Genomic DNA, 64353 nt, shown 5'->3' on the forward strand with positions numbered 1-64353 from the left:
GATGCTGATGCTGATGATGGTGCTGATGATGATAGTGCTGATTATTATGGTGATGGTTATGCTGATGGTGATGCTGATGATGGTGATGATGCTGATGATGATAGTGCTGATTATTATGGTGATGGTGATGCTGATGATGGTAGTGCTGCTGATGGTGCTGATGATGATGCTGATGATGATAATGATTATCCTGATGACGGTGATGCTGATGATGGTGATGATGCCGATGATGATAGTACTGATTATTATGGTGATGATGATGCTGATGGTGATGCTGATGATGATGGCGGTGCTGATGATGATGACGAAGATGCTGATGACGATGCTGATGATAATGATTATGCTGATGACGGTGATGCTGATGATGGTAGTGCTGCTGATGATGCTGATGATGATGCTGATGATGATGCTGATGATGGTAGTGCTGCTGATGATGCTGATGATGATGCTGATGATGCTGCTGGTGTTCTCCGTGTAGATGCGTGTCCGGGCGGACTGCCCCTGGCCGCCGCTCTACCTCCTCCTCGCCACCTCGTCGCTGCTGCCTCGCGCAGCCGTGACGCGGCCGGGGCCCCAGGCGCGCGCCCACGAGGGGGGGGGGCCGCGGGGTCAGAGGTCAACCTCGTCTCGAGCCGAGGAGGCACCGATGTCGTCGTCGTCGTCGTCGTTACTGTTCTTGTTATCATCTGGACAAGGATCATCATCATCATCATCAGCACCGATGAAGTCATCCGTGTCAGAATCATCATCATCGCCATCATCATCATCAAGAAGACCATTACATCCATTTTCATCAGTTTCATTATTTGCAATGCCGTCATCTTCGTCGTCGTCGCCACCGACATCAGCAGATCAAGCACAAGCGTCATTATTAAAATCATCATCATCATCATCACCAGGACTAGTAGCATTATATATATCTGAAAGAACATCGTCATCTTTATCAGCCAAATCATCATCGTCATCACAGAATCAACAGCAGCTGCAGCAGCATCAGAAGCATCAACAGCATCAGCAGCATCAGCAGCAGCATCAGCAGCATCATCAGCATCAACAGCATCAGCAGCAGCATCAGCAGCAGCATCATCAGCATCAACATCACATACAGCAGCCAATTCTCCAAGAGCAATATCAGAAAGGGTCGAGACATTACGCTCATAATCATCATCATCAGCGGCATCATCAGCAGCATCATCATCATCATCAAGGGCCTCCGCACCGTCGCATGCGACGCGAGGCTGTGACTGTGATGGGACAGGGGATGGAGTCCAACCACCATGATCATCATCAGCCACAGCAGCAGCAGCATCAGCAGCAACATCACCATCAGCAGCATCAGCAGCATCAGCAGCAGCATCACCATCAGCAGCATCAGCAGCATCAGCAGCAACATCACCATCAGCAGCATCAGCAGCATCAGCAGCAACATCACCATCAGCAGCATCAGCAGCATCAGCAGCAGCATCAGCAGGAGCATCATCAGCAGCGTCTGCAACAGCATCAGCAGCATCACCATCAGCAGCAGCATCAGCAGCAGCAGCAGCATCATCAGCAGGAGAATGAACAGCAGTACCACCAACATCGACAGCAGTACCATCAGAAGCAGCAACAGCAGCATCAGCAGCAGCAGCATCATCATCAGCAGCATCAGCATCAGCAGCGGCGGCGTGAGCCGTGCCACCTCCGCCGCGTGGCGGTGACGGTCAGCGAGCTGGGCCTGGGCTACGTGTCGCAGGAGGAGTTCCTCTTCGGCTACTGCGAGGGCTCGTGCCGCCAGCGCCGCGACACCTACGACCTCGTGCTCGCACACCTGGTGCGCGCGGGCGCCGTGCCCCCCGCCGCGGCCCACGCCTCGCCCTGCTGCCGGCCCTCGGCCCTCGTGCCGCAGCCCTTCCTCACCGCCGACCACGTGGCGGGCTACGTGATGCACGCCGGGGCGTGCGCGTGCGTCGGGGCCTCCTCCTCGTCGTCGGCGGCGGCGGCTGGGGCCGGAGCTCGCAAGGACGCGTCGAAGGTGTCGACGCGGCCGCTCGTGAAGAAGCCGTCGTCGTCGTCGTCGATGTGGTCGTCGGAGGAGGAGGAGGAGGACGAGGAGGAGGAGGAGGAGAGGCCCTGAGACGAGCCGCTCGCCGGAGCACGTTTTGTTATCGTTGTGGCCATGACGACGGCGGCGACGATGGTGAAGATGGCGGTGGCGTTGATCGTTGGTGGACGACTGTGAGAGGTAGACGAAGGCGCAGCCCCTGCAATTGTCTCCTCGCGCCCCTGAGGAGGAAGGAGGAGGACAGAGGAGGTGGTGGTGGCGGGCGGTGAAGAGGAGGAGGAGGAGGAGGATTTAAAAGAAAACTCGCACCGGCATTGTTCCAGCTGCCACGCCGGGAGATCGTCGGGACCCCTCAAGTGAAAGACGTTTCTCGCGGCCGGGATTCGAACTCGTCTCCGCTGGGTCCGTGCCGTGCCGCGACCGCCGGTCTCACTCCCGCTTTTGTTATTTATCCCGACGACGACCTCGTGCGAAATGCACAACTCTCAAGAGACTACCACAGGAAGAAGAACGCGTTGACACGATGTATTTATATCGTAACTATTGTCACTTGCGGTGCTTTCGACGACGTCTTTACGCAATTTCTCGCCGTCAAATCGCGCCGGTCTTCCCTTCGCTTGACCAGATTGGCATCATGTTGAGATCCCTCGTACCAAGTCACGGCAATTGCCGTACACCACAGATTATAACACGCATTCTTCCCCACCCCGTCACCCACCCACCCACCTACCCAACCCCCGACTGCAGGTTAACGCCATTGGAACCTCCTTTGCCAAGAGCAAAATATGATGATTGTTTTTTTACCCTTTTATCTGGCAACAAAACTGACGCCTTTTTTTACAAGGAGTCATGTTCGCATTGACCACAATACCTGCGGTCGGAATGCAAACAAAAACACAACTCTGATAATGTATGCACTGTCCTTGAAGTTGATTGGTCCACACCCGAGACAGCTTTCCTTAGAGCCCAGTCTCACCCTGCTGTTGGACCAGATGACGCCAAAAGGCGTCAAAGGGTAAAAAAACAATAATCATTGCATGTCATCATTGCATGTCATCATTGCATGTCATCATTGCATGTCATCATTGCATGTCATCATTGCATGTTATCATTGCATGGTAACATTGCATGTCATCATTGCATGTTAACATTGCATGTCATCATTGCATGTCAACATTGCATGTTAACATTGCATGTCATCATTGCATGTTAACATTGCATGTCATCATTGCATGTCATCATTGCATGTCATCATTGCATGTCATCATTGCATGTTAACATTGCATGTCATCATTGCATGTCATCATTGCATGTTATCATTGCATGTCATCATTGCATGTTAACATTGCATGTCATCATTGCATGTCATCATTGCATGTCATCATTGCATGTCATCATTGCATGTCAACATTGCATGTCATCATTGCATGTCATCATTGCATGTCATCATTGCATGTTATCATTGCATGTTAACATTGCATGGTAACGCTTCAGAGTTTGGAAGACGCGTCTTATAATCCGGAGAACGCATCGTCATCCGGAGGATGCGTCTAAAAGTTCGCACCACGAGACTTGTGCATTCATCGTCATTGTCACCGTCGTCATCAACGTCATCGTCGTCATCGTCGTCATCGTCGTCTCGCGGACGGCAGTTGGCTCCCCATCGCAACGCCGTCGTGTTCCGCCGCGAGTGAATCCGACTCCTGAGGTCGACGCGAGCCTCAAGCGATCGCCTCGTGCGCAAACGCACCGCGCGTTGCGAGGCGGGGCCACGTCACGTGGGGCCGTGACGTCACGCGCGTATCCGTGACGTCACGCGCGTATCCGTGACGTCGCGAGCACGTGGCTCTGCTCGTGCCAGGGCGGGCGTCGAACGGTTCTCGGTCGCGTATTTAAGCGGCAAATATTTACGTATTTATTGCGACCACCCTCGTCATTTCACACGAGCGCATGCGGCATTTTTCGTTGTTTATATTCGTTTAAAACCCGGAATGAGAATGTTTATTTATCCCCGGAGGAATCCGATGAGCTGCGAAGCTCTTTCATTTCCACCAGATGGTCCACCAGTTCTTTTCCACTCGACGTCCGGTAGACGTCCCGACCCCCGTGACTGCCATGTCAGCAAGGTTTTCTTGTTTGATCCCGTAACGTTATTGTATCCTCACCTTTCAGAGCCAAGATATTTATTACACGAGTAACTTATTGGCAGTGCGCGTGCGTGCGCGCGTGTGTGTGTGTGTGGTTTTATACAGAATGCGTCCGTCCGTGTGTCCGTGTGTATTGGTGAATGTGACCGCGTGTGGACACACACACGCCCCGTGGTGTTTGTAGATAATAAAGCGGAGTTATTAATACGTCGACTGTACATGTTGTGCGTGCCTTGATTAGCCTGGCGACCGGGGGGGGGGGGGGGGGAGGTGGGGTTCAGCCTCCGGCATGGCGACGTTCAAAATAAGAGGGCGTTGTATTTGAGATTTTAAGCATGGAAACTCGGGCCCGTTTAACCACAGGCAGCCAGAACTGGCGCCAACAATTTCCCAAAGCTCTGTGGGTCCTATAAGTGGGATGATTGGCCGGAACATGGAAATCAAAGTTCGTGCCACGAGGGCATGGCGATGATTGCCGCTGCCGCCGCAGCTGCTGCTGCTGCTGCTGCTGTGATCCCACTTGGGTCAACGTGTGCGGTGACATATTCCGAAATTTGACATATTCCGAAATTTGACATTTTGCGATAGTTTGGCAAATTCAGGGCCTTGACATCGACGCACGATGGCGCGGCTCCTGCGAATGAACTCCGCCAAGACGGGATCTCGAACGTCGAGTGACAAGAGTCGACACGTGGCACCATCGCGGCCAACCTGCAATCGCGATCACAACCACCGTCGCATCGATCAGGGCGGCCGATTCCAGCGTCCCGCGCCGGCCGATGGACTCGAAGCGCGGCCCTCCCGTGGCAACGCAAAGTCCCCCGGTGCTCGAGGTGGTCTCGTGAGTTCTCGCCTGGAATCGATCTCGACAATTACGGTGGAGACGCAGCGGAGGAGGCGCGTGCCTGAGGCAGGTGCAGACGGGAGGGGTCATTGCGGCGTTGGTGGGGACTTGGAAGGTGTCGGATGCATCCGAAACTCTACGAAGGGCGAGAAAAAAACGAACCCTGCGGATCGTGGCCCAAGGGCAGAACAGAGGAACCGCGCTCACCCTTGTAGCCAGTGCCGGAGTAAGCTGGTGCGGGGCCTGTAGCATGATGTTATAAAGGGGCCCTAAATAAATATATAGATATATTTTTAACTTGCATAGTGAAGTTATTGTATTTTTTCATTTGCTATACGGCCAGATAATACGACACATCGCTAACCTTAAACACCCGGTCGTTGTTCATAAAAGTTGAAGGCGGTATAGTACTATAGTAATAGAGCTGGTGCGGAATCACTGAACCGGAATTGATAGCTTGAAAGCATTTAGCGCGGGGGGGGGGGGGGGGCTTGAAAGTGCTGCACGCACGCACGCACACACACACGTGTGATGGGGGCGATGGGGGTGATGGGGTGATGATGGGGTGATGGGGGTGATGGGGTGATGGGGGTGATGGGGTGATGATGGGGTGATGGGGGTGATGGGGGTGATGAGGGTGATGCGGGTGATGGGGGTGATGGGGGTGATGGGGTGATGATGGGGTGATGGGGGTGATGAGGGTGATGCGGGTGATGGAGGTGATGCGGGTGATGGGGGCGATGGGGGCGATGGGGGCGATGGAGGTGATGGGGGTGATGCGGGTGATGGGGGCGATGGGGGTGATGGGGGTGATGGAGGTGATGGGGGTGATGCGGGTGATGGGGGCGATGGGGGCGATGGGGGCGATGGAGGTGACGGGGGTGACCGGAGTGACGGGGGTGACGGGGGCGATGGGGGTGATGGGGGCGATGGAGGCGATGGGGGCGATGCGGGTGATGGGGGCGATGGGGGCGATGGGGGCGATGCGGGTGATGGGGGCGATGGAGGCGATGGGGGCGATGCGGGTGATGGGGGCGATGCGGGTGACGGGGGCGATGGGGGTGATGGGGGCGATGGAGGCGATGGAGGCGATGCGGGTGATGGGGGCGATGGGGGCGATGGGGGCGATGGGGGCGATGGGGGCGATGGGGGCGATGGGGGCGATGGGGGCGATGGGGGCGATGGGGGCGATGGGGGCGATGGGGGCGATGCGGGCGATGGGGGCGATGGGGGCGATGGGGGCGATGGGGGCGATGGGGGCGATGGGGGCGATGCGGGCGATGGGGGCGATGGGGGCGATGGGGGCGATGGGGGCGATGCGGGCGATGCGGGCGATGGGGGCGATGGGGGCGATGGGGGCGATGGGGGCGATGGGGGCGATGGGGGCGATGCGGGCGATGGGGGCGATGGGGGCGATGGGGGCGATGGGGGCGATGGGGGCGATGCGGGCGATGGGGGCGATGGGGGCGATGGGGGCGAAGGGGGCGATGGGGGCGATGCGGGCGATGCGGGCGATGCGGGCGATGCGGGCGATGCGGGCGATGGGGGCGATGGGGGCGATGGGGGCGATGGGGGCGATGGGGGCGATGGGGGCGATGGGGGCGATGGGGGCGATGCGGGCGATGGGGGCGATGCGGGCGATGCGGGCGATGGGGGCGATGGGGGCGATGGGGGCGATGGGGGCGATGGGGGCGATGGGGGCGATGGGGGCGATGGGGGCGATGGGGGCGATGGGGGCGATGGGGGCGATGGGGGCGATGGGGGCGATGGGGGCGATGCGGGCGATGGGGGCGATGGGGGCGATGGGGGCGATGGGGGCGATGCGGGCGATGGGGGCGATGGGGGCGATGCGGGCGATGGGGGCGATGGGGGCGATGGGGGCGATGCGGGCGATGGGGGCGATGGGGGCGATGGGGGCGATGGGGGCGATGCGGGCGATGGGGGCGATGGGGGCGATGGGGGCGATGGGGGCGATGGGGGCGATGGGGGCGATGGGGGCGATGGGGGCGATGGGGGCGATGGGGGCGATGCGGGCGATGCGGGCGATGGGGGCGATGGGGGCGATGGGGGCGATGCGGGCGATGGGGGCGATGGGGGCGATGGGGGCGATGGGGGCGATGGGGGCGATGGGGGCGATGCGGGCGATGGGGGCGATGGGGGCGATGGGGGCGATGGGGGCGATGGGGGCGATGGGGGCGATGGGGGCGATGGGGGCGATGGGGGCGATGGGGGCGATGGGGGCGATGCGGGCGATGGGGGCGATGGGGGCGATGGGGGCGATGCGGGCGATGGGGGCGATGGGGGCGATGGGGGCGATGCGGGCGATGGGGGCGATGGGGGCGATGCGGGCGATGGGGGCGATGGGGGCGATGGGGGCGATGGGGGCGATGCGGGCGATGGGGGCGATGGGGGCGATGCGGGCGATGGGGGCGATGGGGGCGATGGGGGCGATGGGGGCGATGGGGGCGATGCGGGCGATGCGGGCGATGGGGGCGATGGGGGTGATGGGGGTGATGGGGGCGATGGGGGTGATGGGGGTGATGGGGGTGATGCGGGTGATGGAGGTGATGAGGGTGATGAGGGTGATGGGGGTGATGATGGGGTGATGGAGGTGATGATGGTGATGAGGGCGATGGGGGCGATGGGGGTGATGGGGGCGATGGGGGTGATGGGACGTGCATTTGGCGCTGTTACACAAACTACGACTCGCTGCAAAAGCGCCTCCCCCTCATCCCAATCACTCCGAATCAATGCCCAGCTGTTAGCTAGCTCGCCTGTACACAGGAGGTCGTGGGCTCGATCCCGACCCTGACGCCGGCGGCTGTATGTTTGTAGCTGTGCGTGCCTCTCTCCCCGTGGTCCTCCAGATGTTGATGTTGCTGTTGCTACCTCCACATCGAGATTCGCCATCACGCGTTCAGAGCTTTTGGCTGCTGCTGTAGTCCCCACTTCGCTGAGCTATCGAGTCGCTCTGAGTCACATGGCTCAGCGGGCATTATTACCCCTGTGAACACGATTGTGTGATACATTGCTGTAGGTCAGTCAGATGTGTGCACATTGCCACCAGATGGCACAATACCGTCATTGTGAGGCACGTGTCACGTGACGTCGACTCGACTGCGTAGCTACGTCATCGGCGCGCAGGGACGCCCTGACGTCATCGCGCAAGATGAGCGCGGGGGGGGGGGTGTTCGCAATCGGTGGTGTGTGACGTCACGACGCAATGCAGGTGACGTTCGTGTTTCTGGTGGTGTGACGTAATGACGTAATGCAGGTGACCACCACCACCACCATCACCTCTACTGGCACCAACAACCACGGTGACGTCACCACGGCGCTTGTGCCAGGCCACGTGCACGTTGAGGCCACGTGAAGTGTCGAACGCCCGCTGGCAGGTCACGGGGCAGACCCAGCAGGTGCCATGGGTCGGCCTTCTGAGATGACTGAGATGACTGACTGAGATGACTGACTGAGATGACTGAGATGACTGACTGAGATGACTGAGATGACTGACTGAGATGACTGACTGAGATGACTGACTGAGATGACTGAGATGACTGACTGAGATGACTGACTGAGATGACTGAGATGACTGACTGAGATGACTGACTGAGATGACTGAGATGACTGAGATGACTGACTGAGATGACTGAGATGACTGACTGAGATGACTGAGATGACTGACTGAGATGACTGAGATGACTGACTGAGATGACTGACTGAGATGACTGACTGAGATGACTGAGATGACTGAGATGACTGACTGAGATGACTGAGATGACTGAGATGACTGACTGAGATAACTGAGATGACTGAGATGACTGACTGAGATGACTGAGATGACTGAGATGACTGACTGAGATGACTGAGATGACTGACTGAGATGACTGAGATGACTGACTGAGATGACTGAGATGACTGAGATAACTGACTGAGATGACTGACTGAGATGACTGAGATGACTGACTGAGATGACTGAGATGACTGACTGAGATGACTGAGATGACTGACTGAGATGACTGAGATGACTGACTGAGATGACTGACTGAGATGACTGAGACGACTGAGATGACTGAGATAACTGACTGAGATGACTGACTGAGATGACTGAGATGACTGACTGAGATGACTGACTGAGATGACTGAGATGACTGAGATAACTGACTGAGATGACTGACTGAGATGACTGAGATGACTGAGATGACTGACTGAGATGACTGAGATGACTGAGATGACTGACTGAGATGACTGACTGAGATGACTGAGATAACTGACTGAGATGACTGACTGAGATGACTGACTGAGATGACTGACTGAGATGACTGAGATAACTGACTGAGATGACTGACTGAGATGACTGAGATGACTGAGATGACTGACTGAGATGACTGACTGAGATGACTGAGATGACTGAGATAACTGACTGAGATGACTGACTGAGATGACTGAGATGACTGAGATGACCGACTGAGATGACTGACTGAGATGACTGAGATGACTGAGATAACTGACTGAGATGACTGACTGAGATGACTGAGATGACTGAGATAACTGACTGAGATAACTGAGATGACTGACTGAGATGACTGACTGAGATGACTGACTGAGATGACTGACTGAGATGACTGAGATAACTGACTGAGATGACTGACTGAGATGACTGAGATGACTGAGATGACTGACTGAGATGACTGAGATGACTGAGATGACTGACTGAGATGACTGACTGAGATGACTGAGATAACTGACTGAGATGACTGACTGAGATGACTGACTGAGATGACTGACTGAGATGACTGAGATAACTGACTGAGATGACTGACTGAGATGACTGAGATGACTGACTGAGATGACTGACTGAGATGACTGACTGAGATGACTGAGATGACTGAGATAACTGACTGAGATGACTGACTGAGATGACTGAGATGACTGAGATAACTGACTGAGATGACTGACTGAGATGACTGAGATGACTGAGATAACTGACTGAGATGACTGACTGAGATGACTGAGATGACTGAGATAACTGACTGAGATGACTGACTGAGATGACTGAGATGACTGAGATAACTGACTGAGATGACTGACTGAGATGACTGACTGAGATGACTGAGATAACTGACTGAGATGACTGACTGAGATGACTGAGATGACTGACTGAGATGACTGACTGAGATGACTGACTGAGATGACTGAGATGACTGACTGAGATGACTGACTGAGATGACTGAGATGACTGACTGAGATGACTGACTGAGATGACTGAGATGACTGACTGAGATGACTGACTGAGATGACTGAGATGACTGAGATGACTGACTGAGATGACTGAGATGACTGAGATGACTGACTGAGATAACTGAGATGACTGAGATGACTGACTGAGATGACTGAGATGACTGACTGAGATGACTGAGATGACTGAGATGACTGACTGAGATGACTGAGATGACTGACTGAGATGACTGAGATGACTGACTGAGATGACTGAGATGACTGAGATAACTGACTGAGATGACTGACTGAGATGACTGAGATGACTGACTGAGATGACTGAGATGACTGACTGAGATGACTGAGATGACTGACTGAGATGACTGAGATGACTGACTGAGATGACTGACTGAGATGACTGAGACGACTGAGATGACTGAGATAACTGACTGAGATGACTGACTGAGATGACTGAGATGACTGACTGAGATGACTGACTGAGATGACTGAGATGACTGAGATAACTGACTGAGATGACTGACTGAGATGACTGAGATGACTGAGATGACTGACTGAGATGACTGAGATGACTGAGATGACTGACTGAGATGACTGACTGAGATGACTGAGATAACTGACTGAGATGACTGACTGAGATGACTGACTGAGATGACTGACTGAGATGACTGAGATAACTGACTGAGATGACTGACTGAGATGACTGAGATGACTGAGATGACTGACTGAGATGACTGACTGAGATGACTGAGATGACTGAGATAACTGACTGAGATGACTGACTGAGATGACTGAGATGACTGAGATGACCGACTGAGATGACTGACTGAGATGACTGAGATGACTGAGATAACTGACTGAGATGACTGACTGAGATGACTGAGATGACTGAGATAACTGACTGAGATAACTGAGATGACTGACTGAGATGACTGACTGAGATGACTGACTGAGATGACTGACTGAGATGACTGAGATAACTGACTGAGATGACTGACTGAGATGACTGAGATGACTGAGATGACTGACTGAGATGACTGAGATGACTGAGATGACTGACTGAGATGACTGACTGAGATGACTGAGATAACTGACTGAGATGACTGACTGAGATGACTGACTGAGATGACTGACTGAGATGACTGAGATAACTGACTGAGATGACTGACTGAGATGACTGAGATGACTGACTGAGATGACTGACTGAGATGACTGACTGAGATGACTGAGATGACTGAGATAACTGACTGAGATGACTGACTGAGATGACTGAGATGACTGAGATAACTGACTGAGATGACTGACTGAGATGACTGAGATGACTGAGATAACTGACTGAGATGACTGACTGAGATGACTGAGATGACTGAGATAACTGACTGAGATGACTGACTGAGATGACTGAGATGACTGAGATAACTGACTGAGATGACTGACTGAGATGACTGACTGAGATGACTGAGATAACTGACTGAGATGACTGACTGAGATGACTGAGATGACTGACTGAGATGACTGACTGAGATGACTGACTGAGATGACTGAGATGACTGAGATAACTGACTGAGATGACTGACTGAGATGACTGAGATGACTGAGATAACTGACTGAGATGACTGACTGAGATGACTGAGATGACTGAGATAACTGACTGAGATAACTGAGATGACTGAGATGACTGACTGAGATGACTGACTGAGATGACTGACTGAGATGACTGGCCGATGCACCGCCTGTGCCCCCCACTGTGCCAACTTGCCACCACCGCCACCACCAACATCAACCGCCACCACCGCCACCACAATCACCACCACTCTCTCATTGGGCTCTCGGCCCTTTTAATGAAACGTAACGAACGTCACGTTCGCGAATAACAACGAGAGGTCTGAACGACCACCCCCTCGTCACGCAGCGCGTCACGCAGCACGTCACAAGGGGACACGTGACCCGCGTGGATCTCGCCCCGCCCCCGGTCGTGCGAGCCCCTGCGCGTGACCCCGCCGTGACCCCGCCGTGACCCCGCCGTGACCCCCCTAGGCCCCGAGGAGAGCCCGACTGAGGAAGCTGAAGATGTCGGGGACGACGTAGTCGCCGTGGCGACCGTCGATGAAGCCGGCGCCGCGGTGGTGCACGAACCAGCAGGACACGTGCCCCGTGCCCGTCGAGTCCTCGCGGTCGCCCCTGACGCACGCGCAGACACGCACGTGGAGACACGCACGGAGACACGTGGAGACACGCACGGAGACACGGACGGAGACACGTGGAGACACGCACGGAGACACGTGGAGACACGCACGGAGACACGTGGAGACACACGTGGAGACACACACGGAGACACGTGGAGACACACGTGGAGACACACGTGGAGACACGTGGAGACACGCACGGAGACGCGTGGAGACACACACGGAGACACGTGGAGACACACGCGGAGACACGCACGGAGACACGTGGAGACACACGTGGAGACACACGTGGAGACACGTGGAGACACGCACGGAGACACGTGGAGACACACGTGGAGACACGCACGGAGACACGTGGAGACACACGTGGAGACACGCACGTGGAGACACGTGGAGACACGCACGGAGACGCGTGGAGACACACGTGGAGACACGCACGGAGACACGTGGAGACACGCACGGAGACACGTGGAGACACACGCGGAGACACGCACGGAGACACGTGGAGACACACGTGGAGACACGCACGGAGACACGTGGAGACACACGTGGAGACACGCACGGAGACACGTGGAGACACACGTGGAGACACGCACGTGGGAGACACGTGGAGACACACGTGGAGACACGCACGGAGACACGTGGAGACACACGTGGAGACACGCACGGAGACACGTGGAGACACACGTGGAGACACACGTGGAGACACGCACGGAGACACGTGGAGACACGCACGGAGACACGCACGGAGACACCCGGAGACACACGTGGAGACACGCACGGAGACGCGTGGAGACACACGTGGAGACACGCACGTGGGAGACACGTGGAGACACACGTGGAGACACGCACGTGGAGACACGCACGAAGACACGTGGAGACATACGTGGAGACACGCACGGAGACACGTGGAGACACACGTGGAGACACGCACGGAGACACGTGGAGACACGTGGAGACACGCACGTGGAGACACGCACGAAGACACGTGGAGACATACGTGGAGACACGCACGGAGACACGTGGAGACACACGTGGAGACACGCACGGAGACACGTGGAGACACACGTGGAGACACGTGGAGACACACGTGGAGACACGCACGGAGACACGTGGAGACACACGTGGAGACACGCACGGAGACACGTGGAGACACACGTGGAGACACGTGGAGACACACGTGGAGACACACGTGGAGACACGCACGGAGACACGCACGGAAACACGTGAAGACACGCACGGAGACACGTGGAGACACACACGTGGAGACACGCACGGAGACACGCACGTGGAGACACGCACGTGGAGACACGCACGTGGGAGACACACACGTGGGAGACACGCACGTGGGAGACACGCACGGAGGCGCGCACGCACGTGGAGACACGCACGGAGACACACACGGAGGCGCGCACGCACGTGGAGACACACACGGAGGCACGCACGGAGGCACGCACGCACGTGGAGACACACACGGAGACACGCACGGAGGCACGCACGTGGGAGACACACACGGAGACACGCACGCACGTGGAGACACACACGGAGACACACACGGAGGCGCGCACGTGGGAGACACACACGAAGACACGCACGGAGGCACGCACGGAGGCGCGCACGCACGTGGAGACACGCACGGAGACACACACGGAGGCGCGCACGCACGTGGAGACACACACGGAGGCACGCACGGAGGCACGCACGCACGTGGAGACACACACGGAGACACGCACGGAGGCACGCACTTGGGAGACACACACGGAGACACGCACGCACGTGGAGACACACACGGAGACACACACGGAGGCGCGCACGTGGGAGACACACACGGAGACACGCACGGAGGCCCCGCATGCACGTGGACAAGCATGCAGACTCACACGCGCATGCAACCAGACACGTGCGGAGACAAGTACGCACGACGCAGACACGCACGCATGCACGTGCAGACGCACGCAAGCACGCACAAAGATCCCCCGTGTAGCCTGTAAAAGACTGCAGGGGCAAGTGCTGTTAGCGAGCTGCACCCACGAAGGCCGGCACGGCGCGCGAGGGGGTGGGTGGCCAGCACCACGCCCGGCCGCCTTTGTCTCCCCCCCGGCGGCGGCCATGTTTACAAAGTGCCGCCGCTCGTCCAGCCTGCAGTGGCACAGGCGGGTCGGCGAGCGCCTAAAGCCGTCACCGACGTCGCTGTGAGGTCAAGGGTCAGAGGAGGGCGAAGGAGGTGAGGCGTGAGGGGGCAGCACCTGGTGACGGTCAACGTGTGACCCTTGACCTGCATGTAGGCGTCCACCGTGTTGGGGTCAAGGCCCGGATGCTCCCCCCACACCTTCAGCTCGGGCTCCTCCACCAGGAACTGACCTAGATGGGCGCCATGGAAACACGGACACGGTACAGCGCACGTGGTGCACTGTACAAGGCAAAGCCCTACACAGCACGTGGTACAGTGCACGTGGTGCACTGTACAAGGCAAAGCCCTACACAGCACGTGGTACAGTGCACGTGGTGCACTGTACAAGGCAAAGCCCTACACAACACGTGGTACAGTGCACGTGGTGCACTGTACAAGGCAAAGCCCTACACAGCACGTGGTACAGCTCACGTGGTGCACTGTACAAGGCAAAGCCCTACACAACACGTGGTACAGTGCACGTGGTGCACTGTACAAGGCAAAGCCCTACACAGCACGTGGTACAGTGCACGTGGTGCACTGTACAAGGCAAAGCCCTACACAGCACGTGGTACAGTGCACGTGGTGCACTGTACAAGGCACATTGGTACAGTGCACATATGGCTAATAAGGGCGAGGAGATGGATGGAGCCGTTACCCAGAATGCCGTGCGCACTTCACAGGAAGGGGGAGGGGGGGCAGCAGGTGGTGGAGGTTGGAGGTGTGGTTACCCAGAATGCCGTGCGTACTTTAGAGGAGGGGGGGGGGCAGCAGGTGTGGTTACCCAGAATGCCATGCGTACTGTAGAAGAGGGGAGGGGGGAAGCAAATGTGGTTACCCAGAATGCCGTGCGAACTTTAGAGGAGGGGAGGGGGGCAGCAGGTGTGGTTACCCAGAATGCCGTGCGAACTTTAGAGGAGGAGAGGGGGGGCAGCAGATGTAGTTACCCAGAATTCCGTGCATACTTAAGGGCAGGGGGGGCAGCAGGTGCCGGAGGTTGGAGGTGCAGTTACCCAGAATGCCGTGCGTACTTTAGAAGAGGGGAGGGGGGAAGCAGATGTGGTTACCCAGAATGCCGTGCGTATTGTAGAGGAGGGGGGGGGGGGCGGCAGGTGTGGTTACCCAGAATGCCGTGCGTACTGTAGAGGAGGGGAGGGGGGGGGCGGCAGGTGTGGTTACCCAGAATGCCGTGCATACTTTAGTGGAGGGGAGGGGGGGGGGGCGGCAGGTGTGGTTACCCAGCAGGCCGTGCGCGCTGGGAGAGAGGCGGCCGGGCCCGGCGACGTAGACCCCGAGGTAGTCGCGGCGCTCCGGGGGGTGTCCCTGCGGTGACACGCGGTGCGGTGACACGCGGTGCGGTGACACGCGGTGCAGCCGCACGCTCAGCAGCGTGTCGGTGTGCAGACGCAGCTCCAGCACCTCCAGGCCGCGGCCACGCGGCGCCATCTTCAGCGTGAGGCTGGGCACAGGGGGGGGGCAGGGGGGTTCACCGCAGACGCGGGGGGCCAGGGCCTCCCAATCCCCCCCCTCTCCTCTCACCGGCGCACCCGGAGGTGGTGTGGCGAGCACCGAAAGTTGGACATGGATACCACCGTGTGAACACGCGACGCAACCAGGTGGTCATTTGAGGTTGAGTCGACCTAGGGGAGTCCTCCAGGACCGGTTCAGATCAACCGTGAACTGGTGTTGGCCGTACGAGCGGGAATCGAACCTCGGGTCACCGGGTTCGTAGCGCAGCAGCGTGCTAACCAAAGCGCCACCGCTCCCCATACACAACAATCCCCCCACGTAGCCTTCGACAGACTGTCAGGGCAAGTGCTGTTAGCGAGCACCTTCCATCAGCACGGTTGGTCGCGTACGGCGTGAAAGAAGTTCAATATGCACACAAGTGCATGCACATACCTACGCACGCACACGCGCACACGCACACACACGCACACACATACACACGTACACACATCGCACACACATGTACACACGCACACACACACACGCTCGGACACACACACACGCACGTGTACACACACACACACACGCGCACACACACACACACGCGCACACACACGCACACACACACGTACACACGCACGTACACACGCACACACACACACGTACACACACACGTACACACACACACGCGCACACACACACACACGCGCACACACACGCACACACACACACGTACACACACACGTACACACGCACACACACACACGTACACACACACGTACACACACACACACGCGCAGCGCACCCGGCCCTCTCGAGCGTGACGTTCCCGCCCCAGGGCAGCGTCGTGGATCCTGCGGCATCCGTGAGCCGCACGAACTCCGTGGTGACCTCCACCCGCACGGCGGCCCCCGTGGCGGCCCCCGTGGCGGCCCCCGTGGCGGCCCCCGTGGAGGCCTCCGCCCCCTCCACGCGGACCCCCACGCGCCCAAAGTAGGTGGGCAGCGGCTCGTGCGAGCTGGTGCCGGCACGCGTCGCCGCCACGAGCTCCGCGTCCACCGCCAGCCCTGGCACGCGCCACACACGCGGAGCGCAGTGCCGACGTCACGTGGTGTCGCGACGTCACACACGCAGCGCCGACGTCACACACGCGCATTGCCACCACCACCACCACCACACGCAGTGTCACCACCACCACCACACACGCAGTGCCACCACCACCACCACACGCAGTGCCACCACCACCACCACCACACACGCCGTGCCACCACCACCACCACACGCAGTGCCACCACCACCACACACGCAGTGCCACCACCACCACCACACACGCAGTGCCACCACCACCACCACACGCAGTGCCACCACCACCACCACACACGCAGTGCCACCACCACCACCACCACACGCAGTGTCACCACCACCACCACACACGCAGTGCCACCACCACCACCACACGCAGTGCCACCACCACCACCACCACACACGCCGTGCCACCACCACCACACACGCAGTGCCACCACCACCACCACACGCAGTGTCACCACCACCACCACACACGCAGTGCCACCACCACCACCACACGCAGTGTCACCACCACCACACACACGCAGTGCCACCACCACCACCACACACGCAGTGCCACCACCACCACCACCACACGCAGTGTCACCACCACCACCACACACGCAGTGCCACCACCACCACCACCACACACGCCGTGCCACCACCACCACACACGCAGTGTCACCACCACCACCACACACGCAGTGCCACCACCACCACCACACGCAGTGTCACCACCACCACACACACGCAGTGCCACCACCACCACCACACACGCAGTGTCACCACCACCACCACCACACGCAGTGCCACCACCACCACACACACGCAGTATTACCACCACCACCACCACACGCAGTGCCACCACCACCACCACACACACGCAGTGCCACCACCACCACCACACACGCAGTGTCACCACCACCACCACACGCAGTGCCACCACCACCACCACACACGCAGTGTCACCACCACCACCACACACACGCAGTGCCACCACCACCACACACACGCAGTGTCACCACCACCACCACACACACGCAGTGCCACCACCACCACACACACGCAGTGCCACCACCACCACACACACGCAGTGTCACCACCACCACCACACACACGCAGTGCCACCACCACCACACACACGCAGTGCCACCACCACCACACACACGCAGTGTCACCACCACCACCACCACACACACGCAGTGTCACCACCACCACACACACGCAGTGTTACCACCACCACCACACGCAGTGTCACCACCACCACCACACGCAGTGCCACCACCACCACACACACGCAGTGCCACCACCACCACCACACGCAGTGTCACCACCACCACCACACGCAGTGTCACCACCACCACACACACGCAGTGTTACCACCACCACCACACGCAGTGCCACCACCACCACACACACGCAGTGTTACCACCACCACCACACGCAGTGCCACCACCACCACACACACGCAGTGTTACCACCACCACCACACGCAGTGTCACCACCACCACCACACGCAGTGCCACCACCACCACACACACGCAGTGCCACCACCACCACACACACGCAGTGTCACCACCACCACCACCACACACACACAGTGCCAACGTCACCACCACCACCACACACACAGTGCCACCACCACCACACGCAGTGTCACCACCACCACACACACGCAGTGGGGGGGGGGTCACCGTTGGGGGGGTCGTCGATGAGGTTGACGATGGTGCCCGGCTCCTCGTCGATGTTGAAGCAAATCTTCTGCTGCTGCCCCGGCAGCTCCACCACCACGTGCGGGTCGTTGTCCACTAGTCAGCGACACACACACAGTGACACACACACACAGTGACACACACACACACACAGTGACACACACACACAGTGACACACACACACAGTGACACACACACACAGTGACACACACACACACAGTGACACACACACACAGTGACACACACAGTGACACAAACACACACACACAGTGACACACACACACAGTGACACACACACACAGTGACACACACACACACAGTGACACACACACAGTGACACACACACACACACAGTGACACACACACAGTGACACACGCACAGCAGGGGGTACAGCTGGTGGTGTTGTGATTGTGGTGGTCGCGGTGGTGGTTGTGTATGTGGTGGTGGTTGTGATTGTGGTGGTGATCCTGGTGGTTTTGATTGTGGTGGTGATTGTGTATGTGGTTGTGATCGTGGTGGTTTTGATTGTGGTGGTGGTGGTTTTGGTGGTGGTGGTAGTGATTGTGTATGTGGTGATGGTGGTCGTGGTGGTGCTGGTGGTAGTGGTGGTGATCTTGGTGGTTGTTGTGGTGGTGGTGATTGTGTATGTGATGGTGGTCATGGTGGTTTTGATTGTGGTGGTGGTGGTTTTGGTGGTGGTGGTCGTGGTAGTGATTGTGTATGTGGTGGTGGTGGTCATAGTGGTGCTGGTGGTAGTGGTGGTGGTTGTGGTAGTGGTTGTGGTGGTGGGAGCTTCACCGAAGGTGCTTGGACGCTTGGCTGAGTTTTTCCCAAGTTTCGTGGCAGTAGGAGCTGCAGAGAGAAGGGAGGAATGGTCAGCGAGCAGAGCCCACGCTGATACCACCCTCACCCCCCCGTGCCCCCCCCCGTGCCCCCCCCCCGCCCCCCGTACCCTGCTTGCGAGGCCTCGGGGGCTTGGTGATGACCATGGAGGTGAGGGGCGTCACGAAGCCGTACTGCAGCGACAGCTGCAGCGCCCGAGCCGTGGCGTTGCCCTTCTCCTCCTCGTCCTGGGTGATGCTCCTGGCACGCGGCAGGTGGGCGAGCGGGTGAGGGAGTGAGCGAGCGGGTGGGCGAGTGGGTGAGGGAGTGGGTGAGCGAGTGGGTGGGTGAGGGAGTGAGCGAGCGGGTGGGCGAGTGGGTGAGCGAGTGGGTGGGTGAGGGAGTGAGCGAGCGGGGTGGGCGAGTGGGTGACCGAGTGGGTGAGCGAGCGGGTGGGCGAGTGGGTGAGTGAGGGAGTGGGTGGGCGAGTGGGTGGGCGAGTGGGTGAGCGAGTGGGTGGGTGATGGAGTGAGCGAGTGGGTGAGCGAGCGGGTGGGCGAGTGGGTGAGCGAGTGGGTGAGCGAGCGGGTGGGCGAGTGGGTGAGTGAGGGAGTGGGTGGGCGAGTGGGTGGGTGAGGGAGTGAGCGAGCGGGTGGGAGAGTGGGTGAGGGAGTGGGTGAGGGAGTGGGCAAGTGGGTGAGCGAGTGGTTGGGCGAGTGGGTGAGCGAGTGGGTGGGCGAATGGGTGGGCGAGCGGGTAGGCGAGTGGGTAAGCGAGTGGTTGGGCGAGTGGGTGAGCGAGTGGGTGGGCGAGTGGGTGGGCGAGCGGGTGGGCGAGCGGGTGGGCGAGCGGGTGGACGAGCGGGTGGGCGAGCGGGTGGGCGAGTGGGTGGGCGAGTGGGTGGGCGAGCGGGTGGGCGAGCGGGTGGGCGAGTGGGTGGGCGAGCGGGTGGACGAGCGGGTGGGCGAGCGAGTGGGTGAGCGAGTGGGTGGGCGAGCGGGTGGGCGAGTGGGTGGGCGAGCGAGTGGGTGAGCGAGTGGGTGGGCGAGCGGGTGGGCGAGCGGGTGGGCGAGCGGGTGAGCGAGCGAGTGGGTGAAGGAGTGGGTGGGCGAGCGGGGTGAGCAAGCGAGTGGGTGAGCGAGCGGGGTGAGCGAGTGAGTGGGTGGGCGAGGGAGTGGGCGAGCGGGGTGGGCGAGCGGGGTGAGCGAGCGAGTGAGCGAGCGAAGTGAGCGAGGGAGTGGGTGAGCGAGTTGATGAGCGAGTGGGTGGGCGAGCGGGGTGAGCGAGCAGGGTGAGCGAGCGGGGTGAGCGAGCGAGTGGGTGGGCGAGCGGGGTGAGTGAGGGAGTGGGTGGGCGAGTGGGTGGGCGAGTGGGTGGGGAGTGGGTGAGCAAGTGGGTGGGTGGGTGGGCGAGTGGGTGGGCGAGTGGGTGGGCGAGTGGGTGAGGGAATGGGTGGGCGAGTGGGTGGGCGAGTGGGTGGACGAGTGGGTGGGTGAGCGGGGTGGGTGGGTGGGCGAGTGGGTGAGTGAGGGAGTGGGTGGGCGAGTGGGTGGGCGGTGGGTGGGCGAGTGGGTGGGCGAGTGGGTGAGTGAGGGAGTGGGTGGGCGAGTGGGTGGGCGAGTGGGTGGGGAGTGGGTGAGCAAGTGGGTGGGTGGGTGGGCGAGTGGGTGGGCGAGTGGGTGGGCGAGTGGGTGAGGGAATGGGTGGGCGAGTGGGTGGGCGAGTGGGTGGACGAGTGGGTGGGTGAGGGAGTGAGCGAGTGGGTGAGCGAGTGGGTGGGTGAGGGAGTGAGCGAGTGGGTGGGAGAGTGGGGGAGGGAGTGGATGAGGGAGTGGGCAAGTGGGTGAGCGAGTGGTTGGGCGAGTGAGTGAGCGAGTGGGTGGGCGAATGGGTGGGCGAGCGGGTAGGCGAGTGGGTAAGCGAGTGGTTGGGCGAGTGGGTGAGCGAGTGGGTGGGCGAGTGGGTGGGCGAGTGGGTGGGCGAGCGGGTGGGCGAGCGGGTGGACGAGCGGGTGGGCGAGTGGGTGGGCGAGTGGGTGGGCGAGCGGGTGGGCGAGCGGGTGGACGAGCGGGTGGGCGAGTGGGTGGGCGAGTGACCGGGTGAGCGAGTGGGTGAGCGAGCGGGTGGGCGAGCGGGTGAGCGAGCGAGTGGGTGAAGGAGTGGGTGGGCGAGCGGGGTGAGCAAGCGAGTGGGTGAGCGAGCGGGGTGAGCGAGTGAGTGGGTGGGCGAGGGAGTGGGCGAGCGGGGTGGGCGAGCGGGGTGAGCGAGCGAGTGAGCGAGCGAGTGGGCGAGGGAGTGGGTGAGCGAGTTGATGAGCGAGTGGGTGGGCGAGCGGGGTGAGCGAGCAGGGTGAGCGAGCGGGGTGAGCGAGCGAGTGGGTGGGCGAGCGGGGTGAGTGAGCGAGTGGTTGAGGGAGTGGGTGGGCGAGTGGGTGGGCGAGTGGGTGAGCGAGCGGGGTGGGTGGGTGGGCGAGTGGGTGAGTGAGGGAGTGGGTGGGCGAGTGGGTGGGCGGTGGGTGGGCGAGTGGGTGGGCGAGTGGGTGAGTGAGGGAGTGGGTGGGCGAGTGGGTGGGCGAGTGGGTGGGGAGTGGGTGAGCAAGTGGGTGGGTGGGTGGGCGAGTGGGTGGGCGAGTGGGTGAGGGAATGGGTGGGCGAGTGGGTGGGCGAGTGGGTGGACGAGTGGGTGGGTGAGGGAGTGAGCGAGTGGGTGGGCGAGTGGGTGGGCGAGTGGGTCGGCGAGTGGGTGGGCGAGTGGGTGAGCGAGTGGGTGAGCGAGTGGGTGGGTGAGGGAGTGAGCGAGTGGGTGGGAGAGTGGGGGAGGGAGTGGATGAGGGAGTGGGCAAGTGGGTGAGCGAGTGGGTGGGCGAGCGGGTGGGTGAGTGGGTGGGCGAGTGGGTGGGCGAGTGGGTGGGCGAGTGGGTGGGCGAGCGAGCGGGTGAGCGAGTGGGTGGGCGAGCGGGTGAGCGAGCGGGGTGAGCGGGCGGGTGGGTGAGTGGGGTGAGCGAGCGGGGTGAGCGAGCGAGTGGGTGAGCGAGCAGGGTGAGCAAGCGAGTGGGCGAGCGAGTGGGTGAGTGGGGTGAGCGAGCGGGGTGAGCGAGCGGGGTGAGCGAGCGGGGTGAGCGAGCGAGCGGGGTGAGCGGGATGGGTGGGCGAGCGGGGTGAGCGGGCGGGGTGAGCGAGCGGGGTGAGTGAGCAGGGTGAGTGAGCGAGCGGGGTGAGCGGGGTGGGTGGGCGAGCGGGGTGAGCGGGCGGGGTGAGCGAGCGGGGTGAGCGAGCGGGGTGAGCGAGCGAGCGGGGTGAGTGGGCGAGCGGTGTGAGCAAGCGAGAGGGGTGAGCGAGCGGGGTGAGCGGGGTGGGTGGGCGAGCGGGGTGAGTAAGCGAGAGGGGTGAGCAAACGGGGTGAGCGAGCGGGTGAGCGTGCGGGGTGAGCGAGCGGGGTTGTGGCGCCCACCTGCGCTCCAGCAGGTGCTTGATGGTGAGGTAGGCCCAGAGTCTCTCGGTGAACTCCCCGAAGATGAACTTGGTGCGGTCGTGCGGGGAGGCCTGACCCTGTGTGGGGGTCTCCTTGCTCAGCGTCAGGTCACCGGCCCCCTGCGCAAGGGGAGGGGGGGGGTCGGAGGGGTCAACGGGAAGTGGGGTCAGCGGGAAGCAGGGGTCAATGCGGCATCGGGCGCGGGGGGGAGGGGGGGGGTCGCCAGGGTTCAAGTGATGCGACGGGTGTCAGGGATCGCGGGGGGTTGCAATTGACGTGGGGGTGGGGGTGGGGGGGGGTTCAGGGGTCAATTGGACACGGTGGGGGTCAGTGGGAACGCCGGGGTCAGGGCGACCCGACGGGGCCGAGGGGCTAGGGGGCGGAGGTCAAGAAGGGTGAAATAAAAAGGGGGGGGGGGGGGTGGCAATGGAGAAGAGGGTCAAGGGTCAGGGGGTCAAGGGGTCAGGGGGTCAAGGGTCAAGGACGGAGGACGCGAAAGTCTCGGGGCTCGAGCGGCGAGCGCGTCACGGCTTGAGGGGGGCGAAGGGCGATGGTCAAGGGTCACGGGGTCACGGGGTAGAGGGGGGGGTGGGGCTGACCGCTCGGGCCTCCACGGTGGCGCCCAGCGTGCGCAGGGTGTTGTCGGCGAGGCGCCCGGCCACCACGAGCTCCGTGCCGTCGAAGAAGTTGTCGAAGTCGGTGCGCGTCACGTGGCTCACCGCGCCGGGCGGGTAGCTCACGCGCAGCCGCGTCAGCAGCGGCGTCGCCACCTCCTGGTAGAAGCCCTGGGCCCCGCGGCGGCGGGGGGGGGGGGGGGGACACACGGAGAGAGATCCAGCCCCGCTTAGAGGCCCCACAGGCCCGTGCCCAAGCGGCACGTGTCCGCTTGGGAGCCTACCCCCGGCTCGCGACGCATGAGGCGACCTTCGCTTTCGTGGAAACGCGACGACTCACGACGAGGATGATGATGACGATGATGTACGTTTGCAAAGCGGCGCATTTCAAGAGCCTGCCCAGGGTGGGGGGGGGGGCGGGGGGGGGGGCGGGCGAGGGGGTCACGGCCCAGCTTTACGAGGCGAGGGTCAGGCGGCTCTCCGCGGTGTGGGAGGAGCGAATTGGACGTTCGCCGGAGCACACAAACCGAGCCGTGGACCGTCAAACCGATCGATTAGAAATTGATTATCCGGCGCGCGGAAAATCCCGGCCACAGAACGACGGCGATGACGACGGCGACGAGATCCGTGCGGAGGAACGGGGCAACGCTGGAGACAGAAACCCGCTGTGGCCTGCGCTGCTCCAACGACGAGGAGAAGGAACAGCGACACGACACGAACTCTCTCTCTCTGCTGAAGCCCTGCATCTCCCTCTCTCTCTCTGCTGAAGCCCTGCATCTCCCTCTCTCTCTCTGCTGAAGCCCTGCATCTCCCTCTCTCTCTCTGCTGAAGCCCTGCATCTCCCTCTCTCTCTGCTGAAGCCCTGCATCTCCCTCTCTCTCTCTGCTGAAGCCCTGCATCTCCCTCTCTCTCTCTGCTGAAGCCCTGCCTCCCTCTCTCTCTGCTGAAGCCCTGCCTCCCTCTCTCTCTGCTGAAGCCCTGCCTCCCTCTCTCTCTCTGCTGAAGCCCTGCATCTCCCTCTCTCTCTCTCTGCTGAAGCCCTGCATCTCCCTCTCTCTCTCTGCTGAAGCCCTGCCTCCCTCTCTCTCTGCTGAAGCCCTGCCTCCCTCTCTCTATCTGCTGAAGCCCTGCCTCCCTCTCTATCTGCTGTAGCCCTGCCTCCCTCTCTCTCTGCTGAAGCCCTGCCTCCCTCTCTCTCTCTGCTGAAGCCCTGCCTCCCTCTCTCTCTCTGCTGAAGCCCTGCATCTCCCTCTCTCTCTCTGCTGAAGCCCTGCCTCTCCCTCTCTCTCTCTGCTGAAGCCCTGCATCTCCCTCTCTCTCTGCTGAAGCCCTGCATCTCCCTCTCTCTCTCTGCTGAAGCCCTGCATCTCCTTCTCTCTCTGCTGAAGCCCTGCATCTCCCACTCTCTCTCTGCTGAAGCCCTGCATCTCCCTCTCTCTCTCTGCTGAAGCCCTGCATCTCCCTCTCTCTCTCTCTGCTGAAGCCCTGCCTCCCTCTCTCTCTGCTGAAGCCCTGCATCTCCCTCTCTCTCTCTGCTGAAGCCCTGCATCTCCCTCTCTCTCTCTCTGCTGAAGCCCTGCCTCCCTCTCTCTCTGCTGAAGCCCTGCATCTCCCTCTCTCTCTCTGCTGAAGCCCTGCCTCCCTCTCTCTCTGCTGAAGCCCTGCATCTCCCTCTCTCTCTCTGCTGAAGCCCTGCATCTCCCTCTCTCTCTCTGCTGAAGCCCTGCCTCCCTCTCTCTCTGCTGAAGCCCTGCCTCTCCCTCTCTCTCTCTGCTGAAGCCCTGCCTCCCTCTCTCTCTGCTGAAGCCCTGCATCTCCCTCTCTCTCTCTGCTGAAGCCCTGCATCTCCCTCTCTCTCTCTGCTGAAGCCCTGCATCTCCCTCTCTCTCTCTCTGCTGAAGCCCTGCATCTCCCTCTCTCTCTCTGCTGAAGCCCTGCATCTCCCTCTCTCTCTCTGCTGAAGCCCTGCATCTCCCTCTCTCTCTCTGCTGAAGCCCTGCCTCCCTCTCTCTCTCTGCTGAAGCCCTGCATCTCCCTCTCTCTCTGCTGAAGCCCTGCATCTCCCTCTCTCTCTGCTGAAGCCCTGCATCTCCCTCTCTCTCTCTGCTGAAGCCCTGCATCTCCCTCTCTCTCTCTGCTGAAGCCCTGCCTCCCTCTCTCTCTCTGCTGAAGCCCTGCATCTCCCTCTCTCTCTCTGCTGAAGCCCTGCATCTCCCTCTCTCTCTCTGCTGAAGCCCTGCATCTCCCTCTCTCTCTCTGCTGAAGCCCTGCATCTCCCTCTCTCTCTCTGCTGAAGCCCTGCATCTCCCTCTCTCTCTGCTGAAGCCCTGCATCTCCCTCTCTCTCTCTGCTGAAGCCCTGCATCTCCCTCTCTCTTTGCTGAAGCCCTGCATCTCCCTCTCTCTCTCTGCTGAAGCCCTGCCTCCCTCTCTCTCTGCTGTAGCCCTGCATCTCCCTCTCTCTCTGCTGAAGCCCTGCATCTCCCTCTCTCTCTGCTGAAGCCCTGCATCTCCCTCTCTCTCTGCTGAAGCCCTGCCTCCCTCTCTCTCTGCTGAAGCCCTGCATCTCCCTCTCTCTCTCTGCTGAAGCCCTGCCTCCCTCTCTCTCTGCTGAAGCCCTGCATCTCCCTCTCTCTCTCTGCTGAAGCCCTGCCTCCCTCTCTCTCTGCTGAAGCCCTGCATCTCCCTCTCTCTCTCTGCTGAAGCCCTGCATCTCCCTCTCTCTCTGCTGAAGCCCTGCCTCTCCCTCTCTCTCTCTGCTGAAGCCCTGCCTCTCCCTCTCTCTCTCTGCTGAAGCCCTGCCTCCCTCTCTCTCTCTCTGCTGAAGCCCTGCCTCTCCCTCTCTCTCTGCTGAAGCCCTGCATCTCCCTCTCTCTCTCTGCTGAAGCCCTGCATCTCCCTCTCTCTCTCTGCTGAAGCCCTGCATCTCCCTCTCTCTCTCTGCTGAAGCCCTGCATCTCCCTCTCTCTCTCTGCTGAAGCCCTGCTTCCCTCTCTCTCTGCTGAAGCCCTGCATCTCCCTCTCTCTCTGCTGAAGCCCTGCCTCCCTCTCTCTCTGCTGTAGCCCTGCATCTCCCTCTCTCTCTCTGCTGAAGCCCTGCCTCTCCCTCTCTCTCTCTGCTGAAGCCCTGCATCTCCCTCTCTCTCTCTCTGCTGAAGCCCTGCCTCTCCCTCTCTCTCTGCTGAAGCCCTGCATCTCCCTCTCTCTCTCTGCTGAAGCCCTGCATCTCCCTCTCTCTCTCTGCTGAAGCCCTGCATCTCCCTCTCTCTCTCTGCTGAAGCCCTGCCTCTCCCTCTCTCTCTCTGCTGAAGCCCTGCATCTCCCTCTCTCTCTCTGCTGAAGCCCTGCCTCCCTCTCTCTCTGCTGAAGCCCTGCATCTCCCTCTCTCTCTCTGCTGAAGCCCTGCATCTCCCTCTCTCTCTCTGCTGAAGCCCTGCCTCTCTCTCTCTCTGCTGAAGCCCTGCCTCTCCCTCTCTCTCTCTCTGCTGAAGCCCTGCCTCTCTCTCTCTCTGCTGAAGCCCTGCATCTCCCTCTCTCTCTCTGCTGAAGCCCTGCCTCTCCCTCTCTCTCTCTGCTGAAGCCCTGCATCTCCCTCTCTCTCTCTGCTGAAGCCCTGCCTCTCCCTCTCTCTCTCTGCTGTAGCCCTGCCTCTCCCTCTCTCTGCTGCAGCAACAGCTGACGGTGAAGCACACCGCCACTCGCCTGCAGCTGCAGCGGCGCGTCTGCGTTCTCGTAGATGCGCCGCGCCAGGCCGCCGTTGTGCAGCGCCAGGCGCTCCAGGAAGTCGTAGTCCAGATGCTGCCCGAAGCCCAGGCAGAAGAGCGACGCCTCCCCGGACAGAGCGGCGTGCACGTTGTCGCGGATCTGCCCCAGGTTCGTCACCCCTGCAGCACCACAGGGGTCAGCAGAGGTCACGGTCGGGTGGGGAGGGGTCAGCTGAGGTCACGCAGTCGGGTTAGGCAAGGTTGGGACCACGTGGTAGGGAAGAAGATTCAGGTTGGGTGAGGTGGGTGAGGTGGGGTGGGGCAGGGTTGGGTTGGGTGAGGCGTGGTGAGGCGTGGTGAGGCGTGGTGAGGCGTGGTGAGGCGTGGTGAGGCGTGGTGAGGCCAGGGCGCCTCACCCACGTTGGGGTCTCCGTCGGTGAGCAGCACGAGGAGTGACGCCGAGTTGCGGGGCAGCGTCTCGTCGCGGTGCCCTCGGCGCAGCATCGCGACGCCGTCCAGCACCGCGTCGTTGATGTTCGTGGCTGCGGTGACACAGACACAGTGACACAGTGACACGGTGACACAGTGACACAGTGACACAGACAGTGACACAGTGACACGTGGTTAGTGACACGTGTTAGTGACGGGTGCCCTCGGCGCAGCATCGCGACGCCGTCCAGCACCGCGTCGTTGATGTTCGTGGCTGCGGTGACACAGACACAGTGACACAGTGACACGGTGACACAGTGACACAGTGACACAGACAGTGACACAGTGACACGTGGTTAGTGACACGTGTTAGTGACGGGTGCCCTCGGCGCAGCATCGCGACGCCGTCCAGCACCGCGTCGTTGATGTTCGTGGCTGCGGTGACACAGTGACAGTGACACAGTGACACAGTGACACAGTGACACAGACAGTGACACAGTGACACATGTTAGTGACGGGTGCCCTCGGCGCAGCATCGCGACGCCGTCCAGCACCGCGTCGTTGATGTTCGTGGCTGCGGTGACACAGACACAGTGACACAGTGACACGGTGACATGGTGACACAGTGACACAGTGACACAGTGACACAGTGACACAGACAGTGACACAGTGACACAGTGACACAGACAGTGACACAGTGACACGTGGTTAGTGACACGTGTTAGTGACGGGTGCCCTCGGCGCAGCATCGCGACGCCGTCCAGCACCGCGTCGTTGATGTTCGTGGCTGCGGTGACACAGACACAGTGACACAGTGACACGGTGACATGGTGACACAGTGACACAGTGACACAGTGACACAGACAGTGACACAGTGACATGGTGACACGGTGACACGGTGACACGGTGACATGGTGACACAGTGACACAGTGACACAGACACCGTGACACGTGTTAGTGACGGGGTGACACGCGTCACCCGCCCCCTTGCCTTCCCAATCGCCATGCCTCTCGCACGCACATTGACAAAGCCCCCCGTGTAGCCTACATGGGCTGACGGGACAAGTGCTGATCGCGAGCGGTGCCTACGAAGGTTCTAAGAAGCTCTTTCATCCACAGATGTCCAGCAGATTACACGCCGTGCCAGGGAACACGTTTAAGGCCGAGTTGACCTAGGGGCTTGCCGAGCCCAGGAGCGAGGTAGTTAACATCTCGCCACGGTGGCTATGAGATGTTAACTACCTCGCCTGGTCTACACGATGCCTGCTGCTGCTCTATGTTTGTAGTTTTCGTGTCAGTCTCATCATCATCATCACGGTGGCTATGAGATGTTAACTATCTCGCCTGGTCTACACGATGCCTGCTGCTGCTGTATGTTTGTAGTTTGCGTGTCTCTCTCTCATCATCATCATCAAGGTGGCTAGGGGATGTTGACTACCTCGCCTGGTCTACAGGAGGTCGTGGGTTCCATCCCGACCCTGACGATCCCTGCTGTGTGCGTGTGTGTCTCTCTCTGCCGGTGTTCGTGTGGATTTCTCCCTCCGGCTCCTCCGCTTTTCCCCCTCTGCATTTAGAGTCTTCTGCTGTTGTTGTTGTTGTTGTTGTCTACCTCCCTGGGCGCTGAGCGAGGCCGCGTACTCCTGAGCGAGCTGCACGTTGGCCGGGGAGGCGGGCAGCATGGATTGGCGCCAGGCCTGCGACACGGAGCTGAACTCGATGAGGCCGAAGTGGTCGTCGGGACGCAGCTGAGCGAGGATCTCGTGCAGGGCCTCCTTCGTCTGCGGCACAGGATGGGTACACAAAGACAAAGATCCCCCGTGAAGCCTTAACAGGCTGTAGGGGCAAGTGCTGTTAGCGAGCAGCTATGAAGGCCGGAACGGCACACGAGGGGGTGGGTGGCCAGCACCACGCCCGACCGCCTTTGTCTCCCCCAGTGGCGATGTTTACACACCGCACCGGGTACTCATTTGAGGCTGAGTCGACCTAGGGGAGGCCCAGGACCCGTTCAGATAATCGTCACTGGTGTAGGCCGTGAGCGGGAATCGAACTCGGGTTTACCAGGTTCATAGCGCAGCGCGCTAACCACTACAAGCCCCCACCACCACCCACACCACCCACACCACCACCCACACCACCACTCACACCACCACCCACACCACCCACACCACCACGCACACCACCACTCACACCACCACCCACACCACCACCCACACCACCCACACCACCACGCACACCACCACTCACACCACCACCCACACCACCACCCACACCACCCACACCACCACTCACACCACCACCCACACCACCCACACCACCACGCACACCACCACCCACACCACCACTCACACCACCACCCACACCACCCACACCACCACGCACACCACCACTCACACCACCACCCACACCACCACTCACACCACCACCCACACCACCACTCACACCACCACCCACACCACCACCCACACCACCACTCACACCACCACCCACACCACCACGCACACCACCACCCACACCACCACCCACACCACCACCCACACCACCACCCACACCACCCACACCACCACTCACACCACCACCCACACCACCCACACCACCACGCACACCACCACCCACACCACCACTCACACCACCACCCACACCACCCACACCACCACGCACACCACCACTCACACCACCACCCACACCACCACTCACACCACCACCCACACCACCACTCACACCACCACCCACACCACCACCCACACCACCACTCACACCACCACCCACACCACCACGCACACCACCACCCACACCACCACCCACACCACCACCCACACCACCACCACCCACACCACCACTCACACCACCACCCACACCACCACCCACACCACCACTCACACCACCACCCACACCACCACGCACACCACCACTCACACCACCACCACCCACACCACCACGCACACCACCACTCACACCACCACCCACACCACCACCCCCACCACCACCACCCCCACCACCCACACCACCACCACCCACACCACCACCCACACCACCCACACCACCACCACCCCCACCCACACCACCACCCACACCACCACCCACACCACCACTCACACCACCACCCACACCACCACCACCACCACCCACACCACCACGCACACCACCACCCACACCACCACTCACACCACCACCACCACCCACACTGCCACACACACCACTACCCACACCACCACGCACACCACCACTCACACCACCACCCACACCACCACCCACACCACCACTCACACCACCACCCACACCACCACTCACACCACCACCCACACCACCACCACCCCCACCACCCACACCACCACCCACACCACCACCCACACCACCACCACCCCCACCACCCAAACCACCACCCACACCACCACCCACACCACCACCACCCCCACCACTCACACCACCACCCCCACCACCCACACCACCACCCACACCACCACGCACACCACCACCACCCACACCACCACTCACACCACCACCCACACCACCACGCACACCACCACCCACACCACCACCCACACCACCACCCACACCACCACCCACACCACCACCCACACCACCACCCACTCCACCACCCACACCACCACCCACACCACCACCCACACCACCACCCACTCCACCACCCACACCACCACCCACACCACCACCCACACCACCACCCACTCCACCACCCACACCACCACCCACACCTCCACCCACTCCACCACCCACACCACCACCCACACCACCACCCACACCACCACCCCCACCACCACCCACACCACCACCCACACCACCACTCACACCACCACCCACTCCACCACCCCCACCACCACTCACACCACCACCCACACCACCACCCACACCACCACTCACACCACCACCCACTCCACCACCCACACCACCACCCACACCACCACTCACACCACCACCCACTCCACCACCCCCACCACCACTCACACCACCACCCACACCACCACCCACACCACCACCCACACCACCACCCACTCCACCACCCACACCACCACCCACACCACCACCCACACCACCACCCACTCCACCACCCACACCACCACCCACACCACCACCCACACCACCACCCACACCACCACCCACTCCACCACCCACACCACCACCCACACCACCACCCACTCCACCACCCACACCACCACCCACACCACCACCCACACCACCACCCCCACCACCACCCACACCACCACCCACACCACCACTCACACCACCACCCACTCCACCACCCCCACCACCACTCACACCACCACCCACACCACCACCCACACCACCACTCACACCACCACCCACTCCACCACCCACACCACCACCCACACCACCACTCACACCACCACCCACTCCACCACCCCCACCACCACTCACACCACCACCCACACCACCACCCACACCACCACTCACACCACCACCCACTCCACCACCCACACCACCACCCACACCACCACTCACACCACCACCCACACCACCACCCACACCACCACCTCCACCACCACCACCACCACCCACACCACCACTCACACCACCACCCACTCCACCACTCACACCACCACCCACACCACCACCCCCACCACCACTCACACCACCACCTCACTGTAGCCCCATAAGTCTCCAGTAGTAGTCTAACACGTGGGTGGGTGGGGTGGGGGGGGGAGTGTTTTGCGACCAATATCATCCATAATAGGGTGTTTTGTGGGTTAGATCGCGTAAATGAATAAATGTGTCGTTAAACCCGCCACCACCCGACACAGCCAACTAGCGAGGGTTGTGAATTTGGACTTAAAACTTTCGTGGCTGCAGGAATTCACATTCTTTGGCTCTTTCGGTAAAGTCACGTGGATAGAAAACATGAACGTAAATAAAATAAGAACTCCGGCATTTCGATCACAGCACCAGCGAGCGCCATGAGGAGGATCGTCTCCAGTAGGAGTGGTTGTATCCACAGCAGAGACGATGGCGATGACGACGACGACGACGACGACGATGATGATGATGGTGCTTGACCCACCCTGGATGTGTGTGACATGCCGCTCGTCACCGGGACGAGGGTCTCGCGCGGGCCAGGCGCAAGCGGGCGGCTGGGACGGCCACACGGGGGCCACACGGGGGCCACACGGGGGCCACACGGGGGCCACACGGGGGCCACACGGGGAGCGGTTCGGCCCAAATATGAGAAGAGGTTTTTTTCCCCTTTTTTCTGGCAACAAAACAGCTGTGTTCAGATGTTAAAACAACAAACTGTGACACCTTTTACAAGGAATCACGTGTCTGCATTAACCACGATGCTTGTGGTCAGAATGCAAACAAAAAACATCCTCTGATAGTAAATGCATTGTCCTTGAAGCTGATTGGTCCACACCAGAGACAGCTTTCTTTTGAGCCTCGTCTCAAACGGTGTTCGACCAGAGGACGCCAAATGTTTATCGTTGTTTGTTTGTTTACCGCTCCGGGCTCATTCGGTTTAAGGCCGAGTCCACCTAGGAGGAGCCGCGCGATGGGGTCGACACGGCTTGGCAAGGGGTCGTGGCATGAGACGGCGAGAACGCCCTGGAGGCCTCCATCCAGCAGCGGAGCGATCACGGCCGACGACGCCGACGACGACGCCTACGAGCTGCATGTGACAAACCTCCCTGGTCACCCTCCCCGCCCCTCCTCCTCCTCCTGCCAGGGCTCACCTGCTTCATCTTGGTGCCCCACATGGAGCCGCTCACGTCGATGATGAAGACGATGTTCTTGGCCAGCGGGCTCAGGTTGGCGGGGGCGAAGTAGTGCACAAAGTAGCCGTTGACGATCTGGAGAGACGCGCGGGTGAGCGGGTGGGTGAGCGGGCGGGTGAGCGGGCGGGTGAGCGGGCGGGTGAGCGGGTGGGTGAGCGGGCGGGTGAGAAGGCGGACGGGTTACTGGGCGAACGAGTGGCTTGGGTGGGTGGTTGGCTTGGTGAATGAGCGGGCGGGTGAGTGAGTGGGTGAGTGAGTGGTTGGGCGAGTGAGTGGTTGGGTGAGTGCGTAACAGAGTGGGTGGATGGGGGAGTGGGTGATCGTGGTGAATGGGTGGGTGGATCGGTGAGTAGGTGGGTGAGCGGGCAAGTGTATAAGTGGGTGAGTGGGTGGAGAGTTGGCTGGGTCGGTAGGTAGGTAGATGAGTGAGCGGGTTTGTGGATTGTTAGGTTGGGTGGATGATGGAGCGAGTGGTTTTGTGGGTGTATGGGTTGATAGGAAGGAGCATGGCTGGGTGGGTGGGCGGTGTAGTGGCTTGTTAGGTGGGTGGGTCAACGGTTTAGTGGGCGGTTGAGCGGGTGGCCAGGTGGGTGGGTGGGTGGCCAGGTGGGTGGGTGGGTGGCCAGGTGGGTGGGTGGCCAGGTGGGTGGGTGGGTGGGTGGCCAGGTGGGTGGGTGGGTGGCCAGGTGGGTGGGTGGGTGGCCAGGTGGATGGGTGGGTGGCCAGGTGGGTGGGTGGCCAGGTGGGTGGGTGGGTGGGCGGTCATGTGGCCTTCACGGCAGGGCCCCCCCCTCCCCCCCCTCCCCCCCCGTGTGAGCCCACGTGGTGCCCTTGACTCGCCTGCACGGTGTTGGCATCGTGGTGCACGTCATAGAGCACCACGAGGTCCGTGTCGAACCGCGTCTCCAGGCACGACGGGCAGCGCCGCTGCTCCGACAGCGCCGGGTGGAACGACACGTGGGCCTGTGGCGCAGGGACACGTGGTGGGGGTGTGCTTACACAGGAACTTCCTAATATGGTGTTGAGTTTGGTCACGTGACCACGAGGCAGGGGTGGCAGCCATTACACAGAATAAAAATGGAGGCACAATTAATGTCTCGGTGAAGACCGGTGCATCTGTTCATTGTGGGACTTTAAGAAGCATTGCCTGTGAGTTCGTTTATGTTCTTATAAGACTGGGAATGCTGTCATAATGTTAGGATTGCCGTTATAATGCTGTAAATGCCGTTATAATGCTATTAAATTGTTATGATAAAAATGAGGCCTAGATAACAACGATGCCTGCCACTTGCATTATTGTGAATTTTACTTGTAGTTGGATAAGTAGCGCCAGACTTGTTCCCATGTGGCTTTAATGAGATCTTGAGTGCAAGGATGAAGAAGTATCTCATCCACAGTTCAGTGTTATGTGCAGCACTGTACATTTCGGCTGCAGTATGGTGATTATTTAACACAGTCGCTTATTTTTTTGTGTTAATGTAGGTGCCTGGTCCATCCAGGACCTATTGTTGAGTTTCATGTTATCTAAGACAATGTTATGATGCCCCTTATGTTCATTCATTGTATCGATATTGCAAGCATTAACAGTTGCTGTGTTTTGTGCTGTGTTTTTCCATCAGTTTCATCTCGTTCTATTCATTAAATACGTTGGAGTTGTATGTTGACTCTGAAGGTCTATTGAATGCGAGGTTAACCACTCGGATCGTGGTGCAACGCAGCGCACAGCGAGGCCACGTGGAGACCCACGAAATACCTCCGGAGTTGTTGGATGTTATACAGGTCAGGGTCACGATCAGGCAGGGGTCACAGGTCAGGAAGGGGGTCGGGCGGGGTCACCTTGTGCTCCCCCGTGGTGATGTTGACGGCCTGGGACGAGTGGAACGGCGCCACGTCCACGAAGCGGAGGCCCTGCGGCTCGTAGATGTGAACATCCACCTCGAGAGAGACGTGCGGCGTGGTGAGAGCCCTGCTCCCTGGCTCACTCAGCTACTCACTCAGCCACTCACCCACTCGCTCACTCAGCCACTCACCCACTCGCTCACTCAGCCACTCACTCACCCACTCGCTCACTCAGCCACTAGTTCCCTCGCTCACTCAGCCACTCGTTACCTCGCCCACTCAGCCACTCGCTCACTCAGCCACTCACCCACTCGCTCACTCAGCCACTCACTCAGCCACTCACCCACTCGCTCACTCAGCCACTCACTCAGCCACTCACCCACTCGCTCACTCAGCCACTCACTCAGCTACTCACCCACTCGCTCACTCAGCCACTCACCCACTCGCTCACTCAGCCACTCAGCCACTCGCTCACTCAGCCACTCACTCACCCACTCGCTCACTCAGCCACTCAGCCACTCGCTCACTCAGCCACTCACTCACCCACTCGCTCACTCAGCCACTAGTTCCCTCGCTCACTCAGCCACTCGTTACCTCGCCCACTCAGCCACTCACCCACTCGCTCACTCAGCCACTCACTCACCCACTCGCTCACTCAGCCACTAGTTCCCCCGCTCACTCAGCCACTAGTTCCCTCGCTCACTCAGCCACTCACCCACTCGCTCACTCAGCCACTCACTCACCCACTCGCTCACTCAGCCACTAGTTCCCCCGCTCACTCAGCCACTCGTTACCTCGCCCACTCAGCCACTCGCTCAGCCACTCACCCACTGACTCACCCACTCGCTCACTCAGCCACTCGTTCCCTCGCCCACTTAGTCACTCACACACTGGCTCACTCAGCCACTCACTCAGCCACTCGTTCCCTCGCCCACTCAGCCACTCGCTCAGCCACTCACACACTCGCTCACTCAGTCACTCACTCAGCCACTCACTCAGCCACTCACCCACTCGTTCCCTTGCTCACTCAGCCACTCACTCAGCCACTCACACACTCGCTCACTCAGTCACTCACCCACCCACTTATTCATCCATCCATCCACTCACCCACCCACCCACTCACCTATCCAGTGACGACTCACTCACCCACCCACCGACCAACCCACCCACTCGCTCACGCACCCACTCGCCCAACCGCTCACTTACCCACCAACTTATTCATCCATCCACTCGCTCACCCACTCACTTAACCACATGTCCATCCATCCACCCATTCACCCACCCACCCACTCACTTATCCATCCACCCACTCACTCACCCACTCACCTACCCATCCACCCGCTTACTCATCCATCCGCTCACCCCGCCCACCCATCACCAACTCACTAACTCGCCCCCCCCCCCCGCGCGCCACGCTCTGCGTGTAACTCACCGCCCCCGCCGCTCACCTTGTAGGTGTGCGCCAGCTGGCGCGGCCTCAGGCTCAGCTTCAGCTCGTAGCGTCCGAGGCGTCTCCGCAGCAGCTCCTGGTAGCCCAGCTGCAGCGTCACCTTGCTCTGCGGCGCCACGTTCACCGACACCACGAACCGGTCCGTGGTGTCGCCCAGCTGCCTGCAACCGCAACAAACAAACAACAACAACAACCGCCATTCGCCACTTAGGCGGCGGTGACGCCACCGCGCGCTTCGTGCCAGGCTAGGTGCACGTCGAGGCCAGGAGGTCACGGGGCAGACCCAGCAGGTGCCATCACGGGTCGACTGACTGAGATGAGTGGCCGATGCACCACCTGTGCCCCCTACTGTGACAACTCGCTGTGCTTTAGCCACCCGGCCCTCCGCTCGTTGTTGTGAGCGTCGCTCCTCCGCCCTCCGTTGTTGTTGGAGGGCGACTGCCTCCAACTGCCCAGTAGCAGCGTCCTTCATGAGCCTCCTCCACAGAGGCCGATCTTGACACCGCTGGTACCAATCATCGGCAAGTCCACTCAGCTCCACGTCCTCCTGCACCAAATCACTCCATCTCTTCTCTAGCCCGTGCCGCGCCCGTTTAGCCCCCTCGATCCCGCCGAGCAAAAGCTGTTTAGGCATGCGGTGGCTGGGCATGCGGTGGCTGGGCATGCGGTGGCTGGACATGCGGTGGCTGGGAATGCGGTGGCTGGGCATGCGGTGGCTGGGCATGCGGTGGCTGGGAATGCGGTGGCTGGGCATGCGGTGGCTGGGCATGCGGTGGCTGGGCATGCGGTGGCTGGACATGCGGTGGCTGGACATGCGGTGGCTGGGCATGCGGTGGCTGGGCATGAGGTGGCTGGGCATGTGGTGGCTGGACATGCGGTGGCTGGGCATGCGGTGGCTGGGCATGAGGTGGCTGGGCATGAGGTGGCTGGGCATGCGGTGGCTGGGCATGAGGTGGCTGGGCATGAGGTGGCTGGGCATGCGGTGGCTGGGCATGAGGTGGCTGGACATGCGGTGGCTGGGCATGCGGTGGCTGGGCATGCGGTGGCTGGACATGCGGTGGCTGGACATGAGGTGGCTGGGCATGAGGTGGCTGGGCATGAGGTGGCTGGGCATGCGGTGGCTGGGCATGCGGTGGCTGGGCATGCGGTGGCTGGGCATGCGGTGGCTGGGCATGCACGCACACACACATACATAAAGGCAAAGATCCCGCGTCGTGTAGCCTCAACGGGCTGTTGGGTCAAGTGCTGTTTGCGAGCACGGGGTCGGTTGTTGGCCGGCACCACTACACGCCCCACCCACCTTTGCCGCACACCGTACCAGGTACTCAATTGATGCTGAGTCGACCTAGGGGTGGTGGCCGTGAGCAGGAATCGAACTTGGGTTCGTAGTACAGCGCGCTAAACGCTGCGCTACCACTCCCCACTACACACACACACAGACACACACCCACACAGACACATACACAGACACACCCATACAGACACACCCACACACACACACAGACACAGACACACCCACACAGACACACACACAGACACACCCACACAGACACACCCATACAGACACACCCATACAGACACACCCACACAGACACACCCACACAGACACACCCACACAGACACACCCACACAGACACACCCACACAGACACACCCACACAGACACACCCACACAGACAGGTTGTGTATATTATAGTTAGATATTATAAGGGAGGGGTCAGGGGTAGTAGGTTCCATGTCAGGTGAGGGTGGGGTCACGCCAGGTGAGGGTGGGGTCACGCCAGGTCAGGGTGGGGTCACGCCAGGTCAGGGTGGGTGGGGGTGGGTGGGGTCGCGCCGTACCACACGAGTCCTGCCGACTGCCCCTGGCTCTTGGCCTTCTCGTACTGCACCTTGGCCACGACCTTTTCCTTCACGACGCCCACGTACAGCTCCTGGTCTATCACCCTGCGGGGTCACGCCGGGGTCACGCCGGGGTCACGCCAGGGTCACGCCGGGGAGGGAGCACAGAAGGACAGGGGGGGGGGGGGGACATCGGAGGAGACTCAATATCGACACGCGTGTGACAGCCCACGTGGGGACGCGGGTCAACGCGTGGATGACACGCGTGACGGATGTGAGCGGGGGGGGGGGGCCGCACATGGTGAAGTTGTAGATGAAGGCCTGCTCGGGCAGCTGCACCAGGAAGCTTGTCTCGCGGGCGCGACCGCCGCGGTTCTTGAGGCGCGCCGTGGTCACCGTGTCGGCGAAGCGTGACGTCACGCGCGCCTCCACGTGCAGGCTGTGCAGCTCCACGCCGTCTACGGAGATGTCCTAGCGGGGGGGGGGCGGGGGGGGGTGGGGGGCACGTGGGGGGGGGGGAAGCGGCCGCGGGTTGACCCAAGCCACTGTGTTCTCATCTCTAATCGCGGACAAACATCGTCGCTATCTCGCCGCCCACCCCCCCACGCCAGGGGTCGAGGTCATGTTTGTCGTCTGGACTTCGTGCCGGCGAGCGGTGGAATTTGTCGGTGGCTTTGAAGCCGAAACAAGAGCGGGCACCGACAGAGGCTGCCAGCAGCAGTGGCGGCACAGAGACCCATAGACTCACACAGAGACCCATAGACTTACACAGAGACCCATAGACTCACACAGAGACCCATAGACTCACACAGAGACCCATAGACTTACACAGACCCATAGACTCACACAAAGACCAATAGACTTACACAGAGACCCATAGACTTACATAGAGACCCATAGACTCACACAGAGACCCATAGACTCACACAGAGACCCATAGACTCACACAGAGACCCATAGACTCACACAGACCCATAGACTCACACAGAGACCCATAGACTCACACAGAGACCCATAGACTCACACAGAGACCCATAGACTTACACAGACCCATAGACTCACACAAAGACCAATAGACTTACACAGAGACCCATAGACTTACATAGAGACCCATAGACTCACACAGAGACCCATAGACTCACACAGAGACCCATAGACTCACACAGAGACCCATAGACTTACACAGACCCATAGACTCACACAAAGACCAATAGACTTACACAGAGACCCATAGACTTACATAGAGACCCATAGACTCACACAGAGACCCATAGACTCACACAGAGACCCATAGACTCACACAGACCCATAGACTCACACAAAGACCAATAGACTTACACAGAGACCCATAGACTTACATAGAGACCCATAGACTCACACAGAGACCCATAGACTCACACAGAGACCCATAGACTCACACAGAGACCCATAGACTTACACAGACCCATAGACTCACACAAAGACCAATAGACTTACACAGAGACCCACAGACTTACACAGAGACCCATAGACTTAGACAGAGACCCATAGACTCACACAGAGACCCATAGACTTACACAGAAACCCATAGACTTACACAGAGACCCATAGACTCACACAGAGACCCATATACTCACACAGAGACCCATAGACTCACACAGAGACCCATAGACTCACACAGAGACCCATAGACTTACACAGACCCATAGACTCACACAAAGACCAATAGACTTACACAGAGACCCATAGACTTACATAGAGACCCATAGACTTACACAGAGACCCATAGACTCACACAGAGACCCATCGACTTACACAGTAACCCATAGACTTACACTGAGACCCATAGACTCACACAGAGACCCATAGACTTACACAGAGACCCATAGGACTCACACAGAGACCCATAGACTCACACAGAGACCCATAGACTTACATAGAGGACCCATAGACTTACACAGAGACCCATAGACTCACACAGAGACCCATAGACTTACACAGAAACCCATAGACTTACACAGAGACCCATAGACTCACACAGAGACCCATAGACTCACACAGAGACCCATAGACTCACACAGAGACCCATAGACACACACAGAGACCCATAGACTTACACAGACCCATAGACTCACACAAAGACCAATAGACTTACACAGAGACCCATAGACTTACATAGAGACCCATAGACTTACACAGAGACCCATAGACTCACACAGAGACCCATAGACTTACACAGTAACCCATAGACTTACACAGAGACCCCATATACTCACACAGAGACCCATAGACTCACACTGAGACCCATAGACTCACACAGAGACCCATAGAATTACACAGACAACCATAGACTTACACAGACCCATAGACTCACATAGAGACCCATAGACTCACACAGATGACCAATAAACCTACACAGAGACCCATAGACTCACACAGAGACCCATAGACTCACACAGATACCCATAGACTCACACAGAGACCCAGAGGACCCATAGACTTACATAGAGACCCATAGACTCACACAGAGACCCATAGACTCACAAAGAGACCCAGAGACCCATAGACTCACACAGAGACCCATAGACTCACACAGAGACCCATAGACTCACACAGATACCCATAGACTTACACATAGACCCATAGACTCACACAGAGACCCATAGACTTACCACAGAGACCCATAGACTCACACAGAGACCCATAGACTCACACAGAGACCCATAGACTCACACAGAGACCCATAGACTTACACAGAGACCCATAGACTCACACAGAGACCCATAGACTCACACAGAGACCCATAGACTCACACAGAGACCCATAGACTCACACAGAGACCCATAGACTTACACAGAGACCCATAGACTTACACAGAGACCCATAGACTCACACAGAGACCCATAGACTCACACAGAGGACCCATAGACTCACACAGAGACCCATAGACTTACACAGAAACCCATAGACTTACACAGAGACCCATAGACTCACACAGAGACCCATAGACCTCACACAGAGACCATAGACTCACACAGAGACCCACAGACTCACACAGAGACCCATAGACTCACACAGAGACCCATAGACTCACACAGAGACCCATAGACTCACACAGAGACCCATAGACTTACACAGAGACCCATAGACTCACACAGAGGACCCATAGACTCACACAGAGACCCATAGACTCACACAGAGACCCATAGACTTACACAGAGACTAATAGACTTACACAGAGACCCATAGACTCACACAGAGACCCATAGACTCACACAGAGACCCATAGACTCACACAGAGACCCATAGACTTACACAGAGGGACTAATAGACTTACATAGGAGTGTGTGTTACTGGTAGGAACCTCCTGGTTACACCAGCCCACAAGGGATTATTGTGTCCGTCCGTCCGTCGTGCAGGGTGGGGCTGGGTGGGGAGGGGCTGGGTGGGGAGGGGAGGGTGGGGAGGGGCTGGGTGGGGAGGGTGGGGCTGGGTTTGGGAGGGGAGGGTGGGGAGGGGCTGGGTGGAGAGGGTGGGGAGGTGCTGGGTGGGGAGGGTGGAGAGGGGCTGGGTGGGGGAGGGTGGGGAGGGGCTGGGTGGGGGAGGGGCTGGGTGGGGAGGGTGGGGAGGGGCTGGGTGGGGAGGGGCTGGGTGGGGAGGGGAGGGTGGGGAGGGGAGGGTGGGGAGGGTGGGGAGGGGCTGGGTGGGGAGGGGCTGGGTGGGGAGGGTGGGGAGGGTGGGGAGGGGGCTGGGTGGGGAGGGTGGGGAGGGGAGGGTGGGGCTGGGTGGGGAGGGTGGGGCTGGGTGGGGGGTGGGAGGGGTGGGGCTGGGTGGGGAGGTGCTGGTCACCCCGTGGTGCCCTTATAAAACTCAACGTTTCACCTACTCACGCCGGCTTGTGCCCGCCCTCACAGTCGGGCATATTTGCGGAATACACCACGCCGCCGTTGAGCCTGCAGGCCATTGACCGAGCAACCCGACGTTCCTACCAGCTCCCTCCGCAGCAGGAATGTGTTTAAAAGTGCTCGTTATTCTCGCTAACAGCACTTGCCCCGACCGTCTGTTAAGACTATACAGGATGTCTTTGTCTTTGTAATACTCAATAAAGACATTGTATATGGTGATGTTGAGTGATGGGTGGTGATGTTGGGTGATGAGTGGTGATGTTGAGTGATGGCTGGTGATGTTGGGTGATGAGTGGTGATGTTGAGTGATGGCTGGTGATGTTGAGTGATGGGTGGTGATGTTGAGTGATGGGTGGTGATGTTGAGTGATGGCTGGTGATGTTGAGTGATGGGTGGTGATGTTGGGTGATGGGTGGTGATGTTGAGTGATGGGTGGTGATGTTGAGCGATGGGTGGTGATGTTGAGTGATGGCTGGTGATGTTGGGTGATGGGTGGTGATGTTGAGTGATGGCTGGTGATGTTGAGTGATGGCTGGTGATGTTGGGTGATGAGTGGTGATGTTGAGTGATGGGTGGTGATGTTGAGTGATGGGTGGTGATGTTGAGTGATGGGTGGTGATGTTGAGTGATGGGTGGTGATGTTGAGTGATGGGTGGTGATGTTGAGCGATGGGTGGTGATGTTGAGTGATGGCTGGTGATGTTGGGTGATGGGTGGTGATGTTGAGTGATGGCTGGTGATGTTGAGTGATGGCTGGTGATGTTGGGTGATGAGTGGTGATGTTGAGTGATGGGTGGTGATGTTGAGTGATGGGTGGTGATGTTGAGTGATGGGTGGTGATGTTGAGTGATGGCTGGTGATGTTGAGTGATGGGTGGTGATGTTGAGTGATGGCTGGTGATGTTGGGTGATGAGTGGTGATGTTGAGTGATGGGTGGTGATGTTGAGTGATGGGTGGTGATGTTGGGTGATGGCTGGTGATGTTGAGTGATGGGTGGTGATGTTGAGTGATGGCTGGTGATGTTGAGTGATGGGTGGTGATGTTGGGTGATGAGTGGTGATGTTGAGTGATGGGTGGTGATGTTGAGCGATGGGTGGTGATGTTGAGTGATGGCTGGTGATGTTGGGTGATGGGTGGTGATGTTGAGTGATGGCTGGTGATGTTGAGCGATGGGTGGTGATGTTGAGTGATGGGTGGTGATGTTGAGTGATGGCTGGTGATGTTGAGTGATGGCTGGTGATGTTGGGTGATGAGTGGTGATGTTGAGTGATGGGTGGTGATGTTGAGTGATGGGTGGTGATGTTGAGTGATGGCTGGTGATGTTGGGTGATGGGTGGTGATGTTGAGTGATGCGTGGTGATGTTGAGTGATGGGTGGTGATGTTGGGTGATGGCTGGTGATGTTGAGTGATGGGTGGTGATGTTGAGTGATGGGTGGTGATGTTGAGTGATGGGTGGTGATGTTGAGTGATGGGTGGTGATGTTGAGTGATGGGTCGTGATGTTGGGTGATGAGTGGTGATGTTGAGTGATGGCTGGTGATGTTGGGTGATGAGTGGTGATGTTGGGTGATGAGTGGTGATGTTGGGTGATGGCTGGTGATGTTGAGTGATGGGTGGTGATGTTGAGTGATGAGTGGTGATGTTGAGTGATGGGTGGTGATGTTGAGTGATGGCTGGTGATGTTGAGTGATGGGTGGTGATGTTGAGTGATGGGTGGTGATGTTGAGTGATGGGTGGTGATGTTGAGTGATGGCTGGTGATGTTGAGCGATGGGTGGTGATGTTGAGTGATGGGTGGTGATGTTGAGTGATGGCTGGTGATGTTGAGTGATGGGTGGTGATGTTGGGTGATGAGTGGTGATGTTGAGTGATGGGTGGTGATGTTGAGTGATGGGTGGTGATGTTGGGTGATGGCTGGTGATGTTGGGTGATGAGTGGTGATGTTGAGTGATGGCTGGTGATGTTGAGTGATGGGTGGTGATGTTGAGTGATGGGTGGTGATGTTGAGTGATGGCTGGTGATGTTGAGTGATGGGTGGTGATGTTGAGTGATGAGTGGTGATGTTGGGTGATGAGTGGTGATGTTGAGTGATGGGTGGTGATGTTGAGTGATGGGTGGTGATGTTGAGTGATGGCTGGTGATGTTGAGTGATGGCTGGTGATGTTGAGTGATGGCTGGTGATGTTGAGTGATGGGTGGTGATGTTGAGTGATGGCTGGTGATGTTGAGTGATAGCTGGTGATGTTGAGTGATGGGTGGTGATGTTGAGTGATGGGTCGTGATGTTGGGTGATGAGTGGTGATGTTGGGTGATGAGTGGTGATGTTGAGTGATGGGTGGTGATGTTGAGTGATGGGTGGTGATGTTGAGTGATGGGTGGTGATGTTGAGTGATGGGTGGTGATGTTGAGTGATGGGTGGTGATGTTGGGTGATGAGTGGTGATGTTGAGTGATGGGTGGTGATGTTGAGTGATGGGTGGTGATGTTGAGTGATGGCTGGTGATGTTGGGTGATGGGTGGTGATGTTGAGTGATGGCTGGTGATGTTGAGTGATGGGTGGTGATGTTGAGTGATGGGTGGTGATGTTGAGTGATGGGTGGTGATGTTGTGTGATGGGTGGTGATGTTGAGTGATGGGTGGTGATGTTGGGTGATGGGTGGTGATGTTGAGTGATGGGTGGTGATGTTGGGTGATGGGTGGTGATGTTAAGTGATGGGTGGTGATGTTGGGTGATGGGTGGTGATGTTGAGTGATGGGTCGTGATGTTGGGTGATGGGTGGTGATGTTGGGTGATGAGTGGTGATGTTGAGTGATGGGTGGTGATGTTGGGTGATGGGTGGTGATGTTGGGTGATGGGTGGTGATGTTGGGTGATGGGTGGTGATGTTGGGTGATGGGTGGTGATGTTGGGTGATGGGTGGTGATGTTGAGTGATGGGTGGTGATGGGACGTGATGGTCGGGGACTCGATTGTGCTTCCTCACCTCCAGCTCTGGTTCATCTTCCCGGCGCTGCAACACAACGCAACACGCACACGGGGCCACTGTGAACACGCCTGTCCACAAAGACAAAGATCCCCCGCATAGCCTGTAACAGACTGGAGGGGCAAGTGCTGTTAGCGAGCAGCACCTATGAAGGCCGGCACGGCGCACGAGGGGGTGGGTGGCCAGCACCACTCCCGGCCGCCTTTGTCTCCCCGGTGGCGATGTCTACTACACACCGCACCGGGTACTCATTTGAGGCTGAGTCGACCTAGGGGAGGCCCATGACCGGTTCAGATAATCGTCCCCGGTGTTGGCCGTGAGCGGGAATCGAACTTGGTTTGCCAGGTTCGTAGCGCAGCGCTAACCGCTGCACCACCGCTCCCCACCATGCACCGACCCACTCATCAACCCTCACCATCAGCTCACTCACCACCCCCATGTGTACACTCACCACTCAACCCTCACCATCAGCTCACTCACCACCCCCATGTGTACACTCACCACTTAACCTCACCATCAGTTCACTCACCCAAGTCACCACTCCACTCACCACTCAACCCTCACCATCAGTTCACTCACCCAACTCACCACTCCACTCACCACTCAACCCTCACCATCAGTTCACTCACCCAAGTCACCACTCCACTCACCACTCAACCCTCACCATCAGTTCACTCACCCAACTCACCACTCCACTCACCACTCAACCCTCACCATCAGTTCACTCACCCAACTCACCACTCCACTCACCACTTAACCTCACCATCAGTCCACTTACCCAACTCACCACTCCACTCACCACCCAACCCTCACCATCAGTTCACTCACCCAAGTCACCACTCCACTCACCACTCAACCCTCACCATCAGTTCACTCACCCAACTCACCACTCCACTCACCACTCAACCCTCACCATCAGTTCACTCACCCAAGTCACCACTCCACTCACCACTCAACCCTCACCATCAGTTCACTCACCCAACTCACCACTCCACTCACCACTCAACCCTCACCCATCAGTTCACTCACCCAACTCACCACTCCACTCACCACTCAACCCTCACCCATCAGTTCACTCACCCAACTCACCACTCCATTCACCACTCAACCCTCACCATCAGCTCACTCACCCAACTCACCACTCCACTCACCACTCAACCCTCACCCATCAGTTCACTCACCCAACTCACCACTCCATTCACCACTCAACCCTCACCATCAGCTCACTCACCCAACTCACCACTCCACTCACCACTCAACCCTCACCCATCAGCTCACTCACCCAACTCACCACTCCACTCACCACTCAACCCACCCATCAGCTCACTCACCCAACTCACCACTCCACTCACCACTCAACCCTCACCATCAGCTCACTCACCCAACTCACCACTCCACTCACCACTCAACCCACCCATCAGCTCACTCACCCAACTCACCACTCCACTCACCACTCAACCCTCACCATCAGTTCACTCACCCAACTCACCACTCCACTCACCACTCAACCCTCACCCATCAGTTCACTCACCCAACTCACCACTCCATTCACCACTCAACCCTCACCATCAGCTCACTCACCCAACTCACCACTCCACTCACCACTCAACCCTCACCCATCAGCTCACTCACCCAACTCACCACTCCACTCACCACTCAACCCACCCATCAGCTCACTCACCCAACTCACCACTCCACTCACCACTCAACCCTCACCATCAGCTCACTCACCCAACTCACCACTCCACTCACCACTCAACCCACCCATCAGCTCACTCACCCAACTCACCACTCCACTCACCACTCAACCCTCACCATCAGTTCACTCACCAAACTCACCACTCCACTCACCACTCAACCCTCACCCATCAGTTCACTCACCCAACTCACCACTCCATTCACCACTCAACCCTCACCATCAGCTCACTCACCCAACTCACCACTCCACTCACCACTCAACCCTCACCCATCAGCTCACTCACCCAACTCACCACTCCACTCACCACTCAACCCACCCATCAGCTCACTCACCCAACTCACCACTCCACTCACCACTCAACCCTCACCATCAGCTCACTCACCCAACTCACCACTCCACTCACCACTCAACCCACCCATCAGCTCACTCACCCAACTCCCCACTCCACTCACCACTCAACCCTCACCCATCAGCTCACTCACCCAACTCACCACTCCACTCACCACTCAACCCACCCATCAGTTCACTCACCCAACTCGCCACTCCACTCACCACTCAACCCTCACCATCAGTTCACTCACCCAACTCACCACTCCACTCACCACTCAACCCTCACCATCAGTTCACTCACCCAACTCACCACTCCACTCACCACTCAACCCTCATCATCAGCTCACTCACCCAACTCACCACTCCACTCACCACTCAACCCTCACCCATCAGTTCACTCACCCAACTCACCACTCCACTCACCACTCAACCCTCACCATCAGTTCACTCACCCAACTCACCACTCCGCTCACCACTCAACCCTCACCATCAGTTCACTCACCCAACTCACCACTCCACTCACCACTCAACCCTCACCATCAGCTCACTCACCCAACTCACCACTCCACTCACCACTCAACCCTCACCCATCAGTTCACTCACCCACCTCACCACTCCACTCACCACTCAACCCTCACCATCAGTTCACTCACCCAACTCACCACTCCGCTCACCACTCAACCCTCACCATCAGTTCACTCACCCAACTCACCATCAGCTCACTCACTACCTCCACTTGTACACTCACCACTCAACCCTCACCCATCAGTTCTCTCACCCAACTCACCACTCCACTCACCACTCAACCCACCCATCAGCTCACTCACCCAACTCACCACTCCACTCACCACTTAACCTCACCATCAGTCCACTTACCCAACTCACCACTCCACTCACCACCCAACCCTCACCATCAGTTCACTCACCCAACTCACCACTCCACTCACCACTCAACCCTCACCATCAGTTCACTCACCCAACTCACCACTCCACTCACCACTCAACCCTCACCATCAGTTCACTCACCCAACTCACCACTCCACTCACCACTCAACCCTCACCATCAGTTCACTCACCCAACTCACCACTCCACTCACCACTCAACCCTCACCATAAGTTCACTCACCCAACTCACCACTCCACTCACCACTCAACCCTCACCATCAGTTCACTCACCCAACTCACCACTCCACTCACCACTCAACCCACCCATCAGCTCACTCACCCAAATCACCACTCCACTCACCACTTAACCTCACCATCAGTTCACTCACCCAACTCACCACTCCACTCACCACTCAACCCACCCATCAGCTCACTCACCCAACTCACCACTCCACTTACCACTCAACCCACCCATCAGCTCACTCACCCAACTCACCACTCCACTCACCACTCAACCCACCCATCAGCTCACTCACCCAACTCGCCACTCCACTCACCACTCAACCCTCACCATCAGCTCACTCACCCAACTCACCACTCCACTCACCACTCAACCCTCACCATTAGTTCACTCACCCAACTCACCACTCCACTCACCACTGAACCCTCACCATCAGTTCACTCACCCAACTCACCACTCCGCTCACCACTCAACCCTCACCATCAATTCACTCACCCAACTCACCACTCCACTCACCACTCAACCCTCACCATCAGTTCACTCACCCAACTCACCACTCCACTCACCACTCAACCCTCACCATCAGTTCACTCACCCAACTCACCACTCCACTCACCACTCAACCCTCACCATCAGTTCACTCACCCAACTCACCACTCCACTCACCACTCAACCCTCACCATCAGCTCACTCACCCAACTCACCACTCCACTCACCACTCAACCCTCACCATCAGCTCACTCACCCAACTCACCACTCCACTCACCACTCAACCCTCACCATCAGCTCACTCACCCAACTCACCACTCCGCTCACCACTCAACCCTCACCATCAGTTCACTCACCCAACTCGCCACTCCACTCACCACCCAACCCTCACCATCAGCTCACTCACTCAACCTCACCATCAGCTCACTCACTACCTCCACTTGTACACTCACCACTCAACCCACCCATCAGTCCACTCACCCAACTCACCACTCCACTCACCACCCACCCCACCCATCAACTCACTCACCACCCCCATGTGTACACTCACCACTCAACCCTCACCATCAGCTCACTCACCCAACTCACCACTCCACTCACGAGTGCGCTCACCACCAAAGCAACGAATCGTCCCACCCCCCCCCCTGCTCACCTCTCTCCCCGAGCGCAGGCCCTGCCCCTCACCCCCCTCACCCTCCTCACCCCCCTCACCGCGACCCTCCGGGCGCGCTACCACCGCAGCGGGGGTGACGACCCCCACTCCCATCAGCAGCAGCAGCCCCCCCACGAAGACGACGGCCGCAGCCGCCGTGGCGAGCAGCGAGGACGCCTTCATGTCTTGCTGGGCCAGCACTGGGGGAAGGGGGGCTCCGCGGGGGGTTTTGTGTCCCGGGGGACGAGGGGGTGGGGGGAGGGACCCCCGCGGTGTGGGTGGCCTAACCCCGGGGTGAGGTCACGTGGTGGGGGGGGGGGGAGATGGGCATAGCGGTACGGGGGGGGGATTTGCTGTGTGGGGTGACTCTGTGTCACGACCTGCAGTGAGTGGGTGGACAGCTGGTTGTCTGGGTGGACGTCAACGACGTCCACTCGGCAGTGCCAGGTAGGCCTCGGCAAGGTAAGGTGAAGGTGTAAAAACAACGAGCCTACCTTTCTTTACCCTACCTTTACCCTTACCACCATACAATCACTCTACCCCCCTACCTTTTACCCTTTAGCAGGTAAGGTCAAAGGTAAAAAGCAACGAGCCTACCTTTTACCCTACCCTTTACCCTTACCCCTTGGCATGTCGACACCTTTACCTTTACCCTAGAAGGGTAGAAAGGGTACAATTACCTTGCCTTGCCGAGGCCTCGTGCCAGCAGCAGCAGCAGCAGTCTGACGAGTCCAAAAACTCGGTTCAAATCGGATTGGGGGGCGGCCACCCGGGAGATGGAGCCACGCGCGATCAGCTCCCGCGGAGCGAAAGGGCCTCGGGGCAATTGCTTCATCCAGCAGTGGATTGGCCACGGATTCCATCTTGAATCATTGCCTCACTTGATGCAGCTAATCTGGCTGTGACGGTCCCACCTGATGACGGAGACTTGTGTTGCCTCCGAAACGTCGTGATTTTTTTTGTTTTATTTGATTAATTTAAATTTAATTTTTTTACCTACATGGTGACTTTACCGAAGGAACTACGAGTATGAATCCTCGCAGTCGCGAAAGCTTCAAATCTAGAATTCGCTCTCGAGCTCCACTCCCCATCGCCAGCAGGGACGTCATTAGGAAATTGCATGGCTGCGCCTTCACCCAGCAGTGATGTCACGTGGTGTTGTGGGGGCGTGTCGAGCACGCGGCCGCGAGATCTGCGCGCGGTCTCGCGAGACTTGGGGAGGAGGAGGAGTGTCACGCGGCGTTCCGCCATTCAACATCCGACGTGAGCAGGTGAGACACGGGGACAGGTGAGACACGGGGAGACACGGGGACAGGTGAGACACGGGGACAGGTGAGACACGGGGACAGGTGAGACACGGGGACAGGTGAGACACGGGGAGACACGGGGACAGGTGAGACACGGGGACAGGTGAGACACGGGGAGACACGGGGAGAGGTGAGACACGGGGAGAGGTGAGACACGGGGACAGGTGAGACACGGGGAGACACGGGGAGAGGTGAGACACGGGGACAGGTGAGACACGGGGAGAGGTGAGACACGGGGACAGGTGAGACACGGGGAGACACGGGGACAGGTGAGACACGGGGACAGGTGAGACACGGGGAGAGGTGAGACACGGGGACAGGTGAGACACGGGGACAGGTGAGACACGGGGAGACACGGGGACAGGTGAGACACGGGGACAGGTGAGACACGGGGGACAGGTGAGACACGGGGACAGGTGAGACACGGGGACAGGTGAGACCACGGGGAGACACGGGGACAGGTGAGACACGGGGACAGGTGAGACACGGGGAGACACGGGGAGAGGTGAGACACGGGGAGAGGTGAGACACGGGGAGAGGTGAGACACGGGGACAGGTGAGACACGGGGAGACACGGGGAGAGGTGAGACACGGGGACAGGTGAGACACGGGGAGAGGTGAGACACGGGGACAGGTGAGACACGGGGAGACACGGGGACAGGTGAGACACGGGGAGAGGTGAGACACGGGGACAGGTGAGACACGGGGACAGGTGAGACACGGGGACAGGTGAGACACGGGGAGACACGGGGACAGGTGAGACACGGGGAGAGGTGAGACACGGGGACAGGTGAGACACGGGGACAGGTGAGACACGGGGACAGGTGAGACACGGGGAGACACGGGGAGACACGGGGACAGGTGAGACACGGGGACAGGTGAGACACGGGGAGAGGTGAGACACGGGGACAGATGAGGCACGGGGACAGGTGAGACACGGGAGAGACACGGGGACAGGTGAGACACGGGGAGAGGTGAGACACGGGGACAGGTGAGACACGGGGAGACACGGGGACAGGTGAGACACGGGGACAGGTGAGACACGGGGAGACACGGGGACAGGTGAGACACGGGGAGAGGTGAGACACGGGGACAGGTGAGACACGGGGAGACACGGGGACAGGTGAGACACGGGGACAGGTGAGACACGGGGAGACACGGGGACAGGTGAGACACCGGGGACAGGTGAGACACGGGACAGGTGAGACACGGGGAGACACGGGGACAGGTGAGACACGGGGACAGGTGAGACACGGGGAGACACGGGGACAGGTGAGACACGGGGACAGGTGAGACACGGGGAGACACGGGGACAGGTGAGACACGGGGACAGGTGAGACACGGGAGAGACACGGGGACAGGTGAGACACGGGGAGACACGGGGACAGGTGAGACACGGGGACAGGTGAGACACGGGGAGACACGGGGACAGGTGAGACACGGGGAGAGGTGAGACACGGGGACAGGTGAGACACGGGGAGACACGGGGACAGGTGAGACACGGGGAGAGGTGAGACACGGGAGAGACACGGGGACAGGTGAGACACGGGGACAGGTGAGACACGGGGACAGGTGAGACTGGAGAGACACGGGGACAGGTGAGACACGGGGACAGGTGAGACACGGGGACAGGTGAGACACGGGAGAGGCACGGGGACAGGTGAGACACGGGAGAGACACGGGGACAGGTGAGACACGGGGACAGGTGAGACACGGGGACAGGTGAGACACGGGGAGACACGGGGACAGGTGAGACACGGGGAGAGGTGAGACACGGGGACAGGTGAGACACGGGGAGACACGGGGACAGGTGAGACACGGGGAGAGGTGAGACACGGGAGAGACACGGGGACAGGTGAGACACGGGGACAGGTGAGACACGGGGACAGGTGAGACACGGGAGAGACACGGGGACAGGTGAGACACGGGGACAGGTGAGACACGGGGACAGGTGAGACACGGGAGAGACACGGGGACAGGTGAGACACGGGGACAGGTGAGACACGGGGACAGGTGAGATACGGGGACAGGTGAGACACGGGGAGACACGAGGAGACACGGGGAGAGGTGAGACACGGGGACAGGTGAGACACGGGGAGACACGGGGAGAGGTGAGAGACGAGGTGAGACACGGGGAGAGGTGAGACACGGGAAGAGGTGAGACACGGGGACAGGGGAGACACGGGGAGACACGGGGACAGGTGAGACACGGTGAGACACGGGGAGACACGGGGAGAGGTGAGACACGGGGACAGGTGAGACACGGGGACAGGTGAGACACGGGGAGACACGGGGAGACACGGGGAGACACGGGGACAGGTGAGACACGGGGACAGGTGAGACACGGGGAGAGGTGAGACACGGGGACAGGTGAGACACGGGGAGAGGGGAGACACGGGGAGACACGGGGACAGGTGAGACACGGGGACAGGTGAGACACGGGGAGACACGGGGAGAGGTGAGACACGGGGACAGGTGAGACACGGGGAGACACGGGGAGAGGTGAGACACGGGGACAGGTGAGACACGGGGACAGGTGAGACACGGTGAGACACGGGGACAGGTGAGACACGGGGACAGGTGAGACACGGGGAGACACGGGGAGAGGTGAGACACGGGGACAGGTGAGACACGGGGATAGGTGAGACACGGTGAGACACGGGGACAGGTGAGACACGGTGAGACACGGGGACAGGTGAGACACGGGGAGAGGTGAGACACGGGGACAGGTGAGACACGGGGACAGGTGAGACACGGGGAGACACGGGGAGAGGTGAGACACGGGGACAGGTGAGACACGGGAACAGGTGAGACACGGGGAGACACGGGGAGAGGTGAGACACGGGGACAGGTGAGACACGGGGACAGTTGAGACACGGGGAGACACGGGGAGAGGTGAGACACGGGGACAGGTGAGACACGGGGACAGGTGAGACACGGTGAGACACGGGGAGAGGTGAGACACGGGGACAGGTGAGACACGGGGAGAGGTGAGACACGGGGAGACACGGGGACAGGTGAGACACGGGGACAGGTGAGACACGGGGAGAGGTGAGACACGGGGGGAGACACGGGGACAGGTGAGAGACACGGGGGAGACACGGGGAGAGGTGAGACACGGGGAGAGGTGAGTCACGGGGAGAGGTGAGACACGGGGGAGACACGGGGACAGGTGAGACACGGGGACAGGTGAGAGACGGGGAGACACGGGGAGAGACACGGGGGAGACACGAGGACAGGTGAGACACGGGGAGACACGGGGACAGGTGAGAGACGGGGGAGACACGAGGAGAGGTGAGACACGGGGAGAGGTGAGACACGGGGACATTAGAGACACGAGGTGAGACACGAGGTGAGACACGGGGGAGACACGGGGTGAGGCATGGAGGGTTGAATGATGGTGACGGCCCCCCTCCCCCGTGTGCCCCCCCCCCCGTGTGCCCCCCCCCCGTGTGCCCCCCCCCCGTGTGCCCCCCCCCCGTGCCCCCCCCCGTGCCCCCCCCCCGTGTGCCCCCCCCATGTGCCCCCCCCCCGTGTGCCCCCCCACCCGTGTGCCCCCCCCCCCCCCGTGTGCCCCCCAGGCATCATGAACCAGGAGAAGCTTGCCAAGCTGCAGACACAAGTTCGTATCGGTGGCAAGGTGAGTGGTGTGGTGAGTGGTGTGGTGAGTGTGGTGGTGAGTGGGGTGGTGAGTTGGGTGGTGAGTGGGGTGGTGAGTGGGGTGGTGAGTGGGGTGGTGAGTGGCGTGGTGAGTGGCGTGGTGAGTGGCGTGGTGAGTGGGGTGGTGAGTGGGGTGGTGAGTGGCGTGGTGAGTGGCGTGGTGAGTGGGGTGGTGAGTGGGGTGGTGAGTGGGGTGGTGAGTGGGGTGGTGAGTGGCGTGGTGAGTGGCGTGGTGAGTGGGGTGGTGAGTGGCGTGGTGAGTGGCGTGGTGAGTGGGGTGGGGAGTGGGGTGGTGAGTGGGGTGGGGAGTGGGGTGGTGAGTGGTGTGGTGAGTGGGGGGGGTGGTGAGTGGTGTGGTGAGTGGCGTGGTGAGTGGGGTGGTGAGTGGTGTGGTGAGTGGCGTGGTGAGTGGGGTGGTGAGTGGGGTGGTGAGTGGCGTGGTGAGTGGGGTGGTGAGTGGCGTGGTGAGTGGGGTGGTGAGTGGGGTGGTGAGTGGGGTGGTGAGTGGGGTGGTGAGTGGCGTGGTGAGTGGCGTGGTGAGTGGCGTGGTGAGTGGGGTGGTGAGTGGGATGGTGAGTGGTGTGGTGAGTGCTGTGGTGAGTGGGGTGGTGGGGGGTGAGTGGTGGGGGGTGAGTGGTGTGGTGAGTGGTGTGGTGAGTGGGGTGGTGAGTGGTGTGGTGAGTGTGGTGGTGAGTGGGGTGGTGAGTGGGGTGGTGAGTGGGGTGGTGAGTGGGGTGGTGAGTGGGGTGGTGAGTGGCGTGGTGAGTGGGGTGGTGAGTGGGGTGGTGAGTGGCGTGGTGAGTGGCGTGGTGAGTGGGGTGGTGAGTGGGGTGGTGAGTGGGGTGGTGAGTGGCGTGGTGAGTGGCGTGGTGAGTGGGGTGGTGAGTGGCGTGGTGAGTGGCGTGGTGAGTGGGGTGGGGAGTGGGGTGGTGAGTGGTGTGGTGAGTGGGGGGTGGTGAGTGGCGTGGTGAGTGGGGTGGTGAGTGGGGTGGTGAGTGGGGTGGTGAGTGGTGTGGTGAGTGGCGTGGTGAGTGGGGTGGTGAGTGGGGTGGTGAGTGGGGTGGTGAGTGGCGTGGTGAGTGGGGTGGTGAGTGGGGTGGTGAGTGGGGTGGTGAGTGGTGTGGTGAGTGGGGTGGTGAGTGGGGTGGTGAGTGGGGTGGTGAGTGGGGTGGTGAGTGGGGTGGTGAGTGGCGTGGTGAGTGGCGTGGTGAGTGGCGTGGTGAGTGGCGTGGTGAGTGGGGTGGTGAGTGGCGTGGTGAGTGGCGTGGTGAGTGGGGTGGGGAGTGGGGTGGTGAGTGGTGTGGTGAGTGGGGGGGTGGTGAGTGGCGTGGTGAGTGGGGTGGTGAGTGGGGTGGTGAGTGGGGTGGTGAGTGGCGTGGTGAGTGGGGTGGTGAGTGGGGTGGTGAGTGGGGTGGTGAGTGGTGTGGTGAGTGGCGTGGTGAGTGGGGTGGTGAGTGGGGTGGTGAGTGGGGTGGTGAGTGGCGTGGTGAGTGGGGTGGTGAGTGGGGTGGTGAGTGGGGTGGTGAGTGGGGTGGTGAGTGGGGTGGTGAGTGGGGTGGTGAGTGGCGTGGTGAGTGGGGTGGTGAGTGGGGTGGTGAGTGGGGTGGTGAGTGGCGTGGTGAGTGGCGTGGTGAGTGGGGTGGTGAGTGGGGTGGTGAGTGGCGTGGTGAGTGGGGTGGTGAGTGGGGTGGTGAGTGGCGTGGTGAGTGGGGTGGTGAGTGGCGTGGTGAGTGGGGTGGTGAGTGGCGTGGTGAGTGGGGTGGTGAGTGGGGTGGTGAGTGGGGTGGTGAGTGGGGTGGTGAGTGGGGTGGTGAGTGGGGTGGTGAGTGGCGTGGTGAGTGGGGTGGTGAGTGGCGTGGTGAGTGGGGTGGTGAGTGGGGTGGTGAGTGGGGTGGTGAGTGCCGTGGTGAGTCTCGTGGTGAGTGGCGTGGTGAGTGGGGTGGTGAGTGGGGTGGTGAGTGGGGTGGTGAGTGGCGTGGTGAGTGGCGTGGTGAGTGGCGTGGTGAGTGGCGTGGTGAGTGGCGTGGTGAGTGGGGTGGTGAGTGGGGTGGTGAGTGGCGTGGTGATTGGCGTGGTGAGTGGCGTGGTGAGTGGGGTGGTGAGTGGGGTGGTGAGTGGCGTGGTGAGTGGCGTGGTGAGTGGGGTGGTGAGTGGGGTGGTGAGTGGCGTGGTGAGTGGGGTGGTGAGTGGCGTGGTGAGTGGCGTGGTGAGTGGGGTGGTGAGTGGGGTGGTGAGTGGCGTGGTGAGTGGCGTGGTGAGTGGCGTGGTGAGTGGGGTGGTGAGTGGGGTGGTGAGTGGCGTGGTGAGTGGGGTGGTGAGTGGGGTGGTGAGTGGGGTGGTGAGTGGCGTGGTGAGTGGGGTGGTGAGTGGCGTGGTGAGTGGGGTGGTGAGTGGGGTGGTGAGTGGGGTGGTGAGTGCCGTGGTGAGTCTCGTGGTGAGTGGCGTGGTGAGTGGGGTGGTGAGTGGGGTGGTGAGTGGGGTGGTGAGTGGCGTGGTGAGTGGCGTGGTGAGTGGCGTGGTGAGTGGCGTGGTGAGTGGGGTGGTGAGTGGGGTGGTGAGTGGGGTGGTGAGTGGCGTGGTGAGTGGCGTGGTGAGTGGCGTGGTGAGTGGGGTGGTGAGTGGGGTGGTGAGTGGGGTGGTGAGTGGCGTGGTGAGTGGCGTGGTGAGTGGGGTGGTGAGTGGGGTGGTGAGTGGCGTGGTGAGTGGGGTGGTGAGTGGCGTGGTGAGTGGCGTGGTGAGTGGGGTGGTGAGTGGGGTGGTGAGTGGCGTGGTGAGTGGCGTGGTGAGTGGGGTGGTGAGTGGGGTGGTGAGTGGCGTGGTGAGTGGGGTGGTGAGTGGGGTGGTGAGTGGGGTGGTGAGTGGCGTGGTGAGTGGCGTGGTGAGTGGGGTGGTGAGTGGGGTGGTGAGTGGCGTGGTGAGTGGGGTGGTGAGTGGCGTGGTGAGTGGGGTGGTGAGTGGCGTGGTGAGTGGGGTGGTGAGTGGCGTGGTGAGTGGGGTGGTGAGTGGGGTGGTGAGTGGCGTGGTGAGTGGCGTGGTGAGTGGGGTGGTGAGTGGGGTGGTGAGTGGCGTGGTGAGTGGGGTGGTGAGTGGCGTGGTGAGTGGGGTGGTGAGTGGGGTGGTGAGTGGGGTGGTGAGTGGGGTGGTGAGTGGGGTGGTGAGTGGGGTGGTGAGTGGGGTGGTGAGTGGCGTGGTGAGTGGCGTGGTGAGTGGCGTGGTGAGTGGGGTGGTGAGTGGGGTGGTGAGTGGGGTGGTGAGTGGCGTGGTGAGTGGCGTGGTGAGTGGGGTGGTGAGTGGGGTGGTGAGTGGCGTGGTGAGTGGGGTGGTGAGTGGCGTGGTGAGTGGCGTGGTGAGTGGGGTGGTGAGTGGGGTGGTGAGTGGCGTGGTGAGTGGCGTGGTGAGTGGCGTGGTGAGTGGGGTGGTGAGTGGCGTGGTGAGTGGGGTGGTGAGTGGCGTGGTGAGTGGCGTGGTGAGTGGCGTGGTGAGTGGGGTGGTGAGTGGGGTGGTGAGTGGCGTGGTGAGTGGCGTGGTGAGTGGCGTGGTGAGTGGGGTGGTGAGTGGCGTGGTGAGTGGGGTGGTGAGTGGCGTGGTGAGTGGGGTGGTGAGTGGGGTGGTGAGTGGGGTGGTGAGTGGCGTGGTGAGTGGCGTGGTGAGTGGCGTGGTGAGTGGGGTGGTGAGTGGGGTGGTGAGTGGGGTGGTGAGTGGCGTGGTGAGTGGCGTGGTGAGTGGCGTGGTGAGTGGCGTGGTGAGTGGGGTGGTGAGTGGCGTGGTGAGTGGGGTGGTGAGTGGCGTGGTGAGTGGGGTGGTGAGTGGGGTGGTGAGTGGGGTGGTGAGTGGCGTGGTGAGTGGGGTGGTGAGTGGCGTGGTGAGTGGCGTGGTGAGTGGGGTGGTGAGTGGGGTGGTGAGTGGCGTGGTGAGTGGCGTGGTGAGTGGCGTGGTGAGTGGGGTGGTGAGTGGCGTGGTGAGTGGGGTGGTGAGTGGCGTGGTGAGTGGGGTGGTGAGTGGGGTGGTGAGTGGGGTGGTGAGTGGCGTGGTGAGTGGCGTGGTGAGTGGCGTGGTGAGTGGGGTGGTGAGTGGGGTGGTGAGTGGCGTGGTGAGTGGCGTGGTGAGTGGGGTGGTGAGTGGCGTGGTGAGTGGGGTGGTGAGTGGGGTGGTGAGTGGGGTGGTGAGTGGCGTGGTGAGTGGCGTGGTGAGTGGGGTGGTGAGTGGGGTGGTGAGTGGCGTGGTGAGTGGCGTGGTGAGTGGGGTGGTGAGTGGGGTGGTGAGTGGGGTGGTGAGTGGGGTGGTGAGTGGGGTGGTGAGTGGGGTGGTGAGTGGCGTGGTGAGTGGCGTGGTGAGTGGCGTGGTGAGTGGGGTGGTGAGTGGGGTGGTGAGTGGGTGGTGAGTGGCGTGGTGAGTGGGGTGGTGAGTGGCGTGGTGAGTGGGGTGGTGAGTGGCGTGGTGAGTGGCGTGGTGAGTGGCGTGGTGAGTGGGGTGGTGAGTGGCGTGGTGAGTGGCGTGGTGAGTGGCGTGGTGAGTGGCGTGGTGAGTGGCGTGGTGAGTGGGGTGGTGAGTGGCGTGGTGAGTGGCGTGGTGAGTGGCGTGGTGAGTGGCGTGGTGAGTGGGGTGGTGAGTGGCGTGGTGAGTGGCGTGGTGAGTGGCGTGGTGAGTGGGGTGGTGAGTGGCGTGGTGAGTGGCGTGGTGAGTGGGGTGGTGAGTGGCGTGGTGAGTGGCGTGGTGAGTGGCGTGGTGAGTGGCGTGGTGAGTGGGGTGGTGAGTGGGGTGGTGAGTGGGGTGGTGAGTGGGGTGGTGAGTGGCGTGGTGAGTGGCGTGGTGAGTGGCGTGGTGAGTGGCGTGGTGAGTGGGGTGGTGAGTGGCGTGGTGAGTGGCGTGGTGAGTGGGGTGGTGAGTGGGGTGGTGAGTGGCGTGGTGAGTGGCGTGGTGAGTGGGGTGGTGAGTGGCGTGGTGAGTGGCGTGGTGAGTGGGGTGGTGAGTGGCGTGGTGAGTGGCGTGGTGAGTGGCGTGGTGAGTGGCGTGGTGAGTGGGGTGGTGAGTGGGGTGGTGAGTGGGGTGGTGAGTGGGGTGGTGAGTGGCGTGGTGAGTGGCGTGGTGAGTGGCGTGGTGAGTGGCGTGGTGAGTGGGGTGGTGAGTGGGGTGGTGAGTGGCGTGGTGAGTGGGGTGGTGAGTGGGGTGGTGAGTGGCGTGGTGAGTGGCGTGGTGAGTGGCGTGGTGAGTGGCGTGGTGAGTGGCGTGGTGAGTGGCGTGGTGAGTGGCGTGGTGAGTGGGGTGGTGAGTGGCGTGGTGAGTGGCGTGGTGAGTGGAGTGGTGAGTGGCGTGGTGAGTGGCGTGGTGAGTGGCGTGGTGAGTGGCGTGGTGAGTGGCGTGGTGAGTGGGGTGGTGAGTGGGGTGGTGAGTGGCGTGGTGAGTGGCGTGGTGAGTGGCGTGGTGAGTGGCGTGGTGAGTGGGGTGGTGAGTGGCGTGGTGAGTGGGGTGGTGAGTGGCGTGGTGAGTGGGGTGGTGAGTGGCGTGGTGAGTGGCGTGGTGAGTGGCGTGGTGAGTGGGGTGGTGAGTGGGGTGGTGAGTGGCGTGGTGAGTGGGGTGGTGAGTGGGGTGGTGAGTGGCGTGGTGAGTGGGGTGGTGAGTGGGGTGGTGAGTGGTGTGAGACACTCACTGTGTGTGTGAGACACTCACTGTGTGTGTGACACTGGTGAGTCGGGTGAGCGTGTGTGGGTGTGACCTGTGTGGGTGTGACACTCCGGTGGTGAGACCCTGTGTGTGTGACACTCCTGGTGTGTGTGTGACCTCACTGTGTGTGTGTGACACTCACTGGTGTGTGTGACACTCACTGTGTGTGTGAGACACTCACTGTGTGTGTGACACTCACTGTGTGTGTGTGACACTCACTGTGTGTGTGTGACACTCACTGTGTGTGAGACACTCACTGTGTGTGTGACACTCACTGTGTGTGTGTGACACTCACTGTGTGTGTGTGACACTCACTGTGTGTGTGTGACACTCACTGTGTGTGTGACACTCACTGTGTGTGTGTGACACTCACTGTGTGTGTGTGACACTCACTGTGTGTGTGTGACACTCACTGTGTGTGTGTGACACTCACTGTGTGTGTGAGACACTCACTGTGTGTGTGACACTCACTGTGTGTGTGAGACACTCACTGTGTGTGTGTGACACTCACTGTGTGTGTGTGACACTCACTGTGTGTGTGTGACACTCACTGTGTGTGTGTGACACTCACTGTGTGTGTGACACTCACTGTGTGTGTGACACTCACTGTGTGTGTGTGACACTCACTGTGTGTGTGACACTCACTGTGTGTGTGTGACACTCACTGTGTGTGTGTGACACTCACTGTGTGTGTGTGACACTCACTGTGTGTGTGACACTCACTGTGTGTGTGTGACACTCACTGTGTGTGTGTGACACTCACTGTGTGTGGACACTCACTGTGTGTGTGTGACACTCACTGTGTGTGTGTGACACTCACTGTGTGTGTGACACTCACTGTGTGTGTGACACTCACTGTGTGTGTGTGACACTCACTGTGTGTGTGACACTCACTGTGTGTGTGACACTCACTGTGTGTGTGTGACACTCACTGTGTGTGTGACACTCACTGTGTGTGTGTGACACTCACTGTGTGTGTGACACTCACTGTGTGTGTGACACTCACTGTGTGTGAGACACTCACTGTGTGTGTGACACTCACTGTGTGTGTGAGACACTCACTGTGTGTGTGACACTCACTGTGTGTGTGACACTCACTGTGTGTGTGTGACACTCACTGTGTGTGTGACACTCACTGTGTGTGTGACACTCACTGTGTGTGTGACACTCACTGTGTGTGTGTGACACTCACTGTGTGTGTGACACTCTCTGTGTGTGTGACACTCACTGTGTGTGTGTGACACTCACTGTGTGTGTGACACTCACTGTGTGTGAGACACTCACTGTGTGTGTGTGACACTCACTGTGTGTGTGTGACACTCACTGTGTGTGTGACACTCACTGTGTGTGTGAGACACTCACTGTGTGTGTGACACTCACTGTGTGTGTGAGACACTCACTGTGTGTGTGACACTCACTGTGTGGTGTGACACTCACTGTGTGTGTGACACTCACTGTGTGTGTGACACTCACTGTGTGTGTGACACTCACTGTGTGTGTGTGACACTCACTGTGTGTGTGACACTCACTGTGTGTGTGACACTCACTGTGTGTGTGTGACACTCACTGTGTGTGGACACTCCTGTGTGTGTGACACTCACTGTGTGTGTGACACTCACTGTGTGTGTGTGACACTCACTGTGTGTGTGAGACACTCACTGTGTGTGAGACACTCTCTGTGTGTGTGACACTCACTGTGTGTGTGTGACACTCACTGTGTGTGAGACACTCTCTGTGTGTGTGACACTCACTGTGTGTGTGACACTCACTGTGTGTGTGTGACACTCACTGTGTGTGAGACACTCACTGTGTGTGGTGACACTCACTGTGTGTGTGAGACACTCACTGTGTGTGTGACACTCACTGTGTGTGAGACACTCACTGTGTGTGTGTGACACTCACTGTGTGTGTGACACTCACTGTGTGTGTGACACTCACTGTGTGTGAGACACTCACTGTGTGTGTGACACTCACTGTGTGTGTGGTGACACTCACTGTGTGTGTGACACTCTCTGTGTGTGTGACACTCACTGTGTGTGTGTGACACTCACTGTGTGTGTGTGACACTCACTGTGTGTGAGACACTCACTGTGTGTGTGTGACACTCACTGTGTGTGTGACACTCACTGTGTGTGTGTGACACTCACTGTGTGTGTTGTGTGTGTGACACTCACTGTGTGTGTGTGACACTCACTGTGTGTGTGACACTCACTGTGTGTGAGACACTCACTGTGTGTGTGTGACACTCACTGTGTGTGTGACACTCACTGTGTGTGTGACACTCACTGTGTGTGTGTGACACTCACTGTGTGTGTGTGACACTCACTGTGTGTGTGACACTCACTGTGTGTGTGTGACACTCACTGTGTGTGTGACACTCACTGTGTGTGAGACACTCACTGTGTGTGTGTGACACTCACTGTGTGTGTGACACTCACTGTGTGTGTGAGACACTCACTGTGTGTGTGACACTCACTGTGTGTGTGTGACACTCACTGTGTGTGTGACACTCACTGTGTGTGAGACACTCACTGTGTGTGTGTGACACTCACTGTGTGTGTGACACTCACTGTGTGTGTGTGACACTCACTGTGTGTGTGACACTCACTGTGTGTGTGTGACACTCACTGTGTGTGTGACACTCACTGTGTGTGTGACACTCACTGTGTGTGTGACACTCACTGTGTGTGTGACACTCACTGTGTGTGTGACACTCACTGTGTGTGTGTGACACTCACTGTGTGTGTGACACTCACTGTGTGTGTGACACTCACTGTGTGTGTGACACTCACTGTGTGTGTGTGACACTCACTGTGTGTGTGACACTCACTGTGTGTGTGACACTCACTGTGTGTGTGTGACACTCACTGTGTGTGTGTGACACTCACTGTGTGTGTGACACTCACTGTGTGTGAGACACTCACTGTGTGTGTGACACTCACTGTGTGTGAGACACTCACTGTGTGTGTGACACTCACTGTGTGTGTGACACTCACTGTGTGTGTGTGACACTCACTGTGTGTGTGACACTCACTGTGTGTGTGACACTCACTGTGTGTGTGACACTCACTGTGTGTGTGACACTCACTGTGTGTGTGACACTCACTGTGTGTGTGTGACACTCACTGTGTGTGTGACACTCACTGTGTGTGTGACACTCACTGTTGTGTGTGTGACACTCACTGTGTGTGTGTGACACTCACTGTGTGTGTGTGACACTCACTGTGTGTGTGAGACACTCACTGTGTGTGTGACACTCACTGTGTGTGTGACACTCACTGTGTGTGTGTGACACTCACTGTGTGTGTGTGACACTCACTGTGTGTGAGACACTCACTGTGTGTGTGAGACACTCACTGTGTGTGTGTGACACTCACTGTGTGTGTGTGACACTCACTGTGTGTGTGACACTCACTGTGTGTGAGACACTCACTGTGTGTGTGTGACACTCACTGTGTGTGTGACACTCACTGTGTGTGTGAGACACTCACTGTGTGTGTGACACTCACTGTGTGTGTGACACTCACTGTGTGTGTGTGACACTCACTGTGTGTGTGACACTCACTGTGTGTGTGTCACTCACTGTGTGTGTGTGACACTCACTGTGTGTGTGTGACACTCACTGTGTGTGTGTGACACTCACTGTGTGTGTGTGACACTCACTGTGTGTGTGGACACTCACTGTGTGTGTGTGACACTCACTGTGTGATAGTGACACTCACTGTGTGTGTGAGACACTCACTGTGTGTGTGACACTCACTGTGTGTGTGTGACACTCACTGTGTGTGTGTGACACTCACTGTG

General features: G+C 59.5%; 1 protein-coding gene across 1 annotated transcript; it reads right to left on the reverse strand.

Moving 5' to 3' along the window:
• Positions 1-12303: 12303 nt before the first annotated feature.
• Positions 12304-51179, reverse strand: LOC144954933 (inter-alpha-trypsin inhibitor heavy chain H3-like). The gene is made up of 21 exons (XM_078885303.1): positions 51101-51179; positions 50003-50121; positions 45626-45652; positions 39062-39234; positions 38764-38868; positions 36921-37083; positions 35470-35568; positions 34474-34596; positions 33592-33708; positions 29502-29670; positions 27880-28005; positions 27462-27643; positions 23746-23931; positions 23126-23265; positions 19806-19936; positions 19652-19705; positions 18835-18948; positions 16881-17142; positions 15865-16085; positions 14703-14817; positions 12304-12451 (listed from the first exon to the last, which is right to left on the reverse strand). The coding sequence occupies exons 1-21, from the start codon at positions 51177-51179 to the stop codon at positions 12304-12306; spliced, it is 2853 nt and encodes a 950-aa protein (XP_078741429.1).
• Positions 51180-64353: the final 13174 nt, after the last annotated feature.

The sequence above is a fragment of the Lampetra fluviatilis genome, unplaced genomic scaffold (assembly GCF_964198595.1).
Source record: "Lampetra fluviatilis unplaced genomic scaffold, kcLamFluv1.1 SCAFFOLD_595, whole genome shotgun sequence".
NCBI lineage: Eukaryota > Metazoa > Chordata > Hyperoartia > Petromyzontiformes > Petromyzontidae > Lampetra > Lampetra fluviatilis.

Excerpts from the sequence above, each read along its gene's own strand:
- LOC144954933 (XM_078885303.1), bottom strand. The coding sequence starts at position 51,179 with ATGTTGAATGGCGGAACGCCGCGTGACACTCCTCCTCCTCCCCAAGTC. Across the intron at positions 39,235-45,625 it reads AAGATGAACCAGAGCTGGAG|GACATCTCCGTAGACGGCGT; the intron begins GTGAGGAAGCAC and ends CCCCCCCGCTAG. Across the intron at positions 35,569-36,920 it reads AGCTGGCGCACACCTACAAG|GTGGATGTTCACATCTACGA; the intron begins GTGAGCGGCGGG and ends GTCTCTCTCGAG.